At 37.4% G+C, this 72,089-nt stretch overlaps 1 protein-coding gene across 1 annotated transcript; it reads right to left on the bottom strand.

The window, feature by feature from the left end:
* Nucleotides 1-51,920: 51,920 nt before the first annotated feature.
* Nucleotides 51,921-53,909, bottom strand: KCNA4 (potassium voltage-gated channel subfamily A member 4). Its single transcript, XM_075162788.1, has one exon. The coding sequence runs from the start codon at nucleotides 53,907-53,909 to the stop codon at nucleotides 51,921-51,923; it is 1,989 nt and encodes a 662-aa protein (XP_075018889.1).
* Between the last annotated feature and the right edge of the window lie 18,180 nt (nucleotides 53,910-72,089).

Here is a 72,089-nt window from a genome sequence, read left to right as displayed (position 1 = left end):
CACACACCCCTCCAGAGATTAAACACAAGTCTGGTTACATGTTCCAAACCTGGAAAACTACAAGCCTATGCATTAACACATCAAGCCACTTTTGAAGGTACACCTGACATAAGAAATGAGGGGCCGGGCTTGGGAACGTTGCTTACCTGATCCATCCCTAACATGCACACAGCTCCAATGCTCAGTCACGGGGCAGGGATCAGCAATGGGACGGCGCAGGGAAGCAGTACGTCATACGTGATGCTGAAGCTCAGTGTATTCTTTCCATTTCCCATACAGCAATCCACTTACCTCTGTGTGAATACAAACGCTTAACCAAAATCCCAGTCCAGGTGAAGGTTGGAGAGAATCTGAAATCAGCCTGAAAGTTTGCAGGGGACACTGCTGTTTCCAGTGAGAAACTATAGTGCAACCATTTCAAAATACAGAGACCTGACTACAACCTGCCTGTCCAGGTAGAGGTTTATTTACTAGAACACGCATGAGATCTGGGCAACCAATATCATAATCAACCAGTGATTCCCCTGTGGGCCAGCAAGTCTCTCAGTCAGACCATTCTCTCAGACATCCTCAGGCCTTCGTACTTCACACACCAGTTGATAAAAGCAGCCCTTACACTACTTACATATTTTACATATGAGTAAATTTTCCGGGAACTTTTCAACCTCAGCTATTTAATGACCAAGACAGTTCTGCCACTGTACCTACAGCCTGTATACTGCTCCAGACTTAACAAAAGTACTGTATTCAACCCACAACTCACACTGGAAACTTAATTTACAAGTAGCCAGGCTGGAGCAATAACTGGCATGGGACATCCTTCCCAGCAGAGGCAAGCTTTGGAAGAGAGGAAAGATTTAAACCATGGGACGCTACTTGGAACAGTTTACTGAGGTAAATAAGATCGACCTTCTCCTTTGCAGTGCTTGTCACAGATCCACCTGTGGCTCGATTTGCATGCCACAGCTCCTCTCTCCTTGCTTGGAACTTTATCAATCTGGTAGCACTTTTTTAATAGAAATAATAAATTCTTAATGCAAATAGATACTCTCATGTGTGTTTGCAAATAATGTGACATCTCTTCTGTGTTGTTTCCACTTAGACTATGCAGAATAGTAATTTTTAGAATTACAATTTGTTACAGAAAAAGAACTGTAGAGCTTTATTTACTAATCACATTCGTTTGTTGTTTGCTTTTATGAAAACTTTTTTTCCAAATCAAGAGTACCAACATGCTTTGTCTTGAAAATTCTCCAACACCCAAAACATTGTGAGTGCTGTTCACTTTTGTCAAGCAGAAATGAATTGTATGGTTAGAAAATTCCTATCTGTAAATCATTACCTTAGAGTCTATCCATTTTAAAGTCCATGCTGTTCAGAGATAAGATGCATGCACCCGTTGTGTGTTTTCCTCATCCCTCCGTCATGTACACAGTAAACACATGGACACAGTAAATTTGTGTATTTGATCATCTGTACAATAGCACACATCTTTTCCAATCATGCTTTTAAAGATGCACACTATCTTGAGCAAAAATAACCTGAAACAAAACTATGTCACCCTCACATAAGTCGTCATCATTCTTTATAACAATGGGAGAAGCTCCTGAGAGAAATAGTTTTCCTTTTGTTTATTTTTTCTTTTTGGTATTTGAACTTGTAATAGAGAAGAGGAAGAAAAGCTGTGGCAATGTGATCAGCCCAACCTAAGGGCAATGTCGTTTTACTCATTGAGCTATATTTAGAACTGTCACTTGTTAAAACACTGTCACCTGAAATGAATTATACACATGGCCTGAAGCACTTATACTGTAACATTACAGCAACCAAAATAAAAGGAAAGTGTGATTGTACAGTCTAATATTGGTTGATTTGTACCAGTTTCATACAAATTTTAGCATTTAGCATTAATATGCTGTTGCTAAGGAGCTCCCCTTCCATTTCTTTCTTAAACAATGTGTCTGTTCTTGCTTAAAGTAGTATCTATACCAAAACACCATGCTCTTCTGCAGTCAGAAGGATACTAAGATCAAGATATCAACAAGTCAAGAATTTCTATAATAAAAACAGTGCTCACACATAGAAACACTGGGCTTATTCTTTAAGGTTTTGGGCTTTTTCTCCTAGCAGGACCTAAGAAAGTTGAAACTAAAAAACTAAACTCCCAATGGAGCTTTACCGATATCAGAGAGAATTTGACTGCATACTTCTGTCTAGGATCCTCTCTATGAATAAGTGGATCAGATGTATCCTTTAATCATAAAAGGAAATAAAAATTTAAATCATTGTTGTCCAAATGCACAATGTTGTCCACATGTCTCAACATCCTGAGTGCATGCCAGAAATGCATGGTGCCCATTGGTGGCCTTTGAGAGACCATAAAACAAAAATAGAAGAGTCTGTATGTATTTTAATTAGGAACAAAAGATATTTTACATAGATAAAGACATCCCTTGAAACACAAGCTCACACAAACAAGGGAAGTTGCACCTCCAAAAATCATGGTTTAAACTGACACTGTGGTTTCCACTTCTCAAGGCAGGGGCAGCCATCTCACTAGTATAGAGGGTCTATGGATTTTTGGGGGGATGAAAGAGACTAGACATGTACTGTTGTTTCAGTTGACAAGGACAGAATAATTCAATGTAGCCATGTTTACTGTTTGCCAGTCGCATGTGGAATGAGGCTTGAGAATCTAACCCTTGCTGAAAAGAAAGCTTATGAACTACTGAGCTCACTGATGATTTGAAAGCACTGCATTTGGCCTGGCCTTTGTGCCAACAACATTATGTCCTTATTTTCTGGAGACACTGTTTACGCAATATTTCACTTCCAAAATGAAATAATTCACTGTTCTTGAAGAAAAGATTATGTAGTCTGTAGCCCAGTTCTATATGTTCTTGAAACCTCATAGAATAAACTCAAGAGCTTCATTAGGCCTTAACCTATTCCTGATAAAAAATTATTAGAGGCCAGTATATGAAATCATAGCATTTAGTCATGCTCTAAAACTTTTTTCTTACAGTGACTGGATAAATTTACTTCAATACATACATTACCTGCTATACAAGAAGTAGGGCATAAAATTGAAATAAGGTCTGGAGCATATTAAACTGGAAATTGAAGGATCCCCATTTTAAGCCCATGGCTTTGCAGTTGTGATTCGGACCATGGAATAATTGTCCTGGGGATAAGAACTTTTGCATATAAGAATATGCAAAAGACATAAAAGACGTAAATGCTTAATAGCAAAAGTTCAATGTCCTATAGAAATATCCAAATCAACGCAGAATGAACCGACTTGACTACCAACAGCTGGACAGTTGGGGAGGAAGTATCCCTTCAGTTTGTATGACCCTAGTAACATAGCTATGCCACTTCCAGTACCCAGCTGAGCTCTTTGAGATCTAGCTTAGGTAATTCAGCATATTGACTTCATTAAATAAACTAAATGACATAAATTAAACTGTAACACTGTCCCAAAATAACACTCCTTTATGTCAGCCACATCAAGTATCTTCCAGATTTCCTCCATGTCCTACAATATTTCAGATTGCAGAAGGATGGCCTTTCAGTATGAGTACCTCACAGAGAAAGGCAGTGGCAGAGACTCTTGTCGCCACCAATGTTATCCTTTTATGTAACCCAAACAGGACTAGTTATCTCTTGTTTACAATGAAGATGTTTAATGAAAGAGCACAATATACAACATACAGATGAAACAGGCTAGGATCAGTAAGAGATTAATTAATGTGTGTGTTACAATAAATTCTGTATCTCCAATATTTGGTACATCTATGCTGCTCACACATCCCCTTCTGTCTTTAAAAGGCACTAGGAAGCATAGGAGTCAGCTCACTTCTGGGTCCAGTATTTTCCACAGTATACATCAGCCTTGTGTCATCCATCGAGCCATGCTGCAAATACCTTGAAAAATAAATCTCTTAGGGGTGTTGTGACCTCGTATGGACCGCCGCAATGAGGACTCTTCGCCTTTGTTTTAATAAAGCCGCCTTATACATGTTCACTATGCAGTAAGTTAGAAGCCTAGATTAGAACAACTATCCCAAGATTTTAGGGGGAAGTTACAAAGTCTTCAACTTGTTCCAGCAAACATTTTTCCTAGTGCAAAATAAATCATGGTATGAGGCTCTCCAAACTGTCAGGGTTTTTTTCTAGACTTTTATATCTGGGTCATACAGTCATGTAACATCCTTGGGTGTGATCACAGCTATTGATTCCAGTGCTGAAAGTGACAGACTAAATGGTATATAATAACAACAGCGCATGAAACAGCAAGAAGGGTAGACCAGGTCAGTCTTTAATTGGTAAGTGCATGCTTGCTGAGAGTAACAGCAAGAACACCACCCTAAAAAATGAAGACTTCCGTTATGACAAAGAAGTTTACATCTAAAAAAGTGATCTCCTGATGGAAAAGGAAGTCAATTATTAATAAATATGTCTCTTGTATGCACAACCACACTCAAGAAAGTTAGTCTAAATCAATTTCTAAAATGGATTATTTAAACAGTATTTAATCCCTGTGCATACTTTTTTACTAAGAATAAAAGAAAAGATTTCAAAACTGATTCAACTGATTTCAAAAGATCCAAACCAATGCTATAGAAAGCTGCATGGCTTCTCAGCTCTTTTCAGAATCAGAATACTGCTAGAGTAGAAATTTCTGCATTTGATTTTTTAGTTTTGCTTTTCACAAAGGAAAAAAATTCTTAATTGTTCCATCATAAAAGAGGTGCCTGACCTGTCTTATTAATGGTGGAAATTGTCGTATTTCCAGTTCCCATGTGTTTTGTCCTGATCTTTCTCCGAGAGTTCTGTAACGCTATGGTGCTTCACAAACTGATGTTTGTGTTTGATGCATCTGAGATTTGATCAATTGATTGCTCTAAAAATGAGCACCAAGGTTCTAAAATGTTTTGGGCTAAATAAGATCAAATCACTTGGGGAAAGGACTTTATAGGCTCAGTGGCCCGTATCACAAAGGCAATTCTGTACTAGGTATACTTGGCAGCTGGTATTCAACTTCCATGTATTGGATGATAGCAACGGGTGCTGAAAGTAACTGATTTATAGATTACAGTGATCTCTGATTTGGACTAAAGAGTCAAAGTTTACTAGTCAGCAGGAAAGATTTAGGCTTACTGTTTATACAACCACTTTAACTTTAGCTATAATATACCACACAGGTGTCATCAACCCTCAAACAAATTAACTTTGCTATTTACAAAGTCTTTTAGTCATGCATAATATATTGAAATAGAACTCACTGCTATGGAATATAATGTTGATTCCTTCAGAGCTTTATTATCTAAAATACAATTTCTGCCAAAATTTTACTATCAAGAGTTGCACAGAATGGACTATAGCCAGAACTATCCTGGTTTAGGGCATATTTTTAATATGTAATAAAATAATCACAGTTAATAATTACAGTGGGACTTTAACATGTAAGATCAGCAAATATCGTTCATTAAATTCCTGTAATTAAACTAGCCTTCCTTACAGAAAAGTAATAGAAAATGAAAGACAAGAAGTAGCTCAGGCATCTGTTAAAATTGGTTTGTTCAGGACAGTGCTCATATTTCTATTAATCATGCTGCATAAACACCAGCAGCATTGATTAGAGACATTCTGCTGAGCATACTGTAACAATGGCACAATGGCATATAAATGCTTTATTTTATCTTTATTACCTCAGGGTAATGAATTGTAATGTAAAGAGCTGATGAGTAATTAAACTCATCAACTGTGGATTTAGAGATATTTTTAGTATCATATGGTGGAAAATCCTCTCAAGAGTAGCAAGGATATATTTTCACAGCATATATTATATTCCTTAACAGGTCTCATGAGGGAGCACTTCATACTGTTTCTAAATGCTGAAATTATGAAAGAACACTGTATCTATCTTCATTTTTTATTTCTTCCCTGTGCAAGATCAAGAACTTAAGATAGAACTTCTTGGTGAGCTAAAGCCATTTTCTGGGCTGAGTACAACTGGGATACAGCAGGTCTTCTGCCCAAAGATACCATATACATGTCATCAGATAATGTTATTAAAATGGTCAAGGTCCATCCTAGAACATTTTTTATTGCTCCAAAGTATCCCTTCTAATTTCCAGCTTAAATTCATTCAAAACTAGTTTATACCTCTTTGTATGTATGTCAGCCTTTAATTAAATAGTAATTTTCATTCCTTCTTCTGAACTTCTCAAAGCAATGAGACAGCACTATCACAGGCCCTTTTGGCTTCCAATCTGCTGAAATAAAAACTCCAAACTCTTTTAGATTCCACTTAGATGACATGCTCTGTTGATCACAGCTGGTCTTTTCAGAACATACTCTACTCAGCTCACCTATCCAGCAGTATTCCAAGTAAGATCTTGCTAGTGCTCTTTACAACCACAATTAAATCTTCCTCATCTCAGATGGAAAAACCTGTCCTTAGGCATTTAGGGATTTTTTTTTTTTAAGCTAAAGAAGACTGATTGCTCAAGGTAATTCATCAATTAATACACTCCTTTTCCTACTCAGAAGGAACTCTGAACTTACGAAGAAAAATGTTTATGATTAGTCCCCAAAAGCTTGCCTATGCACCATTATATTTTGTCCCAGTTCTACCAAGAGAATTCCTTAGAGCATCCAGATCTGATACTCCAGTCTTCCTTTGAACTGACATTTCACATTTGGGCATCACAGATACTAGCTTGGCTATTGGATGCAGCTTGGTTAAGGGCCCTGAAACAAGTGTATTTATTACAAACCATAAACATAGGAAATGGAAACAGTAAACTGTAAGCAGACAATAGGAAATGGTGGAAAGTAGACCGACACTGTGGGCTACAAAAAAATGAGCTACAGCTACCGCAAACTGCAAACAGTGATTTATCATTATGGCAAAGAGAAATCAACAACAATAATCTGCCCCTTTTGGCACCCTCACAGCATGCAGCAATAATAAAAAAAAAATGTAGAAACCACTTCCTACTCTCTTAGGCAAGAATGTCAATGAATGTTTAGTGCTATATCCTGACCCTCCTACTGAATGGGCATTAAGCCCAGCTAGAGCTACACAACTTAGCCAGGCTCATGCCTGCTGAGCAGTACTGACATATAGAAACCGAGTAACAGTTAGAGCGCTGCCACTCAGCCCTGCCCCTGCAAGCTCCATACCCCTCACTTCATGTACACACCTGAGAATGACTGAAGGTGATGTGGAGGAGGCTGAGCTTTTCTGAGTGACAAGCTCAGAGAGGGAGACTGAAGGGACGAATCATCAGCCATATGGGAGCTGGCAGTTCTTTTCACTGCTTCTTGAACCTGATCATCATGTGTGGTTCTTTATCCAGCCTGATGCTGCCTTCATATGGCTTTTCCTTCTCTCAGTTGTAGCCAGCCAAATGTCTGCCAGAAGAACTATCAGTGAGAGCTGCTGCTCTTTGCTTTCTGTACCTGAAATGAATGATTAATTGTTTCAGACATTATCTACCTCAGGCTTGGAAATCCACCTGAAGTTCCAAATAACCTACTAAGCATTCACTTCTTTCATATTATGTCTGTGTTCCAGATTCCACCTGAGAGCAAAAATATGATTGCTTGGTGATTCAGCAATTCCATTCCGATTTTTGCACTTGCAAGAAATTCCACTGCACTATACCTCTGGTCTATTTCTTACAGTTTTGTAAGCATCCAGGCAAAAGCCCCTTCTGTCTCAGTGCGGTGCTCTTAAGGAGCTGGTGCCATCTCCCACTTAGTGGGTAAGACTAACAAAAAGGACATGTTTCCAATTATTTTTGCTAAGTCACAGTGTGTCCTGGGGGCGGGGGGGTGTCTGTTCTAACTTTCAACAGTGTATACAATCAATATATAAGCATACTTAGCCATTCCTTGCAAGAGACTTTAAGATCTACATACAAAGAACTCTGTATCAGTGCTAAATAATTTTTAAACTGCAGTGTCATGTACATCCATCTTCTATTCTAAAATAAAATGTACCTTACTGTATTTTTGTTACACCTTTGTCATTACTTCTGCACTATCTCTCACAGATGGTCAAGCTATTGCCCTGTTCCTACCAATCTTCCATTTATCTTGCTTCTTTGATTTTTTTGGGTTTGGGGTGGGGGTTGTTTTTTGTGGGTTTTGGGTTTTTGGGGCTTTGGGGGGGGATGTCTTATTAGAACTGAATAATGAAATAAAGCACAGATCATTCCACAGAAAATTACTAGAAATGTGCTATTACTGGCTGATCCTGGCCAATACAATCGGTCTGTGTTTTGAAACCACCTTACCTGGGAACAGATCCAATATTTCATAGCGTAACAGATGAGTCCTTTATTGTGCAACAATATCACGATTTAAAGTCAAAGCATGATTATTCATTCCTGACACATTTTTGTGATATTCTATTTAGAGAACCCTCACCAGTGAGATGGTATTTCCATCTATAATAGCCTCACCATGTGAGAAGAAAAATAAAACTGACCTTCTAAACAGTGAGTCCTCCCTGATCAAGGCACTCTTTTTCCCTAAAGAAAACACATATTTTTCAATTCCTCAAGCAGACAGTACTTCACATCACATCTTTGCATGAGGCTGAAATAATAACATGCTCTGTTACACTGAAGTATTGAGAGATTATTAACACTTAAAAGTACATTTTAGTACAATTATCAAGAACAGTATCAAGAACAGTATTGGGACTCTTCCCCTGCTATATAGGAAAATGTGTAAGAAAATGCACATGGGTCACTGCATACAGTAGATGAAGCATGAGAATGGGAGCTGTGTTCCTCTGCGTTCTAGTCCTAGCTCTGACAATCATCATCTTGCTTCAGGCAAATCACTTGGAACTCCTTGGATGCAGCTTCTCTATCTATAAAATAATGAAAATATTTTACTGTCTAAAGCTTTCACTATAAATTAAAGGCTATTAGAACTATTATGTCTGAATTAAAAAGAGATGAAAACAATTTTTAACTGCAAGATTCTGAGCCAAATGCAGCCAAATGCAAACGTAATCCAGACAAAAATCACTGGGATTTCATTGATAGCCTCATAGAGTCTTTTTTGACTGCATAAATTGACAGAGAAACACCAGGCCCAACGTGTTCAGCTAATTAAGCAGGTTTATGGAAATAAGATTATAAATTGTTGTGCTGGGTTGTAGACGTACAGCTGAAATTAACACGTCTGTGTGTGAGATAAGAGTTTAACATTTTTGATGTTTCATCACAATAGCTGTGTCTTCTCGTTCTGTCTCCTAGTTTTTCCCTTCTCTGCAATTTCCCCAGTTTCTCACACGTTCCCAGACTTCTAATGCCCTATTTCAAAAGGCAGCGTTATGCATTCATGACTCATGGAAAAGTAGAGATATGCTGAGTGGTCTGCTGGTCAGATAGATAGGATACTCACTGCATCTCGGTCAGAGAAAGGTTCAAACAGCACACTAATATAAAAATGGCTTGCAGACCGTCTAAGCCTGGGCTAGATTCCACAGTGCCACTGAATTTTGCTCCATTTTATTTTAAAGAGCTTTCTTCACTCCAGCTAGCATAAGATCTATTTACCTACTTTGGTTTTTAAAAGGTCACCTTTCCCTGTGATAAAAGCTGAAGTTCCATTTTATTATAAAAGTTTTAAAATGGAAAAACTAAAGCATTAGGCTTCTGCTGAAGTTTTACATCTACCTATTTATTACTTTAAAGAACCTGGCCAAAAAATTGTAGGAATTAATGTATAAATTGTATTTTTCATATACTATAAATTACATTTACAGTAAAAGGTAATAAAATCAAGAGGAAAAACTATACAGACTAGATTTCTCTAAAGAATCGTAATACCTGAAATTCAGGCTTTATCTCTTCTGACACAGCTTAAATTTAAAAAAAATCTGTACAAGCTATTACATAAATCTAAGAGATAACTGCATGGTAAAAATCGCTAACTGCAACCCACAACTATCTAAACCTCTATGAAAAACATATGTTTTACATAAAAATAACTGGCATTATGTTACCATGCAATGAAATCTCAGTATAAGTCATAGTTAATTATACATTCAGGGAAAAAGTGAATAATTTAACCCACATCTCAAATTAACTCGAAAGAACAAAGAAAAAAAATCCATCAACCCATTGTATCCCTACAATGTATTTCTACACAATCATAAAAGGAGTAAGCAACAAAAAGCCTTATTCTTTACTAATTGAAGGATACATCAAAACTCTAATTAAAAATGTTCTGAACGTGGATGATTACTCAAAGGTGAGATGATATGCTGTAATACTTTAAGGCCAAGCTAAGTTGTCACCTTAAGTTTGGGTTGGAGTTTCAGAAGCAGGGTCGTATGGAAATAGGAAACTCCCATGTAAATTGTCCAGCTATCCTTTTTATTGTAACTAGGGAAAGCAGAGACACTACTCTGACCCATGCTGTCCTTTTAATTCACTTAGATTTTTTAAGTACCTCATTGATTACTGAGATTTTCAGTATCTTAGTAAATCTTTTTTTAAAAGAACAATTTAGATATGCATTTGTATATGAGTGCGATAACTATCACAAGCCATTGAAATTAATCTCCTTTGAGACACAAGACTAATTTATTCATTTCTCCACCCTCTGATTAGGGACCATATGTTAATGGAGTCTACACATCAGTCACCATTTTGGTCAATGGTGAAATGTGAGCCTAATGTCAATGGCTTCCTAGATACTTCTACAAAGAATTTGGTATTCTATTTTATTTCATTTTATTAGAAAACTCCTCATTATTTATGTGATTATAAGTTAGGAGATTTCATGGTTCTTTTGTTTATATATAGCACAGTAGCTAATTGCTTTTTGTTGCCTTGAGGAGATTAAGAAAGTCATCTTATTACCTACATTCATGATAATTTGATCAACTCACGTAAAGGAAATAAAAACCTTACTTTCAACTCATGTGGAATGTCTGGGCTATTAAAGTTGAATTTGCCTCAACTAAATTACAAATTAAAGTATTATTTCTGCAGTCTGGAAACCAGAAGACATAGCCCAGTTCAGAGAAAAGTGTGGCCCTTTGCTGCACAGGAGATCTAACTTAACAGTCCTAATTGGTTTCCTCTGACACAAAAATTCTCTTAATGTGATTATAGGATTATGGTATTGTATTTTGTATCTGAGAATTGGCTTGGTTTCACAGCTTCTAATCTATGACCTAAGAGAACAGAAGTCATTCCCTCTTCCCCCAATCTCACTCATGCTCTCTGCATCACTCATTCTCATTAGTAAGATGTTCTGAAATCAGTACTTCTGCTGATCTTACTTATTTAGAAAAGCTTGAGATTATTTCCTGACCTTTTGGAGCCTGCAGGAATGACTGGAATACAAATCATATATAATATGGTTGAATCATGCTAATAAAGACAGGGATTCACATGAGCACAACAGAGAGACACCACACTAACTATTAACATGTTGAGATAGCATCCACGATGATATGGACAATGAACAGCCAAATAGTTTGGTTGTTCCTTTAATGTAAAAAACATTACAAAAACCCTTTTCCTTTCCTCCTCATCTTTTCTAACACCAGATATTATCCCTTATTATTCTCTTGTACCTTTATGCAGTCTAGCTATAATTAATGAATCATCATCTGAGATTATATCTAAACAAGATACCTCCCAATTCTTTTTGCTCATTTGAAATATTTTAGCTTCAGCAACTCAGATTAAAAAGAAGTATAAACAAAAACTACCCAATGAACAAACAGAGTGAAAAGACAGCCATCAAAATGGAAAAAACCAAGAAGGCTATTAGGAAAAAAAAAACCAAGAAGTAGGGGGAAAGATGCAATCTAGTTCAGGAAAAAAAAATGCAGAACAGTGCATCTAGGTCACTAGCTCCTAGGTTTTGTATGCACCTCTATTCCTAGTGGACTGTGTAGATCAAGGGTCCCTTTAACAAGCAAAGTACTTTTTATATATTGTTTTCATGTATAAATCACTTCTGGAAAGAGACTTAAATTAAAACGTGGAGAAAGCTTGGCAAACCAGAACTATTTTTGCAAACCTTCTGAAGATGAAAGTATTTTGAGATGTCAGATAGTCATAAGATTTGCTCATCCTTATTGCAAATATCAAGACCATACTAGCTGTTTCATCTTCTGAAAAAATAGCAATTCTTTTCAGTTGTTCTGCAATGCCAGCCAAGACAATGGAGTGCTTTTAACACATCTGAAGAAGCACATATATACACGCTGGCTTGAAAGATTCAATCCAAAGCTCACTGAAATTAGTAGGAGATTTCCATTTTTTTCAATAGGCTTTGAATCAGGGCGGCATCATTGGGTTTCTGTCACTTTATTATTATTGCAATGCTGGATGGATTTTAGTTAGCACTTTACATAAAAGGACACTCTACCTACTGCAGGAAGCCAGATTAAGTGGAAATGAACATGTAGGTTTAAAAAGACTTGCCCTCAAAGTGTGGCTTCCTTCATCTTTACTGAGTTTGAATTATACTGTAAAAAGAGCAAAGATGGAATGAAGTATAAAATACTGGACAGTGTAAAACTAGATGTAAAGAAAAATGGAACAGCAATAGAAAAAGGGAACACACTAATGAAAACACATACAGTAACATGCAGTATACATGACCCTCCTTGAATAAGTTTCTTAAACAGCTACTCAATTTTACATGCTAGAGTAATCCTATGAGCCTTCATGTTTCATGGTTTTCATACACACAGCCACAGCTGTGGATTTGCATTGTGCAGGTATGCAGTAAGCAAGATTGATTTGCCATACAGAACAGTGAGCAAACAGGTCTTCTGACTTACAAAAATTCTCACTATAATCACTAATAATCAAAATATTTTGTAATAATTCTTGAGTTGAATATTCTTCCATAATGTATCTAGTCATGGTAGAGAAATCAATTTATGCATCCAAATGCTGACCATCTTCATATAAAATAGGTTCTCAAGGATTAAGAGGTTACTTGTAATTGACAAGAATTTACCTCTTAATCATTTTACAGATTTAAAAAAAAAAAAGCACCTTGCCCTATTCCCATAAATCTGCATTTTAGTGGCTAAAATTCTTGGAAGTAAGGATCTCATAAATACAGAATAAATATTTAAGGAAAGATTTTTAAATGGCAACATTGGGGGGGGGGAATACAGTTAACATTCACTCATTCACTTTCCCATTCCATCAAATGATGATGAGAATATATAACCAACTGTGCTAATGTGCTTTAAGATCAGCTATTGTTAAAAAACGACATCATTAGATCTCTCACTTGAAATGGAAGACTCTTGCTGACAGAAACATGTTAGTCACTCCCACATGCACCTCTGCAACCAGCATCTCAGTCACTTCAACAGCATCGTAGTAGTGAAAGCATTGAACTCTTTCTTGTACTGTACTGACATAAAGTCCTCCGGTGACTTAGGGTTAGATTTACCATTACATTTCTAGACCACCTACAAAAGCCAACAGGGAGTTTGCTTACAAACTCTCTGCGCTATTTGCAGAAGTCTCCATGACTTCTCTTACACATGACATCACTTACCTTCTGCAAATGCATGAGTGTTGGCTGTATTTGCAAGCCCAAGTATGCATGAATCAGGAGAGAGAAACGTGATTATTCAGATTTCTTAAGTGTTTCAATCACACAATACTAGGAAAAGTCAGAGATGAGGACAGTTGCAATACAGTAGAGAATGCTGTGAGGAAACAATCTGAAGAGTGCAGCATAGAGAGATTTTTCTATAAGAAAAATAAGAACAAGGTTAAAAAAAAGAAGAGTATTTGTACAGCTTAAACGTGGGCAGTTAATTTGGGACATCACTATGGAGGAGAGAATAGGACCGTACTTTGGAAAAAGCAGCTGATTTGTCTGATTCTTCCCTACAAAGTCCTTTTGGAGCAGCCCAATGTGAGTGCAAATCCATAAAGTACTATAACCATATAAATGATTAAATGTACTGCAGAGGGTGGAGGGACATGGTTATAGCCCTGTATATTTCAGGATCTCTATTTCAGGTTCTACTGTGCTTTGCAGTGGAAGTCCTATGCTCTCCCAAAGGTGACTGCTGTTATCATAGGTAATTCTTATGTTCAAGATCTAGGACAAGATTCTCCCTCTTCTGTCTGCTCACCTGAAGACTGACAAGAATCGGTTCCTCAAAGTTCAGCTCTGAATGACTTCCCTATGAACGTACATTTCAATTAGATTATTTCATCATTTTTCTTCTACCTGTTCATGTACAGCTCTAAAATGATAGTTTAGAAAAATTCTGAGGTTGATACTTTTTTTTTTTGCTACTTACTTTTAGTTGTGCTTTTTACTTTCCCTTTGCACAAAGAAAAGTGAATAAACTATATGCCACTGTGCCAGGGAGACACACTAGGAATTATGACAAATCTAGGCTATCTGTACTACAAGAGAATTTCTTATCACTTCACTACAACTACATGCAACAGAGAAAATCAAGCTTTTCAGTGTTCTGCAAGAAAATTATAATGATAGCACCCTGCGTTTCAGTTCAAACTACTGTTCTGCATTTTATACTGTTGATTTGTAGAAGAAAATAGAAAACCTTTGTAGAATACTCTTTGTACCATCTTCCAGAGTTTAAGAATCACGCTCTTTTTAGAATTACAGGGAAGAGTTCCATGAGGGGAAAAACTATATTGGGAAAATGCTGTGTACTGTATTCTCCAGGAAGAGTAATTTTTTAAGAACTCTGCTGGTGGTTTCCCATAAAATAAGATGATATACAAATAATTTCAACTGGAATAGAACTACCAGAATAAAGGCATGACTATACTGCTCTTTTTCACTTAAGCCAGTTTAATTGTCATTCGGATTCCTTGGGCCAAAAAGATGTAACTAAGCTGCCTTTCCTCTTTCTTCTGTTGATAAACACAAATAATGTGGAGAAAATTAAGAGCTTATATAGTAACACCAGAGCATTAGCACTTGTGAAATATGTTATAATGACAGATTAGAAAGCAAAGTGATCTACAATACCAAGAACACAATGGCCCACATTATAATCTGAGGTACAACATTCTGTATTTGGCATATTCCTATTTAGGATGTTTCAAACATCTTATTTGCACTTTCAGTCCAAATCTTTACTAAATTCACTAGATAAAAAGGGTTTCTTTTCCTAATGGAGTCAGTAGCAAAGTCATGTGTCATTTGCCCACAGGATTTTACACTCTGTTAATGATGATGGAACCTCATTATCCATCCTGAAGATTTGGTCTCACAGTTACTTTCAGTTTTATCATGACCAGATTTCTAATTTCATCCCTAAAAGATAACTGAAGTAACGTGTATTTAGTCTAAAATTGGCATTACAACATAGTTCATTTATTGCTTTTTTCTTATGTCTGGCATTTTATTAATCTTAATTTTATTATTGTGGGATATTAATTTATTTTGTAAATTGTTCTTCAGCTTAACTTTTTTCTACCTCTTCAGTATCATTCAAAACAGTGATTATGAAGTTTGAGAAGCACATAAGAGAAGAATAATCCTTAATAACTCACTAAATATATTTTTCCAGTTGAAAATTCTCAAAGAAAATAGAAGCTACAAATCCAGTTACTTAACATATTGAACATCAGCCACAATAGAAGATTTTTTAAAAAAAAGTATTAACAATTTGAATCAAATCTGAATCAGGGTTACATCTTACCTTGGTTTGGGTTTGGTTGTTTAAATTTCTGCAAGTATGTTTGATAAGAAATATGGCCAGATCATACAATCTGCAACCCAGAGCATCCAGTTTCTATCTCCTGCTCTGCTGCAAGTCTACATTATGACCTTGAGAACGTCATGCAGTTTCTCCAGTCTTCTCTTTATATGCCTACACATTCTCTCTCTTGTTGTGATGGATTTGAAGCTGCCTTGTAATAATGTATTAATACTTCATGTTGACCTGCTACAGGGAAGATGAATGTCTGAATAAATTCAGTGAGGTTCTGTCTAGAGAAGCAGGCAGGAAGAAAATGACTGCTTCGAGACAGGCATCTCCATACACTGTATTGTTAAGAACAAACTCAGAACTCTCATTTATAGTCAACCTATAAAACTGGTAAAGAGACTCAAGATCCAAGATCCCAAAGACTTGAAGCACAGATTTAAAATTGGATACTCTCCAAGAAAGAGAAGCAGTAGTTCTTTCTGGGAATTAGATTCAGATATAGAATCCTAATGAGACTGTTAAAAAAGCTTCACCTGCCAAAGATGTCATCTATCCATGGAAAGATTTATGGTTAGATAGGTTTGTAGGCCTGCTCACAAAAAGATTGTTCCAAGTCTTTTTTTCTCACTGAAAGCTTTGTTTCTGGTTTTAAAAGAAACATTACTTTGATGAAGAAAGGCTCTTGCCACACATTCTACCAAGCTACCTAAGCCTGTGCAGTACCCACATTTAAAGTGCTGTAGCAGTCTAGTCAAGAGATGATAAAAAAATGTACTTTTATGGATAAAGGATTCTCCAGATGAAAAATTTGGCTGTTGAAGAGTTTAGGTAGATTGCCTGAGAACATCAGAGTTTCATGGTAAAGAAGTCTGGAAAAAGCAATATATTGTATATTTTAAAACGAGGAGGAAGGAGTGGGTGTAGAAGAAATTTAGGGGTTATCAGCCAGCCATTGACATTTCACTTGCTGTAAAAATACTACAACAAGTTTTCAAATAAACTACTCGAAAGCAACTGGAAGAAAAAAAAGGAAACAATGCACCTCTGTACAGGTGTAAAAGCACACTCAGAAAGCAGTTACCTCTGGCTCCCTATCAGAAAGAAAAGCCTTTGGACTTTAGTCTTACATGAGTCTCTCCTGTGCCCAGTACTGTTTGATATTTTCAGTAGCACCTTTCCTGGTTCTGTGTGGCCAATATATTGCAGTTTACTCTGAATTCAGAATACATGCGCAAAAACTGGAAAAATGGAGTGGAAAAAGGATATATTTCTTTCATCTGATAAAAACAAATTAGAATGCCAAAAAAAAAAATCCCAATTCCTTACTAAGTGACAAGAAATTTACAAGTGAACCAAGAATTGAAAATAATTCAGAGAATTATTTTGCATCAGAAAACACAAAACTCAGAAGAAAAAGAACTAGGAGGAGTTTCAATAAACTTTAAAGGGCATTTTAGGATAAGCAGGCCAAAATTAACTAGCTCAATTGTAATATAAAACTAGTATGAGGTGGTTAGAGGGGAAAAGTGTTTCTTTTGGGACATAGCTGTCAATTTTCTGGGTTTTTTTTTTCAGTTTGTATCAACTCCTCATAAAACCCAGAAGACATAAGGCTTTGTTATACTTAAACCCAAATGAAGGAATTGTAAGTCTAAAAAATACCTATAAATATAAAGACATTCATAATCCTGATCTAAAGTGAAGCCTCCACCCACATACAAAAGCTTCAGAGCTGAAAACTGCTGTTTAAGTTTATTTTTTCAAAGAGAAACCAAACCTCCATTTGATGTGTTCATAGTGCAACTGTTATAGTGTTTCATAGTGTTCATAGTGCAAAGGCATTATTAACTATCATATGGATGTTTATAGTGTGAATCTAGAATAGAATGATAGCTTTCTCTTAAAGGAAGAGGCATATATAAAATGGTCAAGTATTTGAAGGAAACTCGATTAGCCACACTACTTTTGTATTTGCCTTATCCACATCTAGCATCTCTCACTATCTGCAGTTGGCCCGAACGTCATTTCTACACAAATCACGTCAATTTGTGCCTGAAGTCTTTTTTATCGCTTCATGTTCCACAGCAGAGCAAATCCAGCCTATCTATCTGCTCCAGCCTTGTTAAAGTCTGCCGTGTTTCCTTTCTTGTTTCAGCTTTGAATCTTTCTTTCAGTCTCCTGTGTCTGTCCTTCTCTACCACAGAAGTTTCCTCTCTCCTTTTTCAACTTTTCTTGCACTTGGAACAATCCACCTCTCTTTTCTATAACTTAGAAAACTTTACCAAACTTTTACAGACTGCCATACTTCATCTGGTTTTACTTAGATTTTTAAGACCTTTATAGCAGAGAATGTATGGGTTTTCAATGTATGCAAAAGTCCTATGTAAATGTATAGTTGTTATTGCTAACATGTATAATTACTGTTACAATTCATGCACAATCCAAATTTCTTCCTGACCATGTTTCACATCTTTTAGCATTCATTTTATTTACAAAATAAATTTACAAAATAATTAATGGATTTTGGTGCAAAGATTTTATTTTAAAAATAGAAAATAGGAACGTTTGCTACTGGTTGTCTTCTGTGCCAACCAGTTGTTGCAGTACTCAGTTCTAAACACTTAATCCTTCAGACACCCAGGTTTTGAAATCCCTGATATATCAGCCGTGACAAAAGTATCTTAAGAGCACTTTTTATATATACTCTGTTCTCCATACAAAGCTTGTGATGAACTTTCTGCACAAACCGTAAAAAATCCATTCACACTTTAACCTGTTCTATAAAAACCCATCCCTTTTTCAGCATACTATGTTCTGGCAAGTCCTCTAAGAGTTTTGCAAGATTGAGAGTGGCAAATAACAGGCATCTTTTACAAGCAATTTTCTTCTATATGCTTCAGAATTCCTGCAGTCCCAAAGGCAAAGAAATCTACTTTTCCATTTATCCTACAAAGAGCCTTCCTCTGTGAATTCTGGTAGCTATCACTCTGGTCATAATTTCTTTCATTCTGCCTACAGGACAATTTCTACAGGAATCTAAACTACGAGCAACACAAACAAATTTGCAGCAATTTAAATGTATCTTCAAGTCACAAGTGTAATAAACCAATATATAGCAGGAGCTCATGCATTTCCTGTAAGCATCCACCTACCCCTCCATCCATCGCTTGGGCAGTCTGAAAATTCCAGACTAAATCAATATTTGATTGACTGTCAAATGTTTCTTCATTATAAATACTATACATAGAGCCAGTGTCAAAACCCTTATATATTATTTTAAACTCTTTGAATGACAAAACCATGAAAAAGTTGAAAATATGATGTATTCATTATTGCCAAAGCTTTTTCATGTATGGTCAAGTAAATTTCAGCCATTCAAGAACTGCAGTTATGAACTACAGAGGAATGCTGTGAATTAACATAGTCTGAAACTGTGTCTTAAGAATTTAGGAGAAGATAATGATGATGATGGTATCATGTAAACCTAGAAGAAAAGATAAAGCATTAGAGATTTAGATGTTGGATGATGAAGTAATTGAAGTTGACAAAGATGATCAGAGTTAACAAGGCTGTATTGTCACTTCTTTGGAACTGGGGAAAACTTTAAAATAAATGGTTCAGTAAACACAGGGATGAAGAATTAAGTAAACTATGAGCTGGGGATCTTGCCAGAAATCACTTGTATTTAAGCATGAGCTCAACAAATTACCTGGAAACAACAACTGGAACATGTTCTAAGTACAGAGCCTTAAGACAGTTTGTAATCCACTCTTTATTCATTCCAAAACATGACAGCAGACTACATGCTGGAAGCTGAAAAAGTGTTTCAACAAGCACAGTTATTATTACACCTCTGCTAACACCATCACTAAAACATGACTGTCTGCCAAAAAAAAAAAAAAAGAGCAAGTTGATTCAAAAAATACAGGTCTTGAGCCAGGTCTTATAAAAGTAAAGCTAACAGTCTCACTGACAGCAACAACTTCAGTTTTGGTCCATTAACTTCAATAAAAAGTAACACAAAATACTATTTATTCATTTGTATCAATATAGCTATGGAGCTCTATACTTGTTTATTAATATTTAGTTTAATTACACACTTTGGGCTGTTGTAAATTTTTTATAGATGTTATTGCAAAAATAGAAAATAATAGACTTTATCACAGTATAGAAAAGTAAAATTAAGTAGGGGATAGTAAAAACTTAGATTTATATTATTCCATGTGTTAGAGTGTGCTATAGGATATGAACTTCAGATATTTTAAGTAAGTTCTATACCAGTATGAGAGATGTCGTAATTGTGAGCAGTTTTACAGTACTAAGAAGTTACTCTGAAACAGTCAATGAGCCAAAGAATATATAGACTGAAGAGAATTATCTCAAAGACTTCTATATAATTCAAAGAAAATCTTTTAAGATTGAAAGCTTAACAATATACTGTTTTGCTTTAAAAATGGTGACAATAAGGTAGAGCTCAAATCATGCCTATAAAGCATGTTGTAAAGCATATAAAGCACTGTGAGTCTCATAGCAATAATTTTTTTTTTTTAACCAATATCATTTATATCATCCATGTGATATAATGCATTTCCAACCAAATGGAAAAGGTCAGTATCAATAATGACCCTAGAGGAATTCGGTAAATTGTCCATTTGTAACAGAAACTGTAACTATCCACTACAATTTGTCAAGAGCTCTGACAGATTTTCAGTCTTTGCAGTCTTTAAACTTACATAGGTTGGTTTTTTCCAATAAAATATGGTTCAAGCTCAAATACAAGTTAGCGTGTTTCAGTATGCATGTAATGAGATGCTTCTTTTTGAGATAAGGGAAGAGAGAGTGAGGTGAAGCTACTTGAGCAGCTGCTTACTGTACAGGACCTGCTGCATGGGTAGACACCACGTCTCCTGAATGTCTGTTTGGAATTTATCATCAGTACGCAATTCTCTCCTGAAAAGGAATTTCAGCCTTCAAACCTATAAATATTACTGTGCTTTGCTCATGAGTTAACCTCTCAATACTGTACATAGTTTCTCCTACATTCAATACTATGGGTATTATTATCATCTGGTTTTGAGATAACCTTAATTCAATGATGTCTCCTATGGAGGACATAATATAATGAAGAGATTTAATGTCACATAACACATGTATTTCTACGTGGTATGTTGATGCATAAGATGGTGTTGTGTATAATCTGTAAAATGTCCTTGAAAGATCTGCATGATAACATACAAACTTGAAAAAAGAATAATGTGTAAAGGCACTAGCTTTGTAGCAACTGTGACCTCTACAATTCTGCTTTCTGCTGAAGTAAAAAGAAAACCAGATATATTGGTATGGTCTTCCTCCTCAGTTTTCTACCCAAAACCTGTAAACTCTCTTAGCTATCACAATAGGATAGGAGGTGAAAAAAATGCAAAACCTCCTGGGCTAAATCGTGTAAGGCTTTGAATATACTCACCAATACACTGACTTGCACATGAAAGTGATTAGGAAGCTAGTGCAGTGTTTCATTACTGATGTAAAATCTGTAAGAATTGCTGCTTATGAAAGCCAGTATTTCAAAATCATTATTGTAGCAGAAGATTTTCTGTAGGCTCACTTTGTAAGAGGAGCAAACATAAGGTTTACTTTAATATACCTCTCCGTGTTGACTCCTCCTCATAATTTGAAACAGTAGGAGTATGTGTCATTATCTGCTCCAAAAAATCACACATGATCTGTACAAGTATAATAATACATTACCATTTCATTGTCATCACAAGGCAATTGTAGGTGTGCATAGAAGTACGTTGTATAGCAACAGTTGTTTCTCTATGCAATGTTGGTGTTTAGTGGTAGGATGGTTTGAAGGGTAATCGCAAGATCCAAGAGGAGGTTTTTGTGGTTCAGTTGAAGTGCTCGACTTTTATGTTAAGTAGGATATTGGTATCAATAAATGTTAGTTAAGCTATTCTATTTCCATGGTAGTCATGTTAAATGTAACTACCTGTTTTACCTGTAGGAAACTCTTTTGCAGATGTGTTACAGGCTTAATGCTTTAGTGATTCTAAAGATGCCCCTTTATATAATTTCTCATCATTTATTGCATGCATGCCACAGTTACAGGTTTCACTGTAGTACCCAATCTTTTCCTTCATCAGACACTTCTCTAGATATTAGCTCAACTCACCTTCTACCCAAGTAGGGACAAAACTAAGAGCGTTCTGCATTTGCTGAAGAGCAAAAATGAAACCTGAATGTTTCCTCGTGAACAGCAAAACCAAAACCTGAACGTTTCCTCCCTTACTGATGCACAGCATCAAATGAAGCTCAGAATCCTTCCTAAGAGCAAAAGTTACTACCTGATCCCTTAGGACACCTTACACTGGAAGCAGGACACATGACTTCGATACAACATTGTCTCCTGAAAAAGACACGCTTTATATCTGGCTCCAGGTTCACTGTAACAGGCCAAGTCATCACTGAAGCCAGCTAAGCATCTGCTTCTTCTGGCATTCAGAAACCAAGGAACAGAAGACCATATTGGTTGCGTGCGGCATAATTTTTCTAAGTATGTATATCTTTGTTGTGTTTGATTTATGACATTTCCATGGCACTAAAATATCTTGTCTGATCTGACTTTTCAGAGAAAGTTTTGAAATATTTGACAAATGTGGTATGTAATGTCACTTTTTAGTAAAATAGTTGTATTGTAAATTAATAGCTGAACAATTTACTTTTTTGCATTGTAACAAATTATGCGACCAGCTGATTTTGTTGGAATCTTACTGCAGCCTCTGTTGACACGATGGAGAGTTTTGTTATTTCAAGCTTGAATATATGGCCTGTATGTTTACAGAGGTAATCTTCCACCATCCAAAAAAGCTTGAAAAAGACTGAGAATTAACCTTCTCAATATGTTTCCTGTAGACCACCCCACAGTAGCTCATTCCTAATGCAGTTAAGTAGTCTATAGACTGCAACAAAGAGGACATGTCCCCCAGTGATCTACTTCAGGCTTCATAAAAATCTCAGAGAGAGCCCTGATGCTCCAGAATCTGCAAAACTTGACCGACTCTCCTGTTGCTTAATTCCCTTCTCTGCCTTCACAGAACTGTCGCTGTATTTGCCCAGTGCTAGTATCTAGTAAAAGAAAGACACTAACACATCGATCAAAATAGACAGACCTAGGTCCGCTTCCTTCCATTCTTATCCCTCCTCACTCAGGATTACTCTTGCACAATAAGAATTTTATCTAGTTTCCAATTAGGCAACCTACATTTTACCACTACACTGTCATATGCAAAGCCTTTCTTTCTGAAAAATAAAACCTTTCATATAATAATCTGGGAGTTGTTCTTTTTGTGTGGTTTGGTACATTTTGCAAAACATTCCTGTAGTACAGAAAATTACCATAACATTCAAAATAAAATTGTAAATATTCAGCTGCTCTCCTAAGGGTACAAAACGACTAAAAAGATTTCATAGTCACATAAATTATTCATCCATTCAGAAGAAAATACTGTAGAGCGTATCAAGCTGAGTTGCGCTCAATAGCTGTAGGATTTTACAGACACCAGTAAGGGGGCAGCTTGAGAACTTGCTCTTGGGTGCCTATAGCAACCATCAATAATACAAAAATCTCCAGATTATCAACATTACTGCAATTTTCTAAGTATATATGAAATTAGGTTGTTAAAAAAAGGGCTGGTGTATTGTGGGAAAAAAATCTTACAGCAGAGAAAAATGAAGAAAAGGACCTGGTAACAGTCTAAGACAAATATATTTGGTGGCTAAAATATATGTATTCCTGGAACAGGAAGGTAAGTGGCAGATTATTAACACGAAGTGGTGACAGCATGATGCTATGTGAGTCAAATTGCCTATTATTCTTAAGAATGCAAATAATTTTGTAAAATGTTGTGCTAGGCTGACAGACACTTATCAGAGAAGTTTATGAACTGGATCAAATGCCAGAAAATGGCAGTGGGATAGAAAATGTTGAACTGCCTGATTTTAGGTAGAAAGATTGGCAGAAGAAAAACAAAACCAAGAAAAAAATGAAAAAAAGACATGCCTTTCTGTGGTGACATTTTTTGCAATGCATCTGCTTCTCAATTATTTTTTAAAACCTTTTCCAAGGTTGGGTTTCAAGTAAGTAAGTAAGTAAATAAATATGTGTATTTTGACACATTTTGCTTATTCTCTGTCTTTTTCAGAAATGGGTTATATAATACCAGTTCTTCTAAAACTTTAACCTTGGCTTTGCTCAGGAGTACCACCAAGGCCTTATTCCAAAATAGAGCGCATTCTAGAAATATTAGTTAACTTGTCACTTTCCAAAAACTAAACAAGTCACCTGTCTCTCTATAGGCCCTGATATACCTTGAACTATTAGACTGAGAGCCTATTCCCACATTTACCATGGAAAACACCTCTGAAGAACTTCAGACTATACTTTAAATACCTTTTACCCGTTCTCAGTAAGAAAATTATTTAAATGGAGAACTCCTTCTGATATGTAAAAAAGAAAAATTATCGTAGTCAAAGATGACAGTTTGTTCCTTTCAGTTTAAGAAAAAGATTTTTCATAGTAGTTTGATCTGTCTCAATTAATTTTCAAAAAATTAAGTTTCTCACTATTATAATGATCAGCATCTTTAAAATTATGGTCTGACCTCAAGATATTTGCTGTATACTATCTGTGATTTACCTCCCACTTCTCCCATGATTTTGGAATACTAAAATTTACTACTATATATTAATTTATTAAGAATTAACTACTTACTTAATCTTTACCATTTTACTGCACGATTTAGAGGGGAAATCCTGATAACATTACAGTAATCAAAAGGATATTAAGACTGCCATTGACTTCACATTTTTTTATTTACTTGCTCAACATATTATATAAATGTTCTTTCATTGTTGACGTCTCTTTCTTTAAAGCAGGAGTACTTTGGAAAGTTCAGTAACATTCCCTTCTGATATTTTTGAGATATAGGAAAGTGAGAAAAAACCCCAAACTTTGCAGTAATGTATCTCTGAGCCCATTTTATAGAGAAGAGCTAAGTCTGATCACCTGAAAGTTTGAGACTAAAGAGAGTCAGTAAATGTCAATTAATTTCCACCAATTGTTCCTGTAATTTAAGATTTACTACAACCATTTTTCTTCATTTTTTAGAAGTTAATACCAAAGCCAAGAAATGTAACTTAAATAAACCCCAGTAAATTATCCACGGAATTGGAAACTGTTTCTAAAACATTTTTGACTGAAAGAAAACTTTTTTTCATTAGAAATAACTGTTAAACAAAGCTGCTGCAGATCCTGACTTTACAAAGTCTGCTTTGTAAAGCATACTTTCAGCATAGCTGCAGCATAGCTTCAGGAGGGACTAAAGACTTCAACCTAGTATTTCTTTTCTAAAGTACTCCATCCGTATTCTGTACAGTGCTTCTAGTACTGCATTCCTCCAGACATAGGCTGACTCAAATTTACCCATAGTTTTGCACCTTCTGAAAACCTTCAGCTGTTAGAGCATGCAGATCAAGGGCGATAAAAATTCTCTCCAGCTAGAAAGAGATGGGGAAAAGGGACAAATACATGCAAAACCTAGAGAATATACATCTGAAATAAACAATAAAACCCCAAAACTTAACGTTTGTCTGCAGCTACTCATGTTTAATCCCACAAGTAACTCCGGAATCAGATTGAAAGCAATGAGGGCAGAATTTTGGCCCCTGCCTTGCGTATAAGAACTGAAGGCTTGTAGAAATCCCAAGACTTCCAGAAGCTAGATTTCAGCTATGCTGAATGTACAAAGGTGTCTCTCAAAATATAACAGACAGCCCCAACCTATTTGGTTTGGATTTTTTCCAACAAAGAGTTATATACCCATTTTCAGCCACGGTAGCTAAAACTTATAAAGAAAAACTGACTGAAATTTGAAGGCAAAGAAAGCCAGTCTGTTAGCTTATGATGCATAATTATTTCTGCTCAGGAATGCAGAGGGAAAAATGTCAGGGTTTTTGCTTGACTGACCAGATCCTTAACTCAGTCACACCTTCAAAATGCCACTCTCTCCAGTAATACTGCATAAGCGTAACCAAGAATAACATCCAGGACCAAAGGCTCTGGATAATATGTAAACATAAGACACTAACCAAGGATAACAATCAGCACAGAAGAATGTGTTGTGTAATTCCCCCGTGCAGCATCAAAGCAGAACTAGTGTGATTAAAATAGAAACCTATACATTTGTTGGGAATGAATATGGAAAAACTATGTTTCTCAGTAAGCCAGGATCCTTGAAGATCCATGAAATATGTAGCCCTGACCCTCTGGATAAGGGTAGAAGGAGGAGTGTGCTTCTGTTGTCTCTGACACTGCAGAATACTGTCAATTCTTTTTCTGAAAAATGTAATCATGAAAGCGTGTTGCAGGGAATGCTGTAGGTTGAATTCTGATTTCTGTAACACAGACATAAATCCAGAGAAATTCCACTGACTACTGCTGTGAAAAGGAATTATCTACTAAAAGTCTACCTAAAAATATTAAGACTCTAAGAAAACGAGGAGGAGTAGTAAATTGACATAAATAGTTGAGTATCTAGAACAAATGGAGCTAAGCGCAAAGATTAGGTAGAATACATACTTGAGAACAAAACAACCCTATATTATGAAAAACAGTTGATACACTGAGAAAGTCAAGCCTGTTGCAATGGTGAGTGCATCCACGGAGCCTAAACTGGAGTTAACACCCATGTCACATATTCAGCTTTTGACAGAATTACTGTAGAGCCACAGTAAGGCTGATATAAGTGTTGATCCACATGTTATAGTCTGCCAGCACTGTAAAAAACAAAATTTGTTCCTATATTCCTACCTTTTGCATGTGTGCATGGATCTGAGAATACTTTTTTCTTAATCTTAAACAATAGAGATTTTCCTTCTTTAATATTACACCCATCAGGAAGGTTCACATAGGGCTAGCGGAGAAGTTTTTGTTATTTCAGTATCTAGATTCTATTCATACATTTTCTATTAAATAAAAAAGTGCCAAGTCACTTTATAGACAAAGAAGAAGATTAGGCAATGGTACAAAACGCTTACAAACAACGACTCAGATTCTGTAACACAGCACACTTGGATAGTTGTGATTGCACAAAATTTAATGGGGCAGAGCTCCTCACCTGCACATAATCTGTGGGTTAATCACTTTCTCATGACTTAAAGGACTATTTTAATGTTAGAACTATTAGAAAATCCCAATGCATAACCACAACCTAAACAGACATGGCTCAGTGATGACAGGCCACAAAAAATGAAAATGAAGGAATGCTAATCCACAGGCAAGAAAATATCAGAATTTATCTGGAATTTAGGACTGCTATATAAAGAATTATGCTTTACTTGAGCAGAAAAAATATTTAAATTGTAAAGCATAATGTTCATACTGTTACACACTTACATGAAGAACTCAGTAGCATTATGGAATAGCAGTAGAAGCAGCACATTCACAGCAATGGCAGCACATCAATTAATATTTCCTCAAGTATATGACAAATTGCTCAATGAAAAATGTTGCTTCCACTAGAATTAGAAATAATTAGAACTAGTTATTCAATCAAGAATATTCCACAGTCTTCACCTTATGAAGCATATACCCATTGCAAATCATTAACTTTTTCAGTTTAAATACAGTTTTCCTCAGCATCTCTAATAATCAGTGGCAGACAAATTAAAAAATATATATATATTTACCTTCCTGTATATATATATGTGTGTGTATATATATTTTCTGACGCAAAAGAGAACATACACACAGGAAATATGAAACAGGAAAAAGAGAACAGGAAGGTAATTACCTTTTAACATTACATACTGAAGGAATTGTAGCACTGTACACACCAAGGCTGATATTGTCTTCATGTCATGTAGAACTAAAAGTTGGAGGGAACAGGTATGTATTTCATACGATTTATGGAACATTTTATAAAAAGCACTATCTGCAGAGGCCTGTTACAGAGTTTTAGGACTGGAGCAAAGGTTTCATTCCAAGCAGGCTGCACAGGGACTGAGAAATCAGCGGAGTCCAAGGGCCTGGGTTGAGGGCTCCTCACAGTTCTTACTGTCTTCAGCAACACTAAAGATCTTTCACTAAATTATAATTTGAATAAAATTAGGATCAAAGGACTGACATCACGAACAGAAATACAAGCTCAGAAGAACTGTCACCTCGTAAATTTGACTTCGTCTTTGCCCAGTGGCTTTTGCCGAAGCTGTGACTCTTTATGATGCTACCCCTCAGCAACGGTCTGAGAACTGAACATGTGAAGGATGGCTGACACTCCTCTGTACTCATATGGCAGTCATGGGAAACGCCATCTATAAGCTACAAAAGTCAGGGTAAAGCACCAGTTGGAAGACAGTAGAAAAGAAACTAGCGATTTAGCAGAGAGCCATAGGAATTGTGTGAGCTAGACAGAACAAGAGTAGTGATATTAAAGGATCCACATGCTGTAGGTGTGTTTTGTGTGCACATGTGTACATATGCGTAATTGTGCTGACCAGCCGAATTCTTCCATTACTTTCCTCTCTTCCCCGTCTCACTACTCTTTATGCATGTGAACATGTGTGTACACGTAACCAAACTCTGCATTTTGGTTAACCTTGCTTTCTGTCTTCATTCTGTTTCAAGACCCTCAGCTGCAAGTTAGGACAATTTTAATTAAATATCTCTATGTGGGTTATCAGCATTGTTCTACTTCTTTATGGAAGCCCTGCCTCAGTTAGTAGGACTGCACTGATAAAACTAAGAGAAGAATCTTAATCTGAGGAACTAAGGTATTTTATAGTCATTAATCTGTGAAGCAAGGGTACTGAATTTCACCACAAATAGTCTTAAATTGCCTTTGAATATATTAAAACAGCCAGCATTGCAAATACCAGTATTTTTAAAAAAACCCACCACCACCACTGAGCATCTTTTCTGAACAGACACCTACGTCTGCATAGACATCCTGGCCCTGTATCCAAGTAAGTTATTTAGATAGCCCCATCCTTATCTCTGTCTCACCATCTGCAGTGTAGCCATCCCAGTTCATAGAGGGTCATACACAGTGGTTAAGGAGTCTGCCCAAGTTTTAAGCTCACAAGGTGCAAAATCACACAGAGCTACCAGATCATTCTCCCTCTCCTAGCTACAAAACTCTGGTTATACAAAATCACTGGTGGGCTTATGGTATAACAAGCTTTCCTTTTCTCCATCCTCATGCAGAATGACTCCAGGAACAAGCCTATAAAAATTTTGATATAAACTTCATACACTGTTACAAAATTTTAGTTCTTTAGTGCAGATAAAACCATCAGTAAGTAATGCATATCTTGAATAATGCTCTAGTCAAACCCCCGTAATTAAAACCTATGGGGACACGGACAATTTTCAATAAAACAAATGAATAAACAATCTTCTGTTCAAGGGCATAGAAAGTAACTTTACAAGAAAAATTCAGCAGCCTAAAGGAAGTACCTAAAGCTCAGATATTGCTACCTTTCCCTTGCATTGATTTTATTTCCAAAGCTGTGTTAAAACTTTGATATTTGTTTATGATTTTGCAATACAGCCTGAAGAAATTATAACCATATATTAAAACTAAAATACTGAGATAAAATAAAGCAAAAACTAAGTAAACTTTTAGACCAGGCATAAGAAAAGAATCCTTTCAGATTTGAGTGAGGTTCTTCACTATAGCTTCTTGGCACTAGGGGTAACTTTCCAGTATATACTGACATCCTTGTCATTATACCAAGTATAACAGCAAAAATATTCCTCCCTTTAAATCCATCTTTAGATAGCTTGTGGTCTGATAGATGGATAGATTCCTTCAAAGCAGAGCCTGCATCTCCTTAGTCTTCAACTTTTACTCTCTTAATGAATTAACCTGCTGTTTACTTAAGCAAAGAACTAGATGTCTTAAATGTTCTGGGCATGTCGGAAAGATATTGCCTCCCAAGATGGCAAAAGAAGCAAGTAAGAATCTGCTGGCAAGCTGCTCTGAATAGATCCCAGGCAGCTTGTCTTGTGATGAAACTTTCACTTCAGTGGAAGGCTAAATATCAAGGCTACATAAATCCCTTTCATTCACACAAGCAGGATTCAATAAAAACTGTCATCCTAAATTCAAAAAAGGAGACCAACTCACTGAAGCTTTGAAAATTTACCTCTATTCTTCTACATACACTGAGTAAAATGTATAGGAATTATACTCATTAATATGGGCAGGCACAGCAGTAAAGGTGATGCTTATTTTCACTGTTAATAAACTATAACTATGACTACCAAGATTTTAACAGAAAAATGCTCTGAATTATTTTATTTAGAAAACTTATTACTGTAAACAACAAAACACTGATTAGGAAACTGAATTAATGTTGGTCCACTGAAATAGTAGTGGCACAATTTATTTCATTCCTGCCAACGGATCCAAAGTTGACAAGATCCCTCAAGCAAACAGAATCCTGAGGCACAATCGAGTTTAAATTTGAGTACAGGATTATGTTCAGTCCACTATGTGATTAACTTAATCCTGATCTTCAGAGCTGGCTTCTTTAACCAAGTCATTCCAGACCACTGAGCTGCTGAGAAATAGAAAGCTTCTGAAAGTAGCAGTTATAGACAGAAAAGAATGTTTTTCACTCAGTGAAATCCATGCGCTTCCTTAATTTATGCCTCCAACTGAACTGATTTGATTAAAGTTTTGTTCCATTTTCTTTTAATTAGCCAGGGCAGCTTAAATTAATTATTAGTCTTATGTATGGAAACAGTACCAGGAAGTTCCATGCAGGCATCATACAAACGTGAAATGTAAAACCGAATGTTTAGTCTAAAGATTGTTCAGTCTTAAGTTAAAAAACAAGACGCACTGAAATGTATTACTGATTTAGTTTCATTGGTAAAAATTTTAAAAATGCAATCCACAAGTTTAAAACCCGGTGATTTAAAAGCCATCATGGTCAAGCGCTGCATAAAAACCTCCATGCAAAATTCTGTCTAATGATGCTGGGTGTTACGTGGAAGGGTAACGCTGTGCAGTCACTAGCCTGGAGCAGTCATTGCTCTCCTCCCGATAACAAGGACAGAGTCTGTACATGAACCTGGCTCAGGGACAGAAAGGCAAAAGCTTTCAGTTATCCGCCTCCGGTATCTATTTGCATAAAGCTAAATACAATCTAGTACACATTTAGATATGAGTATGTTCTGAGTTACTCAATCAAATTCCACTGAGCTATTCTCTGGTGTAAATAAAAGCAAAATCTGGTCTTAATTGTGTATGTGTTGTCTATGCTGCTAGAAAATATATGCACTTCTCGTGGACAACTGAACTGTTGAAAGTTCTTGTTCACTGTTAAAGCAGTTAAATATGCTGACCTAATTTGTCTTTGATGGTTACATCACTTTAAGTTAACTGAGGACAAATCTCACTTTCCAGTGCCACTGTTTCAAGCTGTTCCATAGCAAGCACCAGTAGGTAACAAGCACCATGCTGCACCGTCACAGTCAGTGCTGCCTGAAGAAGAGCTGTACATCTTGTTTTAGCCAGAATAAAAATTTATCTGCAAATTGTCAAAGATTCAGTGGTAAGAACTCAAATCTCCTATTTCTTTAAGACAAATACACGTAAGAAGAGGGAATACTCTCCCTCTTGTTGTACATAGATACAGCATTTCTTCTTCTTTGTATCAACCATCACTGTTTTGTTTCTTTCCAACTGGTGAGTCAATGTTCAAAGTACAGCTTTTAAGTACTTTTTCCACCATAGCTGCTATCTTCTTTATAGCAGAAGAGTTTAATTCTGCTTTATACTGTGGTAGCCATACCATATTATATATTATAGTGCACTGCTTGCTTATTTTACCATAGCAATTGCAGCTACTGTCCCCAAGAAGAAGCTGTAGATTAAATTGCTAGGACAGGAGCTGTATGCTAGTACAGTCTAGAATTAAGCTTACATACCACACTTGTAAATTAGTGGGAAGAGGACGCATGGCTGACTATTAAAATGCATTGCTTTTAATGTAAGAGGCTCTCTTACATTTGTTCTTAAACATCCATTTTTTTCCTTTTAGTTTGTTTTGAGAGCTTGGCATTCCAGGCTGTGAAGTTTAAAAAAGCTGACCTCGAAAACACTTTTATTTTTGAATGTTAGTTTAGTTTCACACCCTGAAAGTAGCTTCCTGCCTTCCAGATTTTGCTGAACGTTGTACGACCAGCCACGCCTGAACTCGCTGCACAGCTCTGTTCAGGTTGCACCACAATTGTTAAGGACCTATCCATTTACAGCTTGAAATATGAAAAAAGTCTGTTTTACTAACCCTTGCTATGATGCTAATCACCTCCACCCTCCTCCATGGAAACGATGATCTGCTCGCGCACACACCTTACTGCTTTTAGAGGTGGCAGGCCAGCTCCCTGCAGCAAAATTTTTCTGAGATCTTCTTCAGCATTGGAAGAAGGGCATTTTTACTCCCCCATAAGCTTCATGCAGTGTTCTCACTGATTTCAGACACAGGTAGGTATTTCAAAGACCTACCTAGGGAGGACCTTTTTCCCATGAAAAACCTGAAGCAGTCTTTCTAAAAATTTTGCATGCACTGTGCAGATAAGCACAGCACAGTGCTCTCTTGCACCCCGCTAAACTGTGAGAATGTCTTTTAATTAAAGCAATCTGTTGGGCTGACATTAAGGGTGAAGGGGTTGCTCTGTGCTAACATCAACTTGTAACATTTCCATGAAACTTCCCTAATAACAGTACTATTACTATCTACATAGTAATTTTGATAGGCCCTGCAAGAAGCAAAACCATGAGTATATAGACACAGTGTTCTACAGGGAAATGTGGGATTGTATCAAGGATGTTGATACAGCTGGAGTTGTGAAATATGTACAGTACTCAATGCAGGCATTAACTTTATACTCTCAGACTTTCCCAGACTCTAAAGATGCTGGGCTAAAGACACTCAGTTATAGACAACTCCCAAAGGTGGCTGTTCAAACACAGAACACTGTCCTAATTCCTGAGATTTCCAGCTAGCTGCAAGCTCTGCACATTTAAATTTCAGATAGCTGTGAAAGAATCAACAGCACATTACACGTTAGTTTATATTTCTTTCACACGTGACCCAATTCAGAAAGGCTTACTTGGAAAATATTTCCCCATCTTACAAAATCACTTATTCACAGTTCAGATGGACCTTATTCTCACCTCACACTTGGCATCACATTTCACATCTAGCATCACATTTAATCAGATTTACAATGCCACTGTCTGTAGTAGAATTGCTCCTGATATGTACTAATGCAGTTCACAATTAGGGAAAAAGCACATGACATAGCAAAATCAGGATACAGCAGTTTACCTGTTCATGCCTGTCAGATGAGCTGCTATAACTTATGGAATGTACACTCTTAGCTTATCCCAATTATGAAGTAAAACAGGCTCACTTCAGCCTGAATTGAAGAATGAGAAGACGGAACATAGCTGAAAAATTATTAACTTGCATTGGAGGTACTAGCCATCATCTACTGGCGCTACAAAGGAACATTATTCTGTGCTAGACTGCTGCTGCTTAAGGGTTTTTTAATTTGTTTTTTACTGCAGGCACCACTAGAATGCATATTATGAAATAATACTGTTATGGCAGCCCTCTCATAGAATCACGACTTCTTCTTAGCCAGCTGCAGTATTTACATGGATTTATTAGATCCAAAAGTCCATATAAGCTTTTACACAAGTACATCAGCTGAATAAAAATTAGGCATCTAAATGTTTCACATAACCACGGCATTTAAGGTAGGACAGAGCAGTACAGTAGCTCATGCTGGAGTAGCTTTAGTAAAGCAAACAGATTTCAACAGTGCTGAAACTGCTGATACTGTAGGCATCAGAATCCAGCGCTGCTGCACCTTCTAAAGCATTGGTGTCAGGAAATCATTATCAGCAATCAATGGCATTAGGAAAATGAGTCTGACATCAAAGTGGAAATATTTGAAAGCAGGAAACCTTATTGGGGGGGGGGGGAGGGCGGAATCAAGTCTGCAGTCTCCCAGTGGCTTAATGCTTTCTTTGTACAAAGAACTTCCCTTTACAACTCTCACTACTTCTCCCTTTCCCACACACGTACATTCAAAGGCAAAACACACTGGCAGTCCCCCAGTCTTCTGACTGTAAACACCACAGACACCCAAGAGAGGTGTCTGGCCAGGGAGAAGGGCACACGCTGCATCCCCGTCCTGCAGGTGAAGGAGCCATACGTGCCTAAGGGACGTTGCTCCAGAAGGCATCGTTACTGAAGGGCTTCAGTGAAATGTTTGCTGGGGTGACACCGCTGAGCTAGTGCTCTTACTTGGTTCGTTCTTCAGCAAAGGTCTGAATGTAAAACGCATGCCTCAGAGGAACGGGAAACCTTGTGATGCCTTTAAAATGCATCTCTCGGTCTTTTGAGAGATTCCAAATCATCTGGGCAGCGTGTGGGGTGTCATAAAAGAGGTGCAATGTGGGATTGATGCATCACATCTGCAAGAGTACCGAAAGCGGTATTTTTCTAGAGTTTAATTCTGGATAACCAGAAACTGAGTCTTTATTTAACAAGCAATTACATTAGTCCCTTCTAAAGATACAAACATTAAAAACCAGGGCTTTCAGATTCATTTGTCTTTGGCTTATGATGAAATACTCAGTCTTTGCTTGATTCTTACCCCAGGTAGGCTAGTATGAGTTCATTTAACTCCACTCAATTAAATGGAGTACCACCAATTTATGCCAGCTGATAGTTCAGGACCGTGATCCTTTATTAAAAGGGCACTTCTAGATATCAATTTATTTTGCTTAATAAAATCAAATGCTACGCTATCTAGCACAGCATTTTAGCTTGTCAGAATAATGCTTTTACGTATGTGAGGCTTGTAATTCTCCCCGTAAAGACAGACTGAGAGCAGTGAGATCCACAGCGGGTAGAAGAACTCAGCTCCACAATCCTGACAGCAACACACTGCAAAATCTCAACGTGGTAAACTACACAGTACGCAGGCACAGAGCCAAGCATGTATCCTTTAGAGATCTCCGTATAACATACAGAAATATGAGAACAGCATGTTCTCACTCATTCTAACAAACTGGCACAGACCCACTATGAATGGAAATTAATATCTACCACACCAAAAAGCCAACCAATTTTTTAGCCATTTTACAGGTCCCCGTTATAAACTGCACCAGTATTGCAGGCAGCCCAAGAAAAATAGTTATTGGAACTGGTAGGCAATAATAAATAACATTCAGTGGGTAGCATCAGTTATGATATGACTTAATACTGGGCTGAAGTTGCTTTCAAAACCAAAAATATTTATAGATAGCTGGCTACAAACATTGACAACAATCAAACAGTCATAGAATAAAAAACTGTTAGCATTTTCTGGACAGTGTAGTCTTTTTCAAAAGCAAATGCATAGCAGTTTATTTCAAAGCAACTAGAATAACTGCTGAAGCTGGTGTTTATATAATCTGAGTAAACTTGACACAAATGGAAAAACTCTGCTTTCAGTTACAGACGTACAGCCACTGTGAAGGGGAGAATTTGTCCCCAAGGGAACATACCATGCCTAAGTAGGAAAGGGCCTCAGAGCCAGACATAAGCCAACTGGACCCAGTTCTGTTCTCAGCTATACCCAGTTAACTATGTTCCCACAGCATAAAAAATCATGGCACTTCTAAAAACAATCAAGTCAAAGAAAAAAGGGTATTTTAAAACCCAGTGTCAGCTTTTTGAGGAAAATCAAGGGGACAAATACCATCAAAGACTGCTTAAAGATTCAGGTAAATAAATATTGTTGGCATTTTTTGGTGGCATATTTCCCCAGATGTAGTCACGCTGTTGAGACATTCCCAAGTTTAGGGAGAAACTGCAAAGTGTTTGTAAGGAATAGATGAGAAAATTCATCCAGTAAGATACAATCAGATTTCTGCCAGAGTGTGCAGGAAACAGCATCAATCTCCCAAAAAACACTGGAACACATAAAGAAAGATGTAAAAGAGGAAGCGTCAGAGGCAAGCAAGAGGAATAAATTGCAGGAGGGAGTTCAAGTTAAGGTGACAAACAATCTACAAGCATCTCCTGTAAAACGGGAAAGCTAAAGCCAAACACTTCGTGTCTTCCAGCTCCACCTATGTTATATGGCTCCTTCACTGCTACAATTTGCTCTATATTGACCAGTGCTCCAGAAGTTTTTTCTATATTTTTCTCTTGTTCATTCTTCAATACTGCACGCCTTTTTCTTTACTCTCAAGTCATTCTTTCAGCATTGCTCTTAGCTCTTTTCAATTACTGGAATCTTTGTTCATCAATTTTAAAGGAGCTCAGGGAGCTCATAAAAATAATTTTTAAAATCCATCTTTCTCTTGTAAATTAGCATTGCAAACATTCATTCATTCTTTCACTCATTCTACTACTTCACTAGTCTTCTAACCAAGAATTTCCTGAGTATATTCCACTTTTTTGTAAATTAGAAAGTTGATCTTTGAAACTCTTCAACATACTGTTTTTTACTGCCTCAAATGTGAGCTGAAAGCACACCAAACTGAGCTTGCCTCAACTTTTACCGAGTTAGCAAGAAAAATTCTCATTCACTTTTAGAGTATTTTAAGAATGACAGTTCAACACTAACACTCTGTAATGTTATAGTCCACAAATGTGAGCCTCAAAACATTCCTGTGAATTTGAGAGGGTTTGCTGAATCACTAGGATTCCTTTCGAAACACCTTTGATCTTCAAACCTAGAGGAGACTTTTAAAATTTAATCTGTTCTTTATGCTGCAGCGATGACTGCCTTCACTGGCTGACACAGCATGTGCCATAGCCACCTTGAGTGCTTATAATCCACCCTGATGCAAGGCTGAAGTAGACTGGTTGAAGCCACCCGTGTGCCTCCTCGCAGAGACCCCAGCACTGCAAAGCAGCCCTCAGAATGGCATTTTGATATTTGAGATCTGTAAATATCAAATACAGATATTTGGTACAGGGCAAATTTTCATTTTCAATAACCCAGAGCACTATTGAGAGTATTGGAAGCTGCCCAGCCATGAGCTGCCAGTGTCCCTAAAAGCCATAATTAGCCTGATTACTCAGGAAAACGATGAAAGTGATAAACTTGCCAATTAGCGGTCATTCAAACACAAAGACCTAAAGAAGAACGGCTGTTTCACCAACTGGTTGGAGTATGCCAGCACTGGAACCCCAACAAGCAGGAAAAAGCACTGGTCTGGCTTAGTTTGGGAAAAACAACTCACCAAATAGCATGAAAAGGCACAGAAAAAAGGAAGGAGTAAGACTCCACAATTTCCTGACAACATCCAGCCCCACATGGACTAGACCTCAGCATTAAGTTCTCACTCTGGGAAATGACTGATAGAGCTCAACAGTGTTTGAAATATTAACATGAAGTATGTAGAATTAATACAGTCCATCAGCTGCAGTTTATGAAATAACATTTCTTACTGTAAATGCAGAGAGTATCATATTTAAACCTATTGCCAAAAGATAACACAGTTTAATTTAAGAAATCGTATTTCTTTCCATTTAGCCTGTACTGCCTAAACCAGACTCACCAATAATTTAAGGCAGGTGCCTCACCTTCCTCCTCAACACAAACTTGTAAAAGTAGTTCTTAAGCCAGTAAAGAACAATCGGGAGCCATTATGCTCTAATATTATTTTGAATTGTCCTGTATGTTATCCTCTCTAACTCTTTTTAATTCACACACATTTCAGAGCAAAGATAACATCTGTGGCTGACCACAGTGAAATGCTCTTCTATCATTCATGCATGTCTCTTTCACAATACTACATAAATAGCACTTTGCAGTAAATTCACAAGAGTGTCTGAATTTCTTTCTTCTGGGGTCACTCTTCCTTACACTTCCAGCTTCTACCACCTACTTCCCCACGCTCTTCCTGAACGACTGAAGAGCTCAGCGTGAACGGGTCTTCTGCAGCCTTACAGCAGTGTAACGAACAACTGAGTCTAGCCCAGCAAACCATATAGCAAAGGGCTGCTGTCCTCAGAGGATGCACTTTACCAAACAGATAGTCACCAATATTTGCTATCTACAAGTGGGCAAAAAATAAAGCATATTGATTCCTATTGCATTAAGTATCTGGATAAAGAGATGCGGCATAAAAAAAGCGATGGAAGACAAACTACAGCCCACACTTCCTAACATCCATGAATTAATGTTAATGCACAGATTTTTTTTTTTTTAATAAAAAGTATACTGAAGTGTAGGTTATGGTAGAAAGAGATTATAATAATTAATCTCTGTGATGCATGCAAATACACAAATATCACAGAAAAAAAAATTTTTTTAAATGTTATATACTTTACATGTACAAACTAATCCAACATCCAGCATCAAGTACTGCAGCATTACTTCCATTACATGAACACATTTTCCAGAAAGGCAAAGAAGAAGAAGAAGCCACAGTTCTGACTGAGGAGTTACTGACTAACAATAAACTATTTGTCATTATATCTATCAATCTGTCATTACTCTAGCAATTATGATAATAACTAAATACTTCAGCTACTAAGTCAGAATAAAAACTGGATTCAAGCTAGAGCTTAATTACCAGAAGACTTTTTCCAGTATGAAAAATGGAGCACAGAGATTTTCTTTAATCAACCCAGAATTTTTCTTCCAATACCTATCCTCAATTAACAATCTTTAATCACAGGTTGCATTTACACTATTTACATTTTCTGTAACTAAGTCTCATTCTAAAATATATACATTGTCCGTGAATCTCTATTCATACAAAAATCAATATCTAAGCCATAAAATGCAATCTCTAATTTTAAATAATGTAATGGCAAATGCTAACTCAGGATGACCAGTAGCTTCTCCCATTTAGTGACATCAAACACAAAGAAACTAGACTTGCGCTACATGTCCATTGATAACAGAGACATCCAATGGACCCAGAAGTCTGTTCAAGTGTATTAAAACTTTCTGGCTAGAAGAATCAGACACCGTAATCCGTGCCCATGAAACTCACCAACTGTGCATTCAGCAAAACTGCACCAGCAGTACATGTTTAAGACACACAAGGAAGAAGGTCTATGCCCAAGTTAGAAAGAAGTTGGGATACCTCTCTCAGGATGCATGTTTGTGGTGTACCTGAACAGACTTACTGAAGACAACTGAAAGGCTACTATTAACCTAGATACGGACTATAGACGCTTCTAATCAGTATTGAACACTTGATCATCACCATAAATTAATCAGAATTTTCTACCCAATACAGACTGAGAGAAGGTAGTATAATAAGCTTTTTTTTTAACACCCCCCCAAAAAAACCCTAAGAATTATCTCAACCACAGGACCACACCCAGTGCTTTTTTACTATCGACTGGTTTGTCTTTACATTTTAAAGATGTTTTAAAGTATTTAATAGAAAACAGTGTGAACACCTATTATTTGTATTGCCTTTCTATTTAAAAATAGCAATTATTTTCTTTTGCAACTTATTTCAAGATTTAAATTCTTATAACTAGATAAACATCAATATAAAACACTGTATTATTCTGAACAGAATTTCACAGTTTGGAGCATTGGGCAAAATAAATCTGTAACTTTAGAAACTATCTATAATAATAATAATGAACTACATATTTAAGCCATCTTGCAGCATCAGTTCCCAAGCAGAACACATTAGTGAGCACTAATGAGAATGCACTAAAGCTTGATACTGCTTTTCATAATTAGAATGATTTTGTCAGTCATTTTAGGCCAAGTATTTAAGACAGAAAATTAAAAATATTGCAACAACCAAAATCCCAAAACCTTGTGGGATTTTTTTCCTCATTTCTCATGAAAGTCATTTTTCTTGTGTATCTGCATTTCTCTGCAGTCCTCACAAGAATGGCATCACAGCAAAGATTCAGAACAAAAAACTGACTAGAAACAAAAGTAGAAAGAGGCTCTCTAGCTAGAAACCTTTAGCAAGATACTGAATTCATTCTTATATTGCCATCATTTTCCAAATCAGATTTCAGCTATTCATTTTAGATAGCATTTTACAATTGCTCTTGAGTCTATTTATATTCTTTGACTACTCGTTTTGCTATGCAGTTAAGTAAAAGACACCTGAAAAAGATTAGTAATGATATTCTCACTGGTTTACTGTAAAAGAAACTGAATATACCCAATGTAATTTGTCCTCTGCTAAAATTACACTTCCATGGTTAGTTACTGAGTTTTCTTATTAGGTCACGTATACTTAAGAACACTGATATCCCTGTAGTTCATTTTACCGACAACAGAACATTACCATTATGACAACAGGAAAAAACCTAACGGATAGAAGTGTCAATGATCACCTCTTAGCTACTCAAGGGCAATTTGGTTAAAAATGCATGCTGATACAGACTGAAAAAGAAGCAACCCTGAAGAAATAGGGGTTGTCGTAACCGATGTTCAGTTTGGATTAGGAAGAGAAAGTTCTAGCTAAAGGAAAAGGGAGGACGACTCATCTGGAGTGTCATTCATGGACATGGAAACTTTCTTTCTTCCCTCTGAGAAAAATGCCTGGCAGTTATGTACGCAAGTCCATTTAGGACAAATCATATTGTTCTTCTCACATTTCTGGAAGAATTGGCTGTTAAATGACAAAAAACCAAAATCCGTTATTCTTTGAAGTCACATGTAAGTGCGGGTTGCCTATTCTCCCAGCACTGTCTCTTCTACAAGTCCAGAGTCTCTGCAGAAGAAAGCAAGAAAGGCTGAGTGGATCCAGGAGCAACAGGTAGAGCACGCCCAAGTAGATTCACGATCTCTGCATCTCCTCAGAGAGCCCTCCCTTCAGGGTTCCCCCTTGCAGGGCTACAGGCCCCTGTGCTCACTGAGAAACCCTGCAAATACGTAGTATTGGTGGTGTACCAGTAAGTACCACTGGTGGTACTACCCTGCAGGGAGTACCAGAGCCTTTGCAGAACTGCATCATTTCTGAGTGGTTCACTTTATCACTCATGACTATTTTGGGTCCATTATATTTGCAAATGCTCCACGGCCTCTTCAATGAGTGGACGTAACATAGACTATTCTTTATATAATAACGAGAGAGAGAGATTACGAATGGAAGCTCCTGGATATTATCATGGCAGATTACAATCTAAATCACTAATTATTTTTTCATAATTTGATGTCGAGTACTATGTAATATTTTACGTTGATGACAGCCAGTCCACCAAGAGTGAACCACAGCATACAAAGCAGTGATAAATATGTATATGATTAAATCACTTGCTTCTAGGGAATAAAGCTTTAAAACAAACTCTGCATTTATAAAATAAATGGAAAAATTCCCCATGAACTTAACAAGAGCAGAAGGAATTAGCAAGTAGTATGAGAAACTCTGCGGTAAATTTAACCACAGCATTAAAACTCAGCATTTTCTTCATTTAATGCAATGCCTTCTTTGTATAGGCTGAAAATATAAAATATTACTGAGTATATAAACCTCAAAACAGAAATAACTGTAGGTGGTTTGGAACAAGTAAATGCTGTATTTATACAAGTACAGCATTCAGCAAGCATTTGTCAACATTAGTCAGTCATTGAGCAGGTACCCTGTACTCAAGTACACTGAATACGTGCCTGCATAATTATGGCTTGTTTGCGTAACATCTGGTGGGGAAAAAATATCATGATATGAAAAATACAGAAATATTTTCCTAAAAGAAAAAATGCCAGTAGAACAGGACTGTTGTGTCCTTTTCATAACAAGTAGCCTCACATCAATAAAATCCAGTCATCTTAAAGTATCAACTATATCAGACCTCCAGAACAGAAAATAAGTAGGTATGCAATTAAACACAATTTCCCAAGAGTTGTAAAATTCAATTTCCTTCAGCTCCTTGTGTCTATAAAAAATATAAAACTTAAATGCATGCAGATGTTTGCTGTTAATTAAATCAATTTATCATTTAAGATCTGACCGAACAGCCTAAGGCTTTCATTGCTTAGGGGCATTTTATATCCGCATAGTCCTAATAAATCTGCTTGTGAGATGTACTGTACACATTATTCCTAAGAACGTCTGTAGAGCAAACAGTAATAAAGTTACAAGTTCTTCTCCTCTATTCTCTTCTCAGTGTCATTGTATTAGAATTAGAGTACCAAACATTGTTGTCTGCAACATTCTCAACAGTAAGAACACAAAAAGTGAATCCAAATGAAAATGAAAATTAATCTAAAGGGGGAGCGGGGAAGGGTGTTGTACTGGACTTTAGAAAAAAAAATCTCTGTTCTTTGCTTATATTAAATCAAGAGGAATGTGAAGCAAGCAAACATCCTTTTCTGTTTTGGTTTGCAAAACCAAAAAAAGAAAAAAAATAAACCCACCCTACAGACCCACTCTTCCACATGGGTGTTCTTTTTCATTTTAATTCCATCCCTTTAAGAAGAAAATCACTTCAAGAAAACATTCCACAAATCCACAAATGTTATGTTAGTTTACAATGAACAGGTGAAGAAAAAATCTCTCCGTAGCACAATGCAATGGCATTCAAAGGGATCAGTGTTATCTTAGGACAGGAAATAGTAGAGATACATTTCATAGTGATCCACACAAATATCCCTCCCTTGTACTCTGGTCCAGGCTGCTCCAGCTCCTGAGCAAATTTGTCTGGAACCGGCTCAAATACCTGAGCACTGTGCCATGTCCTGCATGAGCGGTGTCACATTAACATACTCATAATTCCACTTGTATCTTCTGCATTACTGACCTCCTCCCTCTCCCAAAAACAAAGGCTACTTTTACATAGCCCAGTATTAAAGTCAGTGGTATGAACAGAGATAAGGCCAAACTCCAAAACTTAGATTCCTACACGTTATCTGTTTGGTTCCGATTCTGGAGGATCGGGTTCTGCAAAATGCTGCAGATCTTCACATCTTTGTAGACAGGGTTCTTAATCCTGCAGAATGTAATGACCTGCCTGATGCCTATTTCTACGTAAGAATGTATATACATGTATTTATATTGACAAGATAGTTTATATAGTGAAATAATTTTTTAGAGTTTTTTAGCATGAAGAGCCTGTTTGTCTGTATGGGATGGGGATAATACAACTTTGAACATGTTTCTGTCATAAGTATTTATTTGGGTGATAACATCTAGTAAAACAGAAACACGATCCACCTGAAGTGATTTCAGGCAAGACCACTATCAGTAAATCTAGCAGGAAAAGAGGCGTCCGAACTTTCAGAAAGAACAAAGCAAAGCTTCTCCACAATCTGAAATGCCATGGGTTATTGCAGAAGCAGAGTAATTCCTGTTGAGTTCTCCTTAATCCTGGGATTTAAATGCAGGCTCCTGAAGTGTGTGAAACTCATTATCAATGTGAAAAAATATAGTCTCTGATACTAGCTGTATCAGCTTAAGAAATCTACCCTCAGCATTTCTTCTTGCACAGTGTGTGAGCAGACAGCATACAGACTTGGAGCAATGCAACAGCACGTGTTTCTGTTTGAGCTGAACAGTTGCTTCTGCTGAAGCAGCAAGCTGCACGTGGCATCACCAGGCAGCTCTGCCAATTCACTGGAAATGGGACTTCTACTGTAGCCCTTCTTTCTGCTAAGGACTGTGTACCACTGACATACAAACCACTACAGCCCTGCCGTGACAGCATGAGGTTACAGGACGTAAACCGCCTATTTATAAAAAATGAGGTCCCAATGGGAAAAAAGCTTTTAATCCTTTACAATGTATAATACCAGTCATTAGAAATAGGAAGGTCCCAGCCCTGCGAGATCGCGCTCAGCTCCTGGCTCCCCAGCCCCAGGAAGCAGCCAGCCCTTGCTGCTCCCTAACGCTTTTTTTTTTACCCCCTCAAATAGCCATTCGTGTTACGTGCGTTGTCAGTGTTAGTCTGACATCAAGAGAAGCTTCGCAGGACAGAACCGAGGTCAAAAGGATCAGGAGTATTTCTTTAGACAATGCTACCATCTCAGATGCCTGACTGTTAAGCAGACCTTTTAAACCACATACATTGGTTCATGTGCCAGTACAACCAAGACTCCGCTTGAAAACATTGTGGATTTTCTGGTCACTTCTATTAGGTATAGTTCAACACAACAGAAAACCAGAGAAATCAAAAAAGCTGAAATACAACTTGTTCTTTCCTCCCAAAGAAACAAAATCAGTCGAGCCATCAGGGCAGAAATTTTCAAAAACAGCTAGTGGTCTCAATGTCTTAATTTCTGGGTGCCCCAAAATGAAACAATTTAAAATGCACTTTTTCTGCATCGATTCAAAAGTAAATCTCTTCACAGTCACTCCATTTCACTTAAGAATTGAGTTGTCCAGTATCACTAATCAATTCTGGAAATATTTTCTTGTAAGACAGGTCAAAGAGCCACAAATTAGTACCATTTCTACTTACTAGTGTCTTTTTACATTTTCTACATATTTCAAAGCTAGGAAAAATGCTAATCCTCCATTAAGCTATGAGTAACAAAAAATATTTTACTAGCTAGAGAAAACATTTTTGCCTTCTAACCTATTGAATCATCATATCACTTATTAGAGCAGATGTTCACAAATTAAATGGCACCAAAATAACAATTTATTCTAGAAGATACTCAGAAGCGTTAAATCTTGCTGTTCCTCTCTTTTGCTGAAATCCTTATAGCATTTTTGTCTTTAATTTTGTGATCCGTAAGTCCTGAATAATAACAGTGCTTATAAGTAACTAATAGAAATAAATGTATACAGAACTAAATCCTGAAGTATAAATTGCTATACGACACCTGTACTGAACTCTCTGCAGTAGGATAGATTCTTGCTAGAATAACGCTTATCTGAGCTTGTCATTTGGCACCTGGTAACATACGATGATGCCCTTTCACCATGCAATCAAAAATCTTTTCTACCCCTTCCCTGTGATGAAACCATATTTTTCTCAGTATGTGTATCTGCAGCTAATATTTCAGAAAGACTTTAACAGAAAAGCTACTATTCCTTAGCCTCCTTTGACCTGAAAAATATGCAAGATTTCTGCTTTATAATAATGCCTTGCCATTTTGAATGCAAAGAGGGATCATCTTCCTTCACACTTGAGACCTGAAAAATATTCAACGTCTTAAATTCCTGATGAATTCAGCGCAAATTGAGGGCACCTTGAAAGTACAAGCCCATTAATGAAACAGAACTTATTTACCCTGAAATGTACAGTCTGTGGAATGTATAACTTGTTGCAATACAAATATATCTTATTGTATTTGGACAGAAAAACAGAAGGTACCTTTATTTCTTATCAACAGTCCTTTGCAGTTTTCTGTATTCAGGCTCACTGTGCTAGTCAGGCTCCACTGTGCAACAAGAAACTGTCACTGAATGACACCCTGAATCCATTACAAAGCTGTACCGATAGGGAGACAACAAAAGGCAGAAATTAAAGTTCATTCATATAGTGGATGAACCACATCAAGGACAGGTACATGGGCTCTGGCTGAAAACAAACCTTCACTGATCTAAACGGAACAGAAGTGAGACAGTGGTTGAACCTACAGAGCAGGGCAGGCACAGAGCACAGTGCATCCAGCAGCAATCCGTCCTTGGATTGTACAAGGAGAGGGGAGAAGAGAATGCTCTCTCCCCGTGCACGTGGTTGGATTTCTTTCCAAAGCATACCGTGGGGTGTTGCTCACCTAGCAATGAAGATAAAGATGCAGTGAAGTACTCTGGAACATCCCTCTTCTACGGCACAAGTCTGCGTCGTAATCATATCAATATAAATACAAACACGGAAAAGCAACTGCTTCTCAGTTGCCATATACTGCAGTCCTAGGTAAAGCACTGTCTGTGATTTTAGATGACTTCAGTGCAAGAGCATTGGACTCAAAGCCAGCATACTTAAATTAAAAATACAGGAGTGATACCGAATGTGTCTCATTTGATTTTCTGAATAGAAAGCTACCGTTCACATCCAGGATGATAATTTCAGTCAATGTATGTTCTCCCACTGAAACGGTTTGCGTAAGACGTGTTAGGACTAAATAAATAAATAAATAAATAAAACCCTTAGCTTATTCTGACTGCTAAGAACAGAGAAAATATCCAAAATTAAAGACGCCTTTGACATACCTCACTGAATCTATCCATCCTCCTCCCTACTCTCAACACAAATGCCCCAGGAACATTTGAACAAGAGATTAAAAACAAAAAGAGACCTAAATCTATCTTGAATATGTGCCGGCACTTTCTTCACTCCTGCGGGAATCACTGTAACACTTGGGAAACCTGTTCCACCACAGCCTTCCTTTTGACCCCAAGCAAGTCACTTGGTCCCAGGTTCAGGAGGCATTTTCAACCTAATTCCTAATGAAATGAACGGAAGTCAGGTGTCTAAAAGCACATTTTGTGAGTGTGGACCTGAGTCCCTCTGTGGCTTAGGAACTAGCAGTCCGGAGCCTTTGAGACCTCCCTGTCTAAAAGGGTTACATGGTATTTCAGAGCAAATAATTTAAACGCTGTTTTGCACTCAGACAGGATAGCTGTGGTAGGAGCATGGATTTACCAGACAAGCTAAAAACTTCACAGTACCCTCTCCCGCCCCACGTGGTCCTGCTCGCTGCAGTGAGCATCTTCCCCGCTGCATGACGCAGCAGCAGCAGCTGCTGCTGCTCCGGAGATCACCAAGTACCTGGAATAGACACACAGTTGCAGATCTGTTCAACCAATTTGCCCCCAATTTGTTTTCAATGGCAATATCACAAATGCGCAAGTGAAGGAAAAAAGTTTTTACTTACCTACTTTCCCTCAATTAGAATATTTTATCAGATTTTGACATGTAATTTAAGATTTCTCTTCTTTCCTTCTTATATACTTATGTATTTATTTTCCAAAGGACCTGTTGCAGAAAAAGGTCTCAAGGTACATTATAATTTTACAGAAAAGGATTAAAAATAAAAATTAATTCAACCACCTCAGTACATAATGCTTTAATGAGTTTTCCTTCAGAATTAATGTCATCAGAGTTCTGAATACACAGAAAGCATGGTAGCAATATGTGAAGTTTCATGTTGGTACCTGGTTGCCAGGTACAAAGCACTTACGCACCTTAACCCAGAATTAATTTGTCAATCGTTTTTTCCACATTAGATGATCTCTGTGGAAATGAAGGAATGTTCATTTTCTTAAAATTGCCAATTTTTCTACAAGCATTTGTTTCAAACAGAGGTGCACAAATATGGTAAATCTATAAACTAGATCTTATTCACTGCAAAAGCAGGAGCACTTGATCATTCAGTTATAGCAACAGGAAAATGCATACCCTGTCCCATGTCTACAGGTGTTATGGACTCTCATTTAGGTTTATTTAATGATAAGAAAAATATGTAACTTATATGTTGGATATTATAGATTTTTTTTTTTAAATATTTGCTTTTATTTGTTACCGTCTCATGTCAATTAATTAAAAAAAAAAAAAGTAAGCCTGTATTTATAACTGGACACAATGACAGTAAGAAGTAATCAGGAACCAGTAAGAAATAGTTGAAGGAAGCTAGTGACATCGTCTAAAGAGCCAGGGATGGTTCATGTTTAATTTGAGGGCTATCAGTAAAGTGTAAAGCTTATGCTAAAAATTCATTTATACTCAGAATTAGTTTTACGAGTCCGGGATCACCAGAAAGACACATTTGATTTTTCAATGCTGTGCAGGAAAGACTTTCCACAAACTAGTTACACATGGAATAGACTTTCTGGTATTTTGCTGTTTTTCCATAGTACATTTATCCCACATTTATCCAAATATGAAGAGGAAGTATTTCATATTCTTGGGTAGCTTAGCACTAATTTTTCATATCCCAAGTCAAATGACTTTCAACACCTGAAAGCATATGTGACAGGAACTTTCCATGTCAGGAGTTACAAGATAATGATCCTTTATTCAAGGTTATGGCCTGATCCCAAAGTCTTTGCACACCAGTATTATGCAAAACCATTTTCACATTCCAAAGCTATTTGAATAGTTTTACTGACCGAAAACACACTCAAATCCCATTGTTTATGACCACAAGCAGTCCGTAATGCCTATTAGTATTCCCAAACACCAAGAACACTGTTTTCATGAATTAGATGTAATCATGATAGCAGTGGGTTTTTTCATTCCCTTGATCCGTCAAATTTATTCCGCATTACATGGTCATCACAGAAATGGACGCTACACAACAAAAGTATGTAAGCAGAAGAATTTTCCTTCAAATACAAACAAAAAAATTACACTTTCCATCAAATGGAATTGGCCTCTTGTGGAATCATTCTGAGAAAGCTTAACTGAACACTAAAAAACTTCACCAAGAACTCCCTGACAGGGTGACACAACACTTTTTTTGATGTAAGTTTCAGCATGCATGCTGAAAATTTCAAGGAATCAATGTAACATCAGAAAACTCCATGACTGTAATAAAGAAAAAAAATTACGGATCTCTGAAGTCAGGCATTAAATCCAATACTTCAGCTGGCAAAACTCTCTCCTTATGAGTCTGGCCTTGGCACTTAAGATTGCTATAAAAAGACTTATGAATTTCTTTAAACAAGTGCTAGTACACTGTTAAGTATCAGTCTATATTCAAAATCTGATTTAATGCTGCTGTGATTCCATGAATTCTAATGGAACTCCTCCAAATTTTTTTCACCACTGCGAGTGAACCTGAAATATCAAAATATCCCATTTTGCATTATTTTTAGCTGAAATGTATGTCAATGTGAAATCATTTGAACTACATTAGTAGAACTAAAATGATCCCTAGTGTAACTCTATTCGCGTCAGTTACATCAGGAATGCATTTCACCACTATAATTTAAAATTTAAAATGCCCAAGTGACGATAAAATTATTTTTCTGAGAGTTGTCAGTATCCAGTAACACTGGGAAAGCTCTGACAGAAGCAGTAGTAGTAATTTGGAGCCGTAACAGCTATATACAGGGTTTCTATGGCACACAATTTCAACCGAAGTAATACTTAATGGAAATTTCTGTTTCTTGTTAAGCACTTGGGATCTTTGGGTTTTAGCATGTTAGGGTAGGACTTTGGTATTCCAAGCTGTTGTAACTGACTGGACTGATGGGTAGTTGAATAATCAAATTATAAGCCAGCCCAGTAAAGGTATTTGCTTCCATTCCGGAATGCACAATTCTTTCTGTGATTCAGAATGGTCTGCCAAACTGATAGCACAATCTAATGTTAAGCTAGTTCTTATTTATATAGTTCTTATTTATAATGACAAAGTACATAGGTTTATACATTGCAGGAGGCAGAGCAGGCTCCACCTGCCTTAGGATACCTTAGGATATGTCTCCACAGTACTGCAGTATGTAGTGCTGACGCACCCAGAACGTTGCTCTGCCAACTGCTACGAGGTCCTAGGGTAAGACCTTTTCCTTCAGACAGTAAGGTACTGCTATGATCACAGCACAATGTAGTCATTGCCACGCTTGTTTTAAATTAAAAGATTGTGTTCTGGTAGCAGAATAGCTGAACGACTTGCTGGAGAAGCTGGGTAACTACTTAAGCAGTTTCCTCATGCTGAGCTCCATGTCCACAGCGTGAACATATTCCAAGAGTTATTCAAAGTTTTCTTCCGTATTTCCATTAGAGATCTAAAATTCCACCTTTCATAAACCACCTTCCCTTTCAGCCAGTCAATACTGCAAACATGTACTACTTATTTTCTCTAAGTTCTTTATTTACCTAATTAGTATTTCTTTTACTCCTACATTCTTGCCATGCTCCCTGGTATTATACGGTCTCTGGTATTATACAGAACTACTAGCAAGCTAGCTTACAAGAGAACCCTTATGCTCTTTACATCATTAACTGCTAGCTATTAAAGAAACACTTCTACAGATTTTTGCTGCATTTTACAGAATGCTCATCCTCACTGCTGATATTGCCCCTGTAGAAAAAAGTATTTAGTACATTTAACTCATGTGAGCTACAACAAAATGCAATATTAAATTTTGGCAAATGCCTGTATATAAAATTATTCAAAACATAGTTGGAATTAATATCACCACACTAAAAAGGAGCTTTGTTTAATGCTTCACATCAAAAATATAGTGAAGCCTGCTCTATGATTTTAAATTAGGAATCAGACATTTACACACAAATTTTGAACCAGGGCTCAGCACAACACAGTCTTTTGTGTGTGTCTTGGTTTTTATTAGTTCTTCTGCAACACAAAAGAAGACAAGCAGAGAAACTTTTCGAAGAGGCGATTCACAGAAAATCCATGAAGGCAAAAATCAACCGTTAAAGAAAAACCTATGTCTATGGCTCTGTTAGGTACCGCTGGATGCTGCATACAGCAAACAATCTTATCTGATAGATTATGCCCAATTTGGACTGCTTTTATCGTCTCTTTTCAGCTCCAGAACTATAAATCAGTCACTAACTAGTTCTCCCCCCGCAAAAATCCTCCACTCAGCTTTAAATGAATATTGCAAAACTACTGTAATTCAGTAGCGTTGGTTGGTAAGCCCCTTTTTCTCTTATAATGGCCTGTCCCAGCCCTTAAAGTGCATATGCCAATTTGGTTTAAGTTTTATAATCTGGAAAGTTCCACAGTGCCTCTTCAAAAACAGTTCCAGTTTAATTGTGCCTTCCCTAGGTAATTATAAGTCTGAAAAAATGCCTGTTCTGAATCTATTATTTATGTTATATGCAGCAATATCTTACCTATTTCATTCTGGAGTCTGGAATGTACTGTAGGCAGGATAATCTTTACCTACCTTAATCTCCTAGGAAGGGCAATGGAAGTTTTTGACACACAGTAAAATACAGCTGGCCTAAGAATCAGTGAAAAGAAATCACGGAATGTTTTCTCAAGGACTGCATGGGACCCAACATGGTCATTTTGAATCCCAGAATACCTATTTTGGATCTTAAATGTTGCTTCAAATACACATGGGTGAAAGCTGTAATTAAGGGAAAATGCAGCACCAATAATAGCATGTTAAAAGTTAGCAATTCTCAATTGTCAGTACTGTAACAACTGAATATCTTATTACTTCTACCTTCTCCTCCCATACATTGAATTTATTCAATACTGACAAAGTGCATGTACTAATCATAGACTCTGGATGTTAAATTAACCAGGAAAAAGATATAAATTAGGTTGGTATTTCTTGAGGGCATCAGTAGAAAACACTGATTTCAAATAATTTTGATTATAAAATTTTACTTCACAATCCTTTTCCAGATCACAGATATTCATAATTAAAAAGAATATGGAATTAATGTAATGTTAGCTGTTTCGCCATCAGCATCACATAAAGAAAAAAGAAACAATAAAATATGATGCAGAATTCACTCTTCCAATGATTGTCATTGAACTATTACATTAGTAAACATTCACAGTATGAAGTCTCTTTCAATATATCTCCAGCATATAAAGTAGTGCAAAAAAGCATTCCAGTCATTTTGCCTTTGCAGTCAGACCAGGTTAAATGATTCTCTTACTTCACTTCTTTCACTATTAGACAACAAATGCTGCAATGCCTCCAAAGAGAGTTATAAAAATAAACAATTTCTGGAGGGTCAGCAGCCTTTTCAAAGTAAATTTCCAGTTAAAAACAAGCATTATAGATTCCAAGAAAAAAAGTTAGATCTATCTTCTGTAGAATATCTTTTTACAATAAATTTACCATTTGAAAAACAGTGACTATGGTATCCAATGATTTACGGTAGCTGCTATTAAAGCACTGATAAATAGATAAATGACTACCAAACTGCATTGCTTCTTACATAGTAAATACCTCTGAATGCCAACTTTTACCACAGAGCTGTTATTAGTGATGTCGACAGTTCATGCACCCACTTTAAAACTGACTTGGTTTTAATAAATTTTTCAGCCTCGTGTGCAAAACACTTGCATTCTAATAAAAATATAAAGTCTGAAATTATATCAGATCTAGCAATCCCTTCCTCAAGTTATACCACTTACTTGATATGTAATACAAGTTTAGCAATGCTTTTTATTTGTATTTAACTATTAAATGGCATACTACTGTATGCTGTAGACTCTTGTTTGCATATTTCATTATTGTCACTGCACTCTTTAATGCATAAATATATTTGGAAACGTTCAAAATTACACATCAGTTTCCACAGAATTTGAATTTACACAGTTTTTCTTCTCTGACTCACTGCTATTCCCCGTGTCCTGACTTTTTTTCTCCTTTACACAAAGAGATTCTTTAACTCCTTCTTCCATCTCCAAATACTCTGATTTATCCTCTGTGGATGAAGATGATGAGCTTCTAAATTTCTTCAGTAAATTTGTTGGGAGGTAAGGGCAACTGACTGCATTTTGCATCAGCTGCGTTTGTTCTTCATTCTCAGTCTCTCTGTGGTAGAAATAGTTAAAATTGGAGACAATCACTGGCACTGGTAAAGCAATGGTTAACACTCCTGCAATGGCACACAGGGATCCAACTATTTTCCCACCCACAGTTATGGGTTTCATATCCCCATAACCAACTGTAGTCATGGTCACTACAGCCCACCAAAAGGCATCTGGGATGCTTTGAAAATGGGTGGCAGGCTCATCAGCTTCTGCAAAGTAAACAGCACTGGAAAACAAAATGACTCCAATAAAAAGAAAGAAGATGAGGAGGCCGAGTTCCCTCATGCTGGCCCTGAGTGTATGACCCAGGATCTGCAAACCCTTGGAGTGCCTGGAGAGCTTGAAGATGCGAAACACCCTGACCAGACGGATGATCCTCAGGATGGCAAAAGACATGGCCTGTTGACCATTACTGCCCTGCTCCTGCGCCAAGTCAGTGCCCAGAGTAATGAAGTAAGGCAAGATGGAGACAATGTCTATGATGTTCATGATGTTCTTGAAGAAGTGTGCTTTGCTTGGACATGCAAAGCAGCGCACTGTAAACTCAAAGGAGAACCAAATGATGCATACGGTCTCTACAATGAAAAACGGGTCATTGAAGATGGTGTGCTCCCCAGCATCCAGGTGAAGTGACTCATTGGAAAGCCCCTTCCCTACACTCAGGGACATGATGAATTCTTTGTCATCTCTGAACTCTGGCAAAGTCTCCAGACAAAAGATGACGATGGAGATCAAGATAACCAAGACAGAGACAATGGCAATGCCTCTGGCTGGACTGGAGCTCTCCGGGTACTCAAACAGCAGCCAAACCTGCCTCTTAAACTCATTCTCCGGCAAAGCTTTGTCCTCTTCCTCTTTGACAAACCCTTCATCCTCCCTAAACTTGAGCATGGCCTCCTCCCCAAGTTGGTAGAATTTCACCTCCTCACTGAAGATGTCAAAGGGTACATTGACTGGCCTCTTCAGCCGACCACCACTCTGGTAGTAGTACAGGATGGCATCAAAGCTGGGCCGGTTCCTATCAAAGAAGTATTCATTCCTGAGAGGGTCAAAGTATCTCCCTCGCTTCGCTGGATCACCCAACAATGTCTCCGGGAACTGAGCTAATGTCTTCAGTTGGGTCTCAAACCGCAGTCCTGACACGTTGATTACCACACGCTCACAACACTCGTACTCACTGTAGCGAACAGAGCTGTAACCCCCAGGGCCTCCACCATCATCAGGTGGCTGGTCCGAGTATGAAAACTCATCCTCCCCATAGTCATCACTGTAGTAGAGCTTTCCTTCTTCCTCATCATCTTCATCCTCGTCTTCATCCTCCTCTTCCTCCTCACTCAAGTCCTTCAGTATTCTCTCTTCAGAACCACTGAGAGGCAGCAGCTCAGAACAGGGGAAGGAGGCCCCACACTCCCTACTTCCCAAGTGGTGGCTCCTCTTTTTCCCTTTCTTCCGCCTCTTACCACTCTGGCGGTGGGGCATGCTGCTGCGTGACGCATTCCCACCATGAGAGGAGGACGCACCTCGACTCTGTTCCTGATGGTAGTGGTGATATGGTCCACCTCCACCTGTTGCCCCACCTTCTACTGCTGCTGTTGCTGCTGCTACGGCCGCAGCTGCTGCAGCTCTCGAGTGTGCCAGCCGCTCTCTCTCTCGGGCCCGAGCTTGGACCGCATATCCATAGGGCATGTGACTGTTGCACCCAGAGCTATCTGCACTCACCATTGCAACCTCCATTTTGCAACTGCTTTTTTTTATCACTTCATGCACAAGGCTTTGGTTTATTTACAGTGTAACCTTAACTTTCACTAGAAAGTTCAAAGCCATTTGCATTTGGAGGACAGTCCCTTGGACATAGAGCAGGGCAACATAGTTGTAACACTGAATCTATGTTTTGGAAAATCACAGATCTGCATTTTCTTATTGTCCGGAATGTTTGACACAAACTACTGTTTTGTTAATAAGAAAAGATGAAACCCAAATTGAACCAGGGAACAGCTGAGGCCTTGTTCTCTCATCCACCAAGCCCCTTTATTTTCATTTATCTCCTGTGGCTATCACAGAATCATGACTATCTTGCAGGCTACAAAGACTGCATTCATGAGGAAAAAAATATGCAAATCAAAGGTACCTGCTCTCCACAGATGGTTTTAGTTCATCATTGCAACCAACTGCAAACAGTCTCTTTCCTCATAATTTGTTCCTGGTAATGCTTTGGCCTAGCAACCTTGTTGTTTAATATCCTTACTTGGGGAGTTGAAGTTAATTCCAGCCATCACCTTATTTACACAGTGAGGAGGTCTTTGCAAATCCTTTCTTCAGCCTGTCAGCAATGTCTCAAACCTGGGAGCAGCACCCAGGGCGTCAGCAGCAGTGGTAAGAGGAGGAGGAGGAGGAGGAGGAGGAGATGAAGACTGAGAAACTGGCTCTGAGGTCCCCATAGGACATAAGGGAGTGGATGGGTCACCCTTTGGTTATGGTCATGCAGAAGAAGCACTTAACCTGAGGCACATGCACAAACACACAAAAATAAACAAAACAAAAAAGGAGAAGATTGGATTGTTTTCCTAAAAGGTCACACTGATCAAATGAAACTGTGTCATCTATTACCACGGTATTCAAATCTTCCCCTACCCACACTATTCACACTTCTACATTACACACACACCCACATCACATGCACAGAGATTTTGAACGACTCTGTGGGTAAGGATGTGGGTGGGTATGTCATATATATAGAGACAGAGATACAAAATCCCCACCCATATCAGCACTTGCATCCATACACAAACACATGCATGCTTCTGAAACACCAACACATATAAACACTAATAAAAATACTGCAACACAGTGCATTCAGGTCTTTGAGTACATACGTAATAGATACACCTACATATATCTATACGAAATACTAAAGAATAAATGTATCTACACAAAGAGCTTTTGTTATATCTGTAGAAACACATAAGATGCAGGAATGTTACATTTTAATCTATACCTGAATTCAATCATAATGAACATCTCACTGCATTTAATTTGGAAACAGGCACGTACAATGCTCACTCAAGTGAAAATGCTGTGATATGATATGTCAAGAAAACACAACTGCAGGTGCACTGAAGCAACATCTACATGCAAGCACACACACAAAAATACAGACACCCCCCTTTGAAACAGAAGCCTCATTTATAGCTATACCTATTAATACATGACAGAAGGTGAAGATGAACTATTAAATGACGCTATTTCTAAAATCGTACCTACGTGTCATGCAGAAAAAGACCTTTAAATCGCTATTATACTTACTGTTCCTAGGCAGAGAAATAGCAATGCTGTTCTTGCTAGTGTAAGGATCTGGTGACAGCAGTCCTGAGCAGGGGGCTATGCCAACTGATCTACATTTGCAGGTGTGTGTGGTCAGTCAGCACCACAGGTTGACGAGTTATTTCTCTCCCTTCTTTCCGGGTGCAACAAGAGCGCCAAGAGTGAGCCGGTGAGGCAGCTTAGGCTGGGGGCACTCTGCGCAGCCACAGACACTGCTTCTCGCCCAGGCATTTGCAAAAAGGCAACAAGCAAGAGTCTTGTTCCAAAAGGAAAAAAATGAAGGCGGTGTGTTTGTGTGTGTGTGAGACAGAATGAATGGATAAGCGCGATCGCTAGTCTTTCCAAGCCCAGCTTTTGCAGCAGATTTGTAAATCAACGTTAAGTAATCCGTGTACCAAGCCCGTTTCCACTGATGGGAGGACGGGTGTCGCTCCTTGCAGTTTCTCCCCCAGACACGTCCAGACGGCGGCTCAGCCAGCACCCGCCAGCATCATCCACTTGTTGTGCCGGTTTTTGGTAACGCTTACAAAAAAAAAAAAACCCCAAACCAAAAAACAAAGCCCACCAAGAGGAGAGAGCAGCTCTCTGCTACCCGGTTTTTATTGCCTGATTTTTTTTAAAGCCGTAGCTAGCAACCGCGGCAGCTGCGTGGCCGAGCCGCAGGGGTGCTCCCGGGGCGAGCCCTGTTGCTCGGCGGAGCCGCCGCCCGCCCGCCTGCGCGCCGCCGGCAGACCCCGCCGGGGCCGCGGCCACCGCACCGCGCCTTCCCCGGCTCGCCGTCGGCCCCTCGCGGCCGCCGCCCCGCACTGCGCCCCTTCCCCGCGGCACGGCTCCTTCCCCCGCCTCGCCCCGGCTCTCTCTTTTTTCCCTATTAACGTGTTAATTACTGACATGAATATTCCAGTGCCGAATCATGCATACGCTGGCTAACAAAACTTTGTGCTCAAAGCAATGCTACAAGCCCCGGCTTCTGTTTTTGTGAGGTTTCTTTTAAGGAAGAAAAATGCATTGTTGAGGTGGCTCCGGCAATTTCAAAACTAAGTGCAGATCAAGTTTCCCAGAAAGAGGAAGAAGCTGCCCCCACCTCCACCCTGCTGCTTCGCTCGCCCCAAAACCTCCGACAGTACAAGCAAACCAGAAAACAATTCCTTCTGCTCCTGCCCAACACAGCCAGGCCAGCACACAGCCTGCCAGCTGCTCGGGTCTTGCAAATGAAGCCAAATTAACTTTACTCCTAATTCTATACCTACGTTGAAAAGTAGGTCTTAGTTCATGAGTTGTGTATTTGGTAGATGAGACCTAAAGTAATAGAGTTTTAACACCTCTGCCAAAGATGTCAAATCTTTGCTCCCTCTGTCTGTAACACAAGCAGTGTATAACCTGGCTATTCCTTCTGTGCCTAGAAAATCAACACGGTGACTGATTTCACTCTCTGTAAGCGAGCACCATGAAAATGCAGCTTGGCTATATTTGACATCACAGCCACAATTCTACCATCTCAATAAAAACTAAGTGTACGCACTCCTACTTAACATGGAGAAAGAAAAGAAGGATTTTGGTGCTTTAGAGCCCTACAGAAAGGATCATAGCAAGGACAAACCAAAAGTAGCACTCACTCCAGACACTTTGCCTCAAGGTGTTTGCAACTGGAGGCAAATTCAACACATGCAGCAAGTGGGTCAGGCATTTTTTTTTTCATTGCCTAGGTCCTCTCCTTCTCCACAGTCCAGAGAAACCAAGAGAGCCTGGTGAGTATTCCCTTTCAGATCCCCAGATTCTCCATGTCACTGCTCTGTCTCTACTGCCTCCATCAGTCAGTGCTCATACGCTTAACCCCATTCATTTCAGTAGGTGACATATGACTACATAAGGGAGAACAAAGGATCAACCAAATAAACATACTGAATGCCAGGCATCAAATCAGTTCATAATGATCTTGCCAAAAGTACTGGGAAATGTATAAATGGCAGCTATATCTAACCAATTTTTCAACAATCACAATTTTTCAAGTTCCATAGTCAATATAAAGTGAAAGACATATAGAAATTCCTAATGTCATCCCAAATGCCATTAAAATACGAAGTGGTGTCATCACAAGAGCAGTCAAAAGTTTTGATGCTCCTGGATGAAATTTAAAAGCATTCTACAAATTCACTTCCAAAACTCAGATTCTTCTGCAACTTGGCACAAGAGCATACCAAAGACAGAGATCAAACCCCTATCATCATTTAGTCACAAGGACATGTACAATGCCATAAAACCAGAAGACATATCATAGGTATACTTTTTAATTATGAGAAACACCTAGACTTATTCCTACTTCAGTAAAATTTAATTCTAGGGGCATTTTCCAGACTTCAGTCACTTCATTCTCTAAGTGTTGTATTGCTTTTTATCAGCAGGACCTGAACACTTTTTTTATTCCTTTTTGAGATGTTTCAAGGGCTTAGGACCAAAAAAAATTGCTTATCTAGCTTTCACTTTTCTTCCAAAATTTCAGATGCGTTTTCTTGTCATTGTCTGATGCGACTGTTAAACTGAAAAATTCAGTGGGTATCCGAGTATAAAGACAGACAAGTTGAAACAGACCAATGACTTTGGTATGCCTTTTTGATCATTACTATTCTTTTCTTTTTTAATAGTTAAAGCATATTCTTGAGCAAAGATATATGTGATGTATGAGGGGATACACACATAACACTGGTAATGGGAGAAGCAGAATAGCTTTTTTGTACCTTTTTTAAAATCCATTCTAATGTGATAGGGATCACGTAACTACATGTAATTCAATGTAACTCAGAGGTCTTATTTGATCCAATTTTTAACTGATTTAAAAGCAAAAAACAAGCTTTAAGTATTTACAGATGAATACTGTGACTCATTTCATTCAGCTTTGTATTTTCATAGTATTCAAAGAGCAATTTTTATTTAAAAGATACTACATTCTCTCTGCTTCTTCATATTCATAAGGGATACTATTATTGGTAGAACAAAGAGAGAATACGTACACGTCATTATCTTCGATAGTACTGTATTAAGAATATTATAGCTTAGCAAAGGATCTGTAAGGTATACTATCATATAGATTTGTTCTGTTTTACAGTGATGTAGAGGAGAAATATGCATCATTACTGCTTATCTATATATACAGTGCCAGAAAAATACACAACAATTTAATACATTTTCATGCAAAGGAAACATGAGATTTAAAAAGCCTAACTTATGTTGCTATGCCCAGTATTAATTTATGCTATCCCCCAATTGCTGCAATTCACACTGGCAGAGTCTGGCCACAGTCCAACACTAATCTTCCTACTGTAATCAAGAGTTCTGTGCTGCGAATAAGACTGCACTACAGCTCAGTACTTACTGCATTTCTAGACTATGAATTATTCTATTTCCCTTTTAGTCTTCTCTTTTTACTCTTCTGCTCCTTCCTATGCTTTTTCCGCTATTATTTCTATTAGTCTCTCAAGGCAACTCAGCCAATTTCCCATAAGATCAGGAAATCCTTTCAAAACAAGTAAAATGTTGCAGCAGTGGGCACTCAGGATAATCAAGTGAAAAGACAATGGTTACTATATAATTTCAGATGTGATGAAACATGGTTCAGAACATGTATTTCCTTTTTTTTTTCTTCCCCTGTTCTTAGTTGATTACAGTGCTGGAGATCCTGAGGTACAAAGTAGCAATGAATTCTTGCCTCCACAGCTAGGTTTTCTCTCCCAGTGTTTATATCGCTTTAGGGAGTTCATATTTTATTCATCTTTTACTAACCAGGCTCAGTAAGACACCCCGTCAAAGAATCTGGCTTGAGTACTGTTCTTTTGAATATGACTGGCATTACTTAATGAGGTACCTAGCAGAATAAAATACAGCCTATCCTCAGTTAGTTCTTACACACAACATACATGAATAGCACATCTGTTCATTACTCGTACTGCAACAGGCTAATCCAAGGAAGTTGACACTCCAGAGAACAGCAGGCCTTTTATACTTTCTTGGGAAAGTATGAAAAACCGCTGCCATTTACCACTGAGTTTAGGATGAATAGCAGTAAAAACACTGATGATATTTATATTTGGAGAATAATTTCTTGTACTCAGGACAAAAATACCATGTATGGCTTATTTTTGGACTTGAATATTTCTCCATTCATTCTAGGCAGACAGGGATTCATATCAGGGTTATTCTTGAAATCAACAATAGGAAAAAAAAAAGTATAGTATGGAGAGAAAGCCTCTAAATAAGGAACTGCTTGACAATGGAGAGACCTTACTTATATTCTTGGTCCCACCCCAGACTTCCAAGATACCCACGGCCACAGCGCTCTTAACGCTGACCTCCCTTTTCCAGTATAACAAGGATCATTTCCCACCTTTTTTTTTTTTCCCCTAACAATTTGTTTTTATTTAGAATGGAAGAACTTGGATCAGGCCATGGCCTGTCTTACAGATATGTCAAGTAGCAGCGAGCAGTGTGGATCTCCAGTTTGCATACTGTTATTGTAATTAACTCATGAAGGAAATTAGTTAGATTCACAGAATTACTTAAATTACTGTGTCACTGGATTTGCTCCCTTTCTGTATTCCAGAATCAGTGTATTGCTCTGAATACGCAATTTTCAAACTATGCTAACAGTAAATGCAATAATTATAAAATCTGGAAATATCAGGTGCTAAATTCTGGCTTGCATATGTATTTATCTAGATCAGCTAACATTATGAGTACATGGCAGGCTAATTTCTCACTGGGATTTTATCAGGAATACTCTGAAGGAAAATTAGGTAGTGGGCTAATAATGAATGTAGCTTTGCACTATTAAGTTAATCATGACTTGCAGAACAACTGGAAAGGAACACCTGTAGGACAATAGCTCAGAACTATTACTGTTAAAATCATAAAGACTTATTAGCTAGAAGTTCAAGTATCTCATGCTCCAGGAACATGAAGAAGCATGTAAAGAAAGGAATTTTAGATGTTCAAGTATGGCATCAAACATACCTCACATATATGTTTTTAGGTAGATGTTGCTCAAGTTCTAGCAAATATATTTTTATAACTCTTATTTATGAAATTTGCATGAATGGAAGATGTGAATGAAGGAACTGCAGGATCAAACTAAAAATAGTGGATACACCATTGTATCTGTAACGCTCCAAATCTTACTAGAAGGCTCCGCTTGTACTCAAATTAGATGAGAAACCTAAATTTACTGGACTAAAACAATTTCTACTAAAGATTCTGGCCTATAACTACAGGAGGTATGTGTTTCACAGGTAACTGTCTTGGTTCACAATTTTATGGTAATCATACATAGCTTCCAGATGAACCTGGAAGCTTAGTCAAAATCAGCATAGTCTGCTCTGGCATCACCTTGTCACCCTACTGACGAATACAGAAGAACCAGGATAGATACCAGATGAGACTGGTGAAGAGAGAAGCTGCAATCGGACGTTATAGAATCATCATAGAATCATAGAATAGTTTGGGTTGGAAGGGACCTTGAAAGGTCATCTAGTCCAACCCCCCTGCCATGGGCAGGGACATCTTCAACTAGATCAGGTTGCTTAGAGCCCTGTCCAACCTGACCTTGAATGTTTCCAGGGATGGGGCATCTACCACCTCTCTGGGCAACCTGTGCCAGCGTTTCACTTCATACCCTTCCCATTAAGTAGGTCAACAGGGAAAGGAACACAGCCATTTTCTTTTGCCATTTAGAGGTGTGTGTGAGGGAATGGCTTTAGTGCCACCATTGCACTAAAGGATCATTTTCCTCCTGCCATGATAAGGATACAGAAAATTGCTCCATGCAAACACAAATCCTGGAAGAATGTATGGGGGTTTTTAACCAATCTTGATAGACTTGCAAATCAGAGAAAACGTAAGCAATTTTTAATAAGGAGAACTACGCTGACAAAAATGAGCATGTATTCAACCTTATTCCTAATGGCTTCAAGATGAGATTCACATGGAAGCTAGATGCCTAGAATTTTTAAGTGCCATGTGTCCTGATCCACATAGGAGAGATTATAAAACAAACAGTTCCCAAGTAAGTTATATACTCATAAAAGTTCATTAAACGTCTTTATTTCAGAGATGTTCTTGTATGATCTCAGGGGTGTATTAAGCACAAAGTTAACACTGAAAAAAATGTTCCCAGCTTGAATAAACCCTCAGAATTAACCAACCTTGGCAGGGTGCAACAACAGTTATTACTATACAAGTTAGAGAAAAATAAATTCTTGAGATTATCAAATAAAATAAATATTCTTGTGGCTATTTTTGAACTAGCAAGCAGTGTAGAAAGAATCTTATGATAGCCTTTATTTTGGTGTGAGGTGAACATATAGTTTTGTTGTTGTTGTCAGTATGATATTTACTGAGGAAAACCTTTCCAGAATGGAAATGCCCTTTCTAGAGGGTTGCCATTGAGAAGGAAATTGGTCTGGGGGCCAGGGACTAGCTAGGAATCAAGAAATTAAAATAGGTATCGCAAAGGCAATATAAAATTGCTCTAATACTGTTGTATATATGGAGATACTAAAAATACTTTGGAAATGACCCTTTTGAAGGAGACCTGCATTTCAGGACATTAAGGATCATTTACAGTAATGCTTGGGAGAGCTAAGGTACAATCAACACAATAAAATAATATACTCTGTATGTCAGATCTAACCTACTGAATGAAGCATCCAGCCTGTTGTCTTTTTTCAGAGAAAACTGGAAATCACACGCTGCCCATAATTCTCAGAACCCATTGACTAACAGGGCCTAATGCTGAAGAATTCGGTGAGGTTTCTGACCTGAAGATGAGCTATAAATCCCTCTGTACTAAGTGAAAGGGCCTAACCTACCTTCGCTCTTAGATCCCCTTACTTGACTCTCAGCGCTTAACAACACTCTCCTTATGAATATAGTAGTGCTCGACACAAGGGATCATTGATATGTCAGTTGTGAAAGCATCCTCTGCACTAACTGTGCTGTGACCATTTGCCCTACTTCTCTGCACCACCATCTCAATATACTATGAAATGGATTAATCAATGAACATTGCTGTATTGTTAGCCTGGTGGCTGTGTGCAGTTTCTATCCACGAGTAAAAATAATAACTTGAAGCTAGACTGAAGATATTCCCTAAACAAAAAAAAATATGGTCTGTTGGCTGTTTTGTCGTGCCATTGTCCTTCCAATCTGTTGAACATGTGCTCTCTTAGGTAAAATAATTTTAGATCATTATAGTTATAAAATAAATAAATAAATAGTAGTTACAGGAATAGACTCCCTTCTGATTAAAATGACCTTTACAAGGCAAACTCATGTTCAGAAATGTTCATAAGGAGTTTTAATAAGGCAAAAGCCAAGAGAACTAACGTATAAAAATCCAGTACATCTTTTACTGGGACAGGCTTGTCATCCTCTCTGCCATGCACAATTCAGGCAGCCGCCTTCAGATTCTGGGGAAACATTAGAAAGTAACATCTTCCATTTTTCCCTTTCCTGAAGGAAAATAAAGAATGCTAACTTTCTGCAGACACTTTCCCTAAAACAGAGAATGAATATTTGAGAATGAATGTAGTGCTGATGAGGGTGCTCTAGATACCAAGGTTCTCTCTTTATCCATAGTCAAGCAGCATGAAAAGCAACAAGTTACATTTCTGGGCACTATTATGTCTCTGTGCTGACCTGGTAGGAGAGGACGTTCTGCGATTATTTCATGTATCCTATGGTGAATAATAATATGCTTGTAAAACTCCCTTAGCATTTTAGTAAGAGAACTGCACTCAGACATACTGTCATTAGTGATAGTACTGAAATTAAGTAAACAAACTAAAGTTACTTTTATTCCTGAATGAGTTCACTTCCTTGGGAGTTAACTCACATACATTGAAGTATTTGCTTGAACATAGATGTATTTGAACATCACAGCTTTAACAACTGATTAATCTTAATCTTGCTGAGTAGCACCACATATGCAAGCTTTGGACTGAAAAGCCAAGAGGGTTCATTGATACATCTTGTGCAAAGCTGTAGGTTAAATGCAGGTTATGAAAAAAAGACTGTACATAGACATCAGCAATTTTGGTGATCCCCAAACATGTGGTGTCTAGTTTGTGGCTGTCACAGCCACATAATAACTTTACCTTTTTGAATGGAATGCATAAATCAGGGGGACAAAACACACCTTACATCCCTTTTACCAAGGCGTTCTATTCCAACATCCATCAAGCTGTACAAAACCAGGGTGGTTTTTTCAAGGCACCCACTCAGAACTGGAGCAAGTTGAAGAGACTTGGATTTGAAAATGAGCTCCAGGGTATCCCCTTTGGACAGGAACATGCATCAAATGAGAATATATCCCTGTGGGTACACGTATTAAAGTCATAATGGAACAAGTCCTGAGCACTCATACATACAGGACAGAATACACAGGACCAACCCAACTTTCACTTCACTTCCAATTCTAATGAAATTTTCTTTGAAGTTCAGTAAAACTTGCTTCAGATTTTTTCCTTAAAATAGCAAAGTTGCTTTAGAGCTTAACATATTGGCAATTAAAAATTCCAAACAATAACATTGTGACCTCAAAACTAGCCCAGATTCATCCCCTTCAACAAGTTCAAGCTCAATTTTAAGCAGAATTTCTTTTCCAGGTTAGGAAGGAGCCAAGTGAATCTCAGTAACATGAAGTAACATGAAGATCTTTAGGGTCCCTTCATAATTCAAATTGAAATGTACAGATATGCATTATTTATCAATACAAATATTTATCAAAACCATGAAGTTTACCAATTTAACCACTGCCAAGAATTTTCAAATGGAAGGTGTAAGAATGACCTACAGTGTTGTTCTGACAAAGTGGTTGAATTACATTAAACAATGCAGTGTAAGCAAAGGCATCTGAACAATGTAAATGTGTGTGCATTATACCTGGAGCTGAATTCTACACTCAAACCTCTTTGGTACAAAGTGATTTACATACAAAAAAGTTTAACTATTTCAAGAAATGTCTAGCACTCCGCCCTCTTTTCTGCAAAGTGGAATTGATACATTTCTGGTGCCCATGTGTGCACAGATACATGGACACACATAAACAGGGGCATACACCACCTAACTCACAGTTCTCTGAGGGTTTCCTTTGTGCATCCACAGAGTTATTAAATGACGGAACATGGTATCTGAATCACCTGTGGGAGGAAAAATGTTATTCAGAAAAATACATCATGCCTTAAATAATCTTTGCTTTCTTTTACACATAAAGGCATGAATTCCAACTGTGATTTAAAAACAACAGTACAAATTCTTTCTGTGAAACATATCTTAAATTCTTAATTTGCATATTGCTCTTGTTAGCAGTGGCAAAGGGAAAGACAAGGGTTAGCTGAAAATCAATCTAAAGATGGCTAAAGTAGCCCAGTATAGATCTGGAATATCTAAAGGTAGGAATTAGCATTTTAATGATCGGAAAGCGAGTACATCCTGATAATAGTTTTCTCTGAATACAGTCAAAACAAATCCCCTGTTTTATCCACAAATAAAGAAAAGAACTTTTCTCATTGCTTGCATGTGTAAGAGTCCATTACCTATCTTTAGCTAGGAAGACAGATAAATGAGCAACTACCAGCTTCATGGGGTAATTTATAAAGTCTTGGTTCAGCAGAGTGGGAGTTCTAAAGGAATGTTATTTTACATTTGAGTAAATGCCTGACAGATCAGGTTTTTTATGCAGTTCTGGAACTTTCTTTATATTAACAATGCATTCTGTCAAACCAGTAGAAGAAAAATCTGGTATAAAAATGTCCATTATCTAGGGAAATCATAATTGGTTTTCATATCAGCTTTCCTTCTTAAAATACTCTAATGAACAAAGTAGGTAATTGCAAAGTTCACAGAGTAGCAATTATATTCTGACTGTAGCAATCAAGATGCTGACAAACTAAAAACCCACTATACACATAAATAGGCTGATTTTTGTTTACCGGTGACAAGAAAGCTAACCTTTAAAAGATATTTATGCCATCCCTTAATTCATTCTACTGAGATTTACATATTTTGTTGGTGGCATTTCAGCACTTTCTACACACTGGTTCAACAAGGTAAACAAACATGTATCTTACCAAAAGGAAGTGATTAGTTCCACTGCCTTTTCTGGACTACTCTTTTTTACTTCAACACATCCTGATGCTCCTTGCTGAACTGTGCTGGAACTAACTCTTAACGTATATGGATCTTAGTGTCTTTCTTTTGTTCTCTCTCACACAATGGGAATTTGTCTATAATTGTTTTTATGCAACTCCACGTAACTTAAATCATTCTTACCATGCATTTCCATTTCCTGTCGTAGTTGTGTTATTTGCACAGGCAGAGCCAAAGCAGTCCAGTTTCCACTGGGCCACAATATACAAAATGGCATTTGGTGGGTTTTTGTTCCAGCAGGATTGTTTGTTCCAGTCTTGTATTAAATCCAAAGTTCCGCCTCTTACTTCACCTTGCTATGTTTTGGTGATGACGAGAAAAATGTTAATCCTTTAAAAAAATAAAAGATTACTTTGCTTTGAAAATTCAGAAAGATGACAGGACAAGGATACCTACTTTCTATTTTATATTTAGCATCAAAATATGTCATCATTCAGCTGCAATTTTCTGTGTTCTGCAGCTTTTGCTAAGAAACTAATATTTATTAAATCTTTGCCATTGTCATTAAACTATGAACTTCGTCACTTCTTTTGAAAAGACAATTTCCTGATTTTCAGCAACTTACCTCATTTTCAAGGAATTGCTCATTGGATCTTTACTATCTTTCTTCCTACGTTTTTCTGGGGCAGCATAAAGAAACAAAATATGGAAAACGTAATATATCCTAGATTAACATAAAAAAACAGTAAAAGATACAAACTAATTCTCAGGCTTTACGTTACCCAAAACACCGAACAATTCTCGGGTGCTATTCTCTACAGCTGGCTACTCTGGCAGATCTGAGAGGTATTTACCAGGCTGTAGCCTACTCACTGAAAAGTCTGTAAAAATACAGTCGTTATATCTGTGAACTTCATGGTAAAACAATGCCAAACACAGTCCAAAGGGCAGGACTTAGAAACAACATCTTCCAAATAACGAACAAGTGCCCTGTTTTTCTAATGGCACATACCAGAAAATCATGGGAAGAAACCCTACCTTAGAAAAATATAATACATGTGCCAAAATTTTCTCCTTGCCAGTAGTAAGAGGTTCCTGTTTTGCATAATTATACAGTTCTTTTAGTAAGCACATTTTTTTTTTTTTGCTTTTCTAAAATGACCAGCACTTAAACTTATTCTGCCTACTGCCTGTTTTCCATAATTAAACTCCCTTTTTATCTCTTTGGCAAAATGTAATTCCCTAGGGACATAAATCATGTAATCGTTGGGCTCTTTCCACTCTTACCTGTCATCCTCAAATTCTTCCGCGGTTACAGCAAGTCTTCTTCCCTTTACATCAGCCTCCTGATAAAACTTTTTTTAATGGTAAATCTTCATTTCATATTACCCATACCCACAGTTCTCCTAATGCTTCATTTGATACATGAGCGACACTGGAAATCTCAAGTTTTACTCCTATGGCCTTTTGATAGCATTAGTTTTGCAATGAATTGAGAAGTAATAACAAGCACAGGTAACATTTAACTGTTTTATTCAGTCATCAAGGATGCTATTACCCTCTGTTTTTAAGTAGCTTAACTAAGCGGTACAATAGACAAGTATCAGATTCAAGCAAAGAATAACACCAAATCAATTTTCAATTTTTTCCAACTGTTTATGGTGAACTTATATAGGATAAGTCATAAGGAGATGTTTCACACACCTTTGACATTTCAATGGACCTCAACGAAAAATAACTACAAAAAGCTATCTCCATCCTAACAGAAGCAGATGAAGACAGTTGAAACCTTTATCTGATAAAGTTCATCCTCACCCAAAGGATACCCTTGAGATCTGTTATATCCGCAAAAGAATACTTTTACTGCACCAAACAGCAAATTATGAGGAAGAAAAATAAAGCTGTACAGACTAAAACAAAAAGACTGAAATGCCACAGTGAAAATATGCCAAGGCTTCAAGACTTTTCCCAAGAAATTGTATTATAGCTCTTTGAAACCAGCATGGCAGGGTAACAGAACCAGCAATACAAGCTAGGATATGCAAACAGAAGATGAGCAACTACTTTCATGAAACTGTAGATTTCTCCTCTTAGTGTGATCATATTTTAAAATACCATGTATGTTGCTTACACAGAGTATTAGTGACAATGCCAGCTGTCTTTGAAACCTCCGAATGAACAAAGAGAAATGGAATCATAATTAGAAACAACTCAAGGATAAGAGACCCTGTGGATGTACTAATAGGTACCACATTCACAATAGATTTGCAAGAAGTGGACGGGTCCTAATGCTCTCAGTAAGTAGGAAATTGAGTTATGATTCTAAATATTAGAGATTTCTCACATGCCAACAGTATTCTGTTGTAGTGTCTGCTACAGCATTTGTATGGTAGCCTAAGGATCTCAGTGAGGCAGGATTTATAATGGTGAGGTAGTATTAGATAAAATCATTGGACCATATCTGAAAGAAAATGGGAAGATTTTAAAAAACATATGCCTGTGAAAGAGTTTATGTGGCTCTGTCTAGTTTTCCAACCACTCCCCGATCTAATAAAATACATCAATTGTCCGTATGGTGGTATCGTTGTAGTGAGGTGGGTGTTGGTCTCCTCTCCCAAGTAACAAGTGATCAGACAAGAGGAAATGGCCTCAAGTTGCGCCAGGGAGGTTTAGGTTGGATATTAAGAAAAATTTCTTCACCGAAAGGGTTGTCAGGCATTGGAACAGGCTGCCCAGGGAAGTGGTTGAGTCACCATCCCTGGAAGTGTTTAAAAGACGTGTAGATGTGGCGCTTAGGGACGTGGCTTAGTGGTGGACTTGGCAGGGTCAGGTTAACGGTTGGACTCGATGATCTTAGAGGTCTTTTCCAGCCTAAATGATTCTATGGTTAAGTACCGTGATTTTTTCAAATTCGTTTGATTCCTACCTCTTTGTGTCTTGATCTTAAGCTACCACTGTGTTTACCATCATCAACGACTCATACTGCACAATCCTAGAGCAAGAAGGATTCTGAAAGTATTCTATCAAGGTTTTTGTCGACATTTGTTCTTCTGGATTAACCATGCATTGTCTAGTGTAACATCAAAAAAAGCCTTGAATTCTTGTTCAAGAGCAAAATCTCAGAGAAACAAATCAGTGTACAAACATATGTGGAAACAGTTACGGCAAGGAGGAAAGCGTGCATGCAAGAATAATGCATCATCAGCCCTAATTTCTGCCAGTGCAGCAAAGAATCAGACCTTGAGTTGAAGGACAACAAAAGACTTGTTCATTCATCAATAGCTGTGGAACAGACTCATAGCAAAATTCACATGGGACTTTTAGCAGCAACATGAATCTTCACTGCATTCAGAGTAAAAGAAACAAAGAAACCTTTTGGATTCAGAGGGAACTTTATCCTCACGTGAAAGAGGAAAATGTGCTCATATATTCCCTAACACTCCAGATATGGGTCCTAAGAGAGTAAAAATAGGCTAGATTGTTCTTTGAAAAAGAAACGTTTCCATATATACATAAACACTACATGAACTTTTCTGCTATGGGAAAATGTTCCCTTCTCCAATAAAACAACTTTCTCTCTCTCTCCCTCTTGTATATATATACATACATATATTTCCACGCTTTTCCTTCCATCTTGTGATAGTCCAGACAGTTTCCATGTAGCCCAGTTGACACTGTAAATCTCAGGTAGGACTGTTTTTTACGATATATTTGTTTCTAGACTAACCCCAATGTCCGATTGGATCACCCTCAAGGCCCACTGCAATATACATAAATTGAGGTGATAGAACATGTGACATTTATACAAATAAGGAGTTTTCAGAATTTTTCATGCAATAAGAACAATAACAAAATATTTTATATTACAGGAGCATCTCAAAACCTACACCAACTACCAGGCACTGAAAGTGAAATGAAAAATGATGGATCATGCCACAAAGGGCTCACAGGACAATATAATTGCAAAAACAATGCTGTGTGCATGGAACAGATCTGGAAGAGAAAAGGGACATACCGATAACAATAAGCCAGGAATTAATTAAGAAACATTAGCGTATACAAGCTGCCCAGTCATGATCAGATTTTCCAGTTACCCTGAGAATAGTAAATTTTAATAAAGCATATTACATGCTATTTTTTTTATCTGTTTAAGATTATGTAGCTGTTCATCTTTGTAGCATGTTACAAAAGGCAACAACAAGCACTTTTGCAACAAAAGGACTAGGTTTGTAGACACTGCAGAAAAGACATACATTACAGATGAATTTTGAAAAATGTATAGTGGCTGCAGATGTGCATAACATTTGTTAAAGCTGACATACTGAATGGAGTTACATACATCTGTATTTTTAATACTGAATTCAGTAGGTAATATGTTGTTTTGCCAAAAAACTGACTTAATTACATGATATTATTACAGTAATGCTGAATTCACTTTCATATCCATATCATGAAATAAATGCAATTTACCTAGTGTTCACAACTTAATTTTGTTGTGTTTTCTAGCTATAGATTAATTACTCTTTCATCGATATTAGACAATATTTTTTGTGATAGAGCGAGCTTCATTACAAGATACAAAAGGAAGTAAATGTGCAAGATGTATGTTTAGATTATAAATCAAAGCATACTAGTTTTTTTCTGTGAGCAGAATACCAATTTAGTTTATTTTCAGGTAAGATCATAATGTATCCCCAGCAATTCAATCAAGATAAAATCTGATTTATACGTCATATTAGTAAGGGTACCACAAGGTCAAATATTACAGAAACTACTGATTTATGTATACAATTACAGCTTACTGTTGAGCTCTAGTCCTTTTTTCAGAAGGTTTGCAACACAAACTTGAGAAGCTTTTTATAACGTGCAGGAACTCCATCATCTTTGGAAATAGGAAAGTAATGATATCTACATTGCCAATAAGTGAAGCTGAAGAAGTGACCCTGTAAAGACAAAGATAACAGCATGGTATGCTCAGGAAAATGTGTGACCATTTCAATCAACCTGGAAATCAATAACAAAGCGAGTTGCAGTGTGTAAAGGCTTTTTCCAGAGGATTAACCAAAACGTCCTATTTGAACTCACTCATAGACAGAACTATTTAAGAATGAACAGGTAAAAATGGTCAAACTAACTGGTAAATATGTCAAGATGTTTATTCAGCAGTCATAACATTGATAAGGCTTAAAGTAGAAACAGAAATCTAATTGGATTACTACTCAGCACATCAAAAATGGGCACAGAATTCAACCTTTTGAATCTGTCTCCCGAGATGAACTTAAGATTGATTAGTTTCCACAGCAAAGCCAACGTAAAAAAGATTAAAAATTTCAGTGGAGAGGTGGGTAGCAGGGACAAATCCTTAGTAAAAAACAACATTTAATCTTCTTTTTAAGTAGAAATTGTTTACTTATTACTTAAATAAAAATTGCTTGCTTACTTTGCTTGTATTGTTGCATTACAAAGCGATGAATAAATCAAAGATCTCTCTCTTATGCTACCTTTGGTTCTCTACACCTTAATCCTTTAAATTCAGCCTGCCAGATGTCACATATGTTCTTTAAGCTCAGAAAACTACTGTTTGGGGTTTTTTAATGTTTTGATAGATGGTCAGAATGTATATATCACATCACTAGAGCCACACAAGTATCCATATTTTTTTTTGTCACAGTGGATGGGTGTTTTAAAGGTTGGGGAAAAAAAACAAAACAAGTTATAAGGAAATGCTACTAAGAACGAACCATGTATATTCACTCTGATTTCCACTGAAGTTTTCTGGAGGGACATACACAAATTCTTTTTGTATTTGCTCTACAAAGATTCATGCAGTTAAGTTTTACTGGCATGAATCTTCAAGAAGACTTAATTTCAAAATCACGTGGGTGCATAATTGCAGGTATTGAATTTTGCATTTATTCACATAAATAAGTTACAATAGAAATGTTTTCTCCTATACTTAGTCAAGCAACTGTGAATTAGTCAGAGTTAAAAGATCACTTGCATATTATGAAATCAATGTCAGCACAAGGCCTACGTAGCTCTTAAAATTCCACTACTACCTATATAAGGACAATCTCTTATGTAAGGTAATACTATTTTTGTCCTATATTTCCTTTTTAGATGAAGGACCACCTAAAAGATGACTGAAGATGAAACTGAAAAAATGTGATTTTAAAGATAAAGAACTCCGTATCTTGGAAATAAATAATATATAAACAACTGGTAGTATCTAAAAATCATACCATTCCTAATCCATCCTCAGAATGGACTGAATTCTTCAGGCTGTGTATGGAGTGATCAATTTTCAAGCTAGGTTCTGTCAATCAAGCCTTTTTCTACATCACTAGTGAAACTTCCATAGATTTCTGTAATAGCACCTTTAAAGTAGAAATCCTTTAAAAAAATAAATATTTCAACAAGATTTTGAGGTGTCTGTTTATATTCAATTCAATCATT

This window comes from Calonectris borealis, chromosome 14 (genome assembly GCF_964195595.1).
Source record: "Calonectris borealis chromosome 14, bCalBor7.hap1.2, whole genome shotgun sequence".
Taxonomy (NCBI): Eukaryota; Metazoa; Chordata; class Aves; order Procellariiformes; family Procellariidae; genus Calonectris; species Calonectris borealis.
The sequence above is the reverse complement of the archived record's forward strand: the minus strand, read 5'-3'. Positions and strand labels throughout refer to the sequence as shown.

Excerpts from the sequence above, each read along its gene's own strand:
- KCNA4 (XM_075162788.1), bottom strand. The coding sequence starts at position 53,909 with ATGGAGGTTGCAATGGTGAGTGCAGATAGCTCTGGGTGCAACAGTCAC.